Source organism: Mytilus trossulus, chromosome 14 (genome assembly GCF_036588685.1).
Source record: "Mytilus trossulus isolate FHL-02 chromosome 14, PNRI_Mtr1.1.1.hap1, whole genome shotgun sequence".
NCBI classification, from domain to species: domain Eukaryota; kingdom Metazoa; phylum Mollusca; class Bivalvia; order Mytilida; family Mytilidae; genus Mytilus; species Mytilus trossulus.
In genome coordinates, this window is record NC_086386.1 from 78,886,508 (window position 1) to 78,958,596 (window position 72,089).

General features: G+C 31.5%; 3 protein-coding genes across 3 annotated transcripts; 2 read left to right on the forward strand and 1 right to left on the reverse strand.

Annotated features, from left to right (window-relative positions):
• The first annotated feature begins 223 nt into the window (after window positions 1-223).
• Window positions 224-35,203, forward strand: LOC134698109 (uncharacterized). Its single transcript, XM_063560400.1, has 17 exons — window positions 224-318; window positions 2,268-2,318; window positions 3,675-3,797; window positions 4,937-6,738; window positions 8,817-8,950; window positions 9,576-9,729; window positions 10,176-10,292; window positions 10,807-10,883; window positions 13,339-13,574; window positions 15,587-15,666; window positions 16,816-16,937; window positions 17,917-18,053; window positions 21,080-21,253; window positions 21,965-22,154; window positions 22,866-22,985; window positions 23,934-27,314; window positions 31,285-35,203. Exons 2-17 carry the CDS (start codon window positions 2,287-2,289, stop codon window positions 31,372-31,374), a joined length of 6,969 nt encoding a protein of 2,322 aa, XP_063416470.1. The 5' UTR covers window positions 224-318; window positions 2,268-2,286; the 3' UTR covers window positions 31,375-35,203.
• Window positions 35,204-40,064, reverse strand: LOC134696881 (uncharacterized). Its single transcript, XM_063558839.1, has 2 exons — window positions 39,989-40,064; window positions 35,204-36,798 (listed from the first exon to the last, which is right to left on the reverse strand). Exons 1-2 carry the CDS (start codon window positions 40,009-40,011, stop codon window positions 35,769-35,771), a joined length of 1,053 nt encoding a protein of 350 aa, XP_063414909.1. The 5' UTR covers window positions 40,012-40,064; the 3' UTR covers window positions 35,204-35,768.
• A 19,725-nt stretch (window positions 40,065-59,789) lies between these two features.
• Window positions 59,790-69,066, forward strand: LOC134696128 (transmembrane protein 272-like). The gene is made up of 6 exons (XM_063557747.1): window positions 59,790-59,911; window positions 62,428-62,497; window positions 62,895-63,011; window positions 64,174-64,233; window positions 65,313-65,522; window positions 66,206-69,066. Exons 1-6 carry the CDS (start codon window positions 59,873-59,875, stop codon window positions 66,385-66,387), a joined length of 678 nt encoding a protein of 225 aa, XP_063413817.1. The 5' UTR covers window positions 59,790-59,872; the 3' UTR covers window positions 66,388-69,066.
• The last annotated feature ends 3,023 nt before the right edge of the window (window positions 69,067-72,089 follow it).

A 72,089-nucleotide genomic window follows, 5' to 3' on the forward strand; every position in this document is an offset into this window, starting at 1 on the left:
TTGATCTATTTGGTTTAAATTTTCAAACTTCACATCTTCATTGTACTTAACGAACACAGAAAAATGTTTCATACCGTTGAATGATTGTAAAAGTTGTGACAGAAAATTTACAAGAAAAAAAGAAAATGAAAAATCTAGTAGAAAACGCGGGAAATATAGAGTTGTTGGACTTGCTGTTGAATTTTTGTCGCGAGATGTCGCATCAACGATCTATTTTTGTGGTTTTCATTATTGAAGAGTTCGTCGTCTCGAATGTACACAACTTTTTCATTGTCTCTTTTTAACTGCTAACAAACCAACGATGCCTGCAAACAACAGGTTCTTTTGTTTATTGAAGTCTATATCACACTCCTACACCTCATAAAAATCTATTTAAGAGCTTTTTCAGATATCAAAATTACGAGCTATTTCTGAGGACAATTTCATGCATGATCCTGCAGTCTCAGCTGATTCAATTTCTTGATATACACATGCACCTGTTTAAATCTTATATTTATGAAACGTTAGGATATAAGAAGATCTGGGATATATAGTGTATCTCAGTAAATGCATATGTATATCAAAATCTCTATTTTTTATTACATGGCCAAAGACAAAAGTTGTACATTCTAGGCTGAACCCACGGGGGTCAACTTCCTATTATTGGGTATACGGGGATGTGCCAAAAATATGGGTCATAATTTTGCGAGATTTTATATGAGAATGACCCTTCTTTTTAATGACATCCTATATTAAAATGCATATACGTTTGATAACTACATATTGATTTGGGGTTAGCTGCGGTATCGTAGCTCTTTAGGTCCTTTTGAAATTTTTTGACTATTTCGCAAATTGTCAAAAAATTTCAAAAGGACCTAAAGAGCTACGATACCGCAGCTAATTTGGGGTATGATCTACATATCATATATATAAATATGCTAAATTGAGAATCTTACATTATAAAATATATGTGCAACAAACAATGTCAATTCATATATAAAAACTTAAGGGTAGCTGGTATATTTATGAATTATGAGTGATGATGAGTTAGTGCTTATATAACATGTATAAGCATGGGTCATATTTTAAATATTGTATATAAGTATAGGTCATTCTTTCTTAAATTTTTATATAACTATAGGTATTGAATTTCAGTGAATGTTATATTAAAATGGGTACGTTTTTTAAGGCAAAAATGGCACACCCCTACCGAAAAAATATCGAAGTTTTTACAATCTGTGATGAAGCATTTTGTGCTTATGTAGGGTAAATCAATCACCAATCAACATGATCAATACACCTATAAATCACTATTTATCCGCAATAACTGGATATCACACAGGTTCCTGTAAAATTTTGACATCACAATACAAAAGATCTGACACCACAATGGAAAAGTGATTGTTGTATGCGGGTCAGCCGGGATCAGCGATAAGGTGTATACATTTGTAGATCAATCTACACTGAATGACATTCTGAGAAGGGAAACAAACACATTGGAAACATCACTGAATTAGGCCCTGACAACATTTTCTCTCATCAACCTGAGACCATGAACACATAGAATGTTGACAATATTATCCATAATTTTAAACCCCACTTATATTTGTATATGGATTTTTCTTATTTTATTTGGTTACAGTCAATCACACAATGGTCATACTTTATTTTACCTCTTTTAGCGCATCATAAATATGTCTTTTCGTAGACGATTGTAGTCTGACATACAGAGATTAAATCCTGGTATCTTTGATGAGTTTATTTGTACATGATGGTATATTCTGTTGTTGATTGATTTACAAAAGAAAAAAAACCCATCTCGAAAAAAAATTAGATTTGTAGATTTGAATTATACATCTTTACCCCTAAATAAAGATGAAAGAAAGAAGCAATAGTATGATTGCCAATGAAACAAACATGACAAACAAAAAAACAATTATGCAAACTTGAAACTATGTCATGTATGTATAACAACTTGACCTACATGTACATATAAATTGGTGTCTTAGACATGTGCAGTAACTTTTTTGAACTGTGGTATATGTACATGATGTAGTTAAGTTGGAAGAAAATAAAGTTAACTTAACCTTAAAAAACAGTCTTTATTTGTATTTGGGATATATATTATATACCACAAATAATACCGCTACATTTATACACTAAAATTTATGTATTAAAAATCTTAGGGAAAGAAAATAGCTTCCTATCTTGAATATGCTTGAAAAATCCTCACCATATGTTAACATTCATCTATCCTTATAATTATTTGATATTTATTTTATTTACAGATTAGAAAATTGAAATAGGATGGCATCTGTAAAACTGAAAAATGACAAAAAGTAAGTATACATTTTGGAAATAAATATGGCACAACTGTACTAAGCCTCTTGCTGCCATTATGTTTTTTAAGTTTCATTCGTGTGCAACAAAATACAACAGCTCAACGTCTGACGTTACATGCCCAACATTGACATCATTCCATATATGACATAGTCATCACACCCTAATGACTGTTTTGATCTAAATTCACTCTGTTCAAACAAACATAAAGTATTTATGTGCTAAATCTCTCTAGATTTTTGTAAAGCATACATATCTGAGCACATTCAGATATGTACCTTTATACGATAAAGGCATAAAAGAAAACTAAATACATATTTAGGTACTGTTAGGCGCAATGACCATCTTAATTTTAATAACTATAGATCCAGAGATCACAATATTTCTAATATCAAACACCATTAACAGTTCATGATTTGAATACGGCAACTATGCATCTATGAAAAAAATCCCGGTTTATAAACATCACACAATCATCAATACTGGTAAAAGACAGCAATCAAACATCTACAAAATATATACAAAACACATTAATTCTTTACATACAACTTCAATACATTAAAAAACAGATTTCTTAATGAAAATTAAACTTCAATACAAATGAAACGTACAATAATGGTCACTGCCCAAACCTCGATAGTTAAATCTCGTGCAAACTTTCATTATATACTGACCGCCAAAACCGGTTTACAACTATTGTGAAAACACAATAGAGTAAATTACATACTTCAAAAATTATACGCGAACCGCACATAAATATATTTGCATTTGGGAGCCATTCAAGAAAAGTATTACACTGTGTTATCTTCAGTTCTATTTGTTAAGAGATACAGCTACGATGAAAAGTTGCATAAATTGAAATGGACATATCTGACATGTTTTAAATATATATACATTAACTAAAGGTTTAAAGGTAAATGGTTGAACAACAGTGGGAATATTTTAAGTTCATGATCATTAGTTTTATAAAAAAAGAGATGTGGCTGCCATTGAGACAACTTCAGTATCCATCAAATTTCAAATGAAGTGGATGTAAGCAATGAGAGGATTTTCTGTTCAAATTGTGACTTTTAAAGTTGAGTTTGTGAGTCCAAATAACCCCCCTTTGGAAATTCCTGGCTACGGGCCTGCAGCATCTCATCAGACACATACAGCTTATTTTCTGATACCTTGAATTGCATGTGAAGGATAAACTTAGCGCTACAATTAATGTTTTTAAGTCTTCAATGGACTCCACTTTTCAGAATTTTGTTTTTGTTTCCATATAGTGTAGTTGAGAAAAAGTTGTATTCAGATGGTTGAATTGAGTGTATCAATTGAAAGTATCATGTACATGTATTTGTTATTTTCTGCAGGTTGTTCCAGTTGAAAAAAGAAAGTAAGAAGCTGCATGCTGAAGTAGAGGCATTAGAGGATGCTCTAATACTACATCAACGATACAAACACGACAATGACACTAGCGTTAGAGGTCTATTAAGGTAAGAATAAGTTAAAACCTTTCAAAAATGATTCAAGTGCTTTGCAGTATTATTAAGTTATGACAGGTTTTGTCTTCTTGTGTTTACATGATTTTCTATTGGAAAGACATTATTTATCAATTTGTTTTTTATTATTGCATTTCAACATTAAGTAGATTATTTTTTTCCCCTCATTTTTGGTACTTTTATAAGTAAATCTGACACAATAGACAACTTTTGAGTTCCATGCTTTTTGTCAAAAACTTTGGTTTTAGTGAACATCACTAGTGCGTTTATGGGCTTTGTCACATCGGTTAATTTATTGCAAGAATAATTTCGCAAATTAAATTCCTATAACCTATATTCAGTACTGCTAGGATTATGGAATTGGGATTAAGTACTTATGGAACAAATATTATTTCTAGTTTATCCTGTATGATGATGATCAAAATGACATTTGATGAAATTTGATAGAGCAGGGATATAGGTGATCCCCTCTATCTGGTAAATGACATCACACAGGCACACAAAATTGAGGAATTTTTCTGTTGAAGAACATAACTCGAAAGTGTCCTATATAACAATACAGTCATTCATTGGTTCTTGAATACACATAAAAATCTAAATTCTGATCCTCTGCTTACAAGTTCTTATCTTATAAGATATGTATTAATGTCTATTGAAAAATACCTTTACTAAATACACATACATGAATATAATAGTGTAAAGTGCAAAGTTTTTTACATAAAATTAACCATGCACAACTAGTTGGTTGGTGTGAGCCATTGCTCAATGTTGAAGGTCATGCTTTGACCTATTATTGTTTACTTTTTTTACATTGTAACTTGGACGAATAGTTGTCTCATGAGGGGGACAGAACCTTAATCAGGACTCCGGGATCGGGTGTTTTTTTAGCTCAGGATTTCTGGATTGACCCTTTCGGGATCCAGGAATTCTTTTTTCGAATGTCAGGATTTAAATTTATTTAAATATGAGACCTCAGGATTTGGTGTTGTTATGCTCGTGATTTCGTGATCAGGACCTCTCCTACCCCTCTCTCATTGCCACTGATACCATGTCTTCTTATTTCTATTAAAATATTTGATGTTAAGATTCTCTATTTTAATGTTATGCTTTATATTTCTTTTTTTTTTTATTAGAAAAGAAATAGGAGGATCCATTTGGCAACGTGGGGGGTCCGGTAAATTACATTCATACAGAACTGCAAATGATTTAGAAGAATCAGAAAAAAATGTGCCAGAATCAAGAGTAAACAAAAGACGACAGAGGAGAAATAAACAATATGAAGCTAATCAAAAAGAAAATGAAAAAGATAAAGTCAATTCAAAGCTAAGTGAAAACCAGAATGAACTGGTTGCAAAATCTGCAGGACTTCCTATCCATAACAAAAATGAGGATAGTGCTTATGATGAAAGCATAGACAACAGAGGTAAACATGGAAACCAGAAAGACCATGTGACAAAAACAACCAATGGGTTGAAAGTAGATTCAAATTTTGAAATTGAGGCTGAAAAGGTTTCAATTTTGAAGAACAAAGTTTTAGAAAAAGCTAGTGTAGGTGTTATTCATCGAAAGCATAGTACACCTAAAACACACTCGGATTTAAAATCAAATTTTGATTCAAATAAAAATTCTTCAAAAATTTCAAATGAAACTCCTGTAAAACTCCAATCAGCTTTGAAAAATGTAGACAAGACAAAGCATAACAAATTTGATGATGTACAAAATATGAGAAATTTAACTAATCAAAATGCAGAGAAGTTACTAAATGATGGATTACTTAGAGGGAAGCCTCCAAGTACAAAACTAAAACAGACTAATATTAAACCTTCACAAGCATTAGAAAGGTGCAGAGATAATGAAGTTTTTAAAATATTATCAATGCCTAGCAACCAAAGGCCTGATCAGTTACCTAGCAACCAAAGATCAGACCTAGCACCAAAATCAGATTCATTAGATAATGTGGTGCCTAGTCAAAATGAATCAAACAATTCTAATAGAGAGCAAACAATTTCTAAATGTGATCCTCATGTGAAAGATTGGATTCAAAGCTTAGGACTTATGGAAGAGGAAAAGTATTTAAAAATGTTTGCCGAAAATGAAATGGATATGGACGAAGTTTCTCAGCTAACAGCATTACAACTGAATGAAATAGGAATCACGGCATTTGGTGCATTGAATAAAATTCTCAGAGGTATAAAAGAATTGAAAAAAACAAAAACCTCATTGGAAGTAAGACCAACCAAAAATCTTTCATCTAGTCTGGATTTCAAAAACGTTTTAAATATAGAAAATGAGAATAGACAGTCTAAAACTTTAGGGCATACAGATCAAGATTTCAAAAGAAGTATGACCTTTGAAGAGCGTTTAAGTAACATGGATCAGTCCAGGACTAATTTAAGAAGGTCAAGAAGTTTTGCGAGCTCTGCGTCGAAAAGTGTGTATTCTTCTGATGCATTGAGATCTTCGCTTGATGATGGAATTGCAGAGAGATTGAAAAAAGAAAAAGCAAATCTGAAAGACGCAAAAATTGAATCAAATCCATCAAATACAAAGTCTGTTGCAAGAAAAAGCGTGAATTCTCCTGTTCAAAATATTGAGAACCTTAAAATTACAGATAAAGACAACAAACCAGTCCAAAATGATGAAAAAGTCAAAACTCTCAGAAAAAGGTCCAATTCTCCAGCTAGAAGACCAGCCAGCAGCCCAGCAAGAAGGAAGACGAAACCTACAGACAAAGCTGCAGATTCTGATGTTCCAGAAAAAAAGAAATGTGACAATTCTCAAACAGGACAGAAGGGTCCAATCTCCAGGCAGGGGAGTGAGGTTGGTGGAAAGAAGAGCACACTAAACAGACAAGGGAGTGGCAAATCTAAGAACATCCCCGTTCTCTGGCCAAGAGCCAAATCTGCACAGGCAGCGGAGAAGAAGGCTAAGGAAGGTAATGAAAGAACTTTTTTGTAGGTATCAATAGATTTTAAGAAGTGGTTACCATGGTTACTGTAAATTCAGAAATGTTTTGGATGTTATTATTTAAAATGATGGGTTTCATACATGATGTACATGAACATTGACAAAAAAAGTTTTAAAAAAACACATGTAAAATTACAATTTATTTGATATTTGAATAAGTTTAGATTTTTACCAGTGAGTGCGTAATAGAATGTTCAACATTAAGAACAGTAGGATAGCACATGTAAAATACTATTATTGTAAGATCGTATAATAGAAAGAAGAAAGCATAAAATAAGTGCACTCTAAGGCTGTCTAAGCATGATTTTGTTGGCTAACTATCAACATGATCAACTAATTTAGGTTTAAAACATCCAGAAATTTATAAAATCACTGATTGAAATGACAAACGTTATTTAATTTTAAACAGCTGAAGTATGTATTTATTTGTTAGTACATGTATCAAGAAGTCAGGTATGCTGGATTAAAAATCCCTTCACAGTATTTTATATAATTCACTGACATGCATAATATTTTTATATTGTTGATTCATTTATATTCTTGAGGTACCAATTTTTATGGATTTTGTTAAGAAATAGTAGACCATAAATTTTAATGATGTTCAAAGAAGTAAGTTTATTTGTCAATTGATTTGTATGTAAACTATATATTAAATCCATGAAATCAAATGTCCATCAAAATCTTATATTGAAATTGGTACACAAGAAAATGAATGAATCAACAGTACTTAAATACATATTGACCTATTCCGCATTCACTGATGGTAGAATAACACATGAAGGAATTCCAAAATATATATTCTACCCTTTCATAGCATGCATACTATTTTCATGATTATATAAACTTCGCATACATGTAACTTTGTAACATTGACCTATTTAATGTATAAATCTCACCAGCATATGAAAAACATTTGTCAAAACACATATGTAAGAATGTAGCCAAGTTGTGGGTGTATGAAATGCATAAATATAATATGTAATGACTATTGATAATTTACACTTACAAAATGTACATGTAAGGTCTAGACATTTGAAGAAGTGCCTTAAATAACATACGATACCAGTAAAAATTAAAGTGAAAAATACATGTTATATTCATAGCATACTTATCCCCTAATCATATATCTTTTAAACATGTTTAAGGAGGATGGAGGAAGTGAGGTTTTGGGAAAGTACATGTAAACTGATGAATGCGACTCCTTTTACAATGTCAAATGTAATTATTCATTGAATTAAAAAAATTAAAAAAATCACAAAAATCAAGTGTTTATTAAGACATGTAAGATGCATCTTTCAATGGAATGGGCAGGAAATAAAATAACCTTGTAACTGAAGTTTGAACAATTATGAAAATCCGGTAAACAGGTTTTCTGCAATCAAAATTAGAGTACAAATGTGAATGAATTTATAGCCAATATTATTTAAAAACTATAATTTTATACAATTCATGTTTTTTTTAAAGGGGCATAATTCAATAAAATTGTTCAATTAAAAAAAAAATTGGGGGCAAAATTTTTATACTAAAAGATATATTTCCTTTTGAAAGTTCACCCTCTTTGCACACATCCATCTTTAATGTTCCATTACAATTATTATGAAGGGATACAGAATATTAATGCAGTCCAAATATTTAACAAGCCCTAGACAAAAACATTTTCCAAAAAGTGGAATTTTATTGCTGTTCTTGAGATAACCTTCAAGTTTGATAAGTCTGTAGCTTTCTAGTTTTCAATCACTCTACATATTTAAATGGAAGAACACAAAATATTAACACTCTTTCTCAGTGTAACAGGCCAGAAACTTAAAGTCAGAAATACATGTTATACTATTCATTAAAAGGACAAGTAATTTGAAATGGTCTAATATTACAACAAATCATTTTAAACATAATTTCAGACTTTGCATCAAGCTTTTTTTAAACCCAAAATGAGTTAAGAGATGTATAGATATTTGCATACAGTCAATTTCTTTTCTTCAAAGGTCATATGCTGTCACTGATGTTTTATTAAATACTCTTAATCATCTTTTACCACACTCTTTACAGGGGTTGCAGCAGCAGCTAAAAAGTTTAATGAAAAACAGAAACAGATTATAGAAAAAGAAGAAAAACACACAAAAGTAAAGAAAATAAAGAAAGTACAGAGAGATGAAATGGCAGCAAGGCATGAAAATAGACAGGTACATTTAACTACTGTTTTGGTTATTTGTGTGTAAAAAAAATGGTAATTTCTTACCTGTGATCTTGATAAACATTTATAGCCAGAGGCCATGCTTAATTTTGAAACTTTGTATAGGCTCTTATTAAGGCTGCCAGAAGAAGAAAATATTACAGAAATTTTAGAAATTTACAAGCCTATGGTCAAGCTTAAGACTGTAACCATGATATTTGCGTGCTTTTCAATTACAGGACAATCATAAATTCCAGCCATTGTCAAAAATATGCTTAAACTTCTAATTTGACCTTCTTCAATTGCAAAAATGATTACACATATATGCAAAAAATAACATGCATGGATTTTTGATTGAATTTCTATTGTTCAGCACTTACTAATCAGTGAAAATGACTTGTGTACACTTCTGTAACTACTACCCAGCATGCAATAGATTTTTAATTTGACAAGTGTCTGAAAAATTGAAATTGAAATGATTTGATATACTTTTCAGGCTGAAATTGATTAGAAAGATGACATTTTGTCCGTATTTTTAACAATCACAATAATTAATGCACACATGCAGTTTACAGAACTGAATAAATTTATATCTGGAATAATTTTTAATGAAATGAATTAAAATTAAATTTCAGGCCGAAATTGATCAGGAAGATGACATTGATGATGGTAGGGTAGATAAATTAGACAGAGAATATGAGCAGGAGGAACTTGTGATAACAGAACTAGATCAGGACATCAGTAAACTAATATCTGTCACAGTGTTAGATCCTGTCAACAAGATCAATGGTATTTATCATGGTGGGGCTCTCTTCCCATAAAACATTAGGACTAAATTTGGTCTTGAATTTGACGTGAGCAATTATAGGCAACCATATAGCCTTCAACAATGAAATATACGTACTAAAAATAGTCAGCTATAAAAGGCCCAAACATGATTAATGTAAGACAATTCAATTGACAAAAATATAGCCTAATTTGTAGCAAAACAATTAACATGATTAATGATAAAATCATATATATGACAGACATGAAACAACAATAAACACTCAATTACAGACTCCTGATTATGGGACAAGCCCATATAGAATGTTGCGGTTGTATGTAGACTTACTTGCACGAAATAAAAATATCCACAAGCAAATAAGTTTTCCTGAATCCACAAAATTTTAAAGTAATGAAAAATAAATGAATTCACACTATCTTGTAGAATCATCAATTACCTTGTTTTTTAGATTATGTAGAAACCCCAAAGAGGGAAGAGAGACCAGTGGAGAGACCTAGACCAAGGTCATCAAGACACGTCAGACAAAGTATAAATAAACCAATCTATATTGGTGCAGATTTCCCTGGTAATTTACATTCTGAAACATAAAGAAAATTAAGGGATGAAGTTATATTACATGTAATGAAAATGAGGTGAAATGGTGCATTAATTCATGATTAAAATCCTTATCGGTTGTTAATATCTGTGTGTCTGGTAATTGGAGATTTCTCAAGATAATTTGTTATTAGAATGAACACAAAATATACAGTAAGCTCCCCTTATATTGGGGTCTCATTGGGGGTTCCCATCCTGGATCCTGCTTACTGTTTTGTTAGATTCCTATACCCCTCTTACACTATGTACACAAGCAATTCTCTTTTTTTTTTAAAACTTCCTGTGTCACGCCAGACTTCATTTCCCGTTTTCACAGCACAATAATTTGACTTTCACATGTCACGCTTACAAAAAATCGGCAAATCCTACATCGCTTAGACCACAATCAGACCCACTTTTATGTTAATTTCTAATGAATTTCAACCAAATAAGCCTAATTAGCTTGTACATTTTAGATAAAAGTAGACTATATTTGTTATTTTTAGGTGACTTTTTACCCACTGGTCAAGGCAAGAGGTATCATTCTGCAAGAGAAAATGAAGTTAAGACAATAGAGTCACAGGTATATAGCTCATTAATACTTCTACAAACATTTGAGTAAAGCAGGGCTTATACTGTAAACCAACTTATTTTCGGGGTATAATTATACCCTCGCTCTGTCTGTCCGTCAGTCCGTCCGTCAGTCTGTCAGTCAGTCCGTCCGTCCCACAAAACTTTCGTCACATTTTTCTCAGGAACTACACATCCACCCTTTCTGTAATTTGGTATCAACATTTATATATGTCAGCCATACCGTGTGATGCGTTTTCAGATTCATCACTCGACAACTTCCTGTTTACCGAACACTTGTATGATTTTACACATGATAGCCAAGCTGAAAATTTTCGTCACATTTTTCTCAGGAACTACAATACAAGGATTTCTGAAATTTCGTTTCAGGATTTATATAACTCAGCTATACCGTGTGATGCGCTTTCAGATTCATCACTCGACAACTTCCTGTTTACCGAACACTTGCATATTTTTTCACTATTAATATTATCCACTTGCGGCGGGGGTATCATCAGTGAGCAGTAGCTCGCAGTTTCACTTGTTTATTTTGCGTTTCACCCTTACTTGACCACTTTGCAGCTATTAAATTTCGTGATTTTCTGATTTACTTGATGAAGTTTAATAAATAAAGAACCAACTTGTACATATATCTTGACGATTTACAATCATGTTATTTTTCTACTTTCGAAAGTCGCGAAAAATAAGTCACTCTCGAAAATAAATCACTTGAGAAAATAAATTTGTTAACAGTATATGGGACAACATCCCTAAAACCTCGAAATGAGGAACTCAAAAGTTTTGTGTAAAGAATAAATCTCTGTGTAGTGATATTGCACATGTTTCTATTTTTCACAAATGACTGAACTTAATTATTTGTGGTGATTAGGAAAGAAGAGGAACATAGAATAAATGTGTAAAAACTATGGAGCTATTGAATGTGTTTTTTAAGTATTAAATTTTCAAAGAACTTATTGTGTTAAAAAGGGGATATTTTACCACAAGGAGCCGCATCACGTTTTATAAACAATTGATTTTGTATATTAATTAATCATAATTGAAAACTCTGAAAATAAAATGAACAAATAACTAATTAAATTTGAATAATTACATTTATACTTCAAAACACTGATCGAGTTTGAATTTTGGTGGCATCACCCTAACTGCTCAAGAGTTATGCTCCTTTCGCACTGTTCTCTAATTTTAACTTGCCTTTGCTAATAACCACATAACACAGATCAAGCTTGAATTTTGATGGCATTACTTTTACCAATCTAGAGTTATGCTCCTTTATGAATGGAAAAATTGCCACAAAAATCAGATCGAGTACAAATTTTGGTAGCGTCACTTTAACTGTTTTTCAGTTGTCCCTTTATATCTTTTATATGATATGCAAGAGAGGGCATCATCTGTGTCCCATTGACACATTCTCCATGTATTTTCCACCAAAAGTGAAATCATGTAAATTCAAGGAACTTCTACCTGTTCCGATAGGGGATTATTACAGGAACCAAACGAGCAAAAAAAATATAGGTCAATGTGCTTGTTTTTCGAGATTTTAGCCATTGAAATTTTGGCTGGAAAATGTTCTCTCTTGATTTTTCATAGCTTTATCATTGAAAAGTTCAAGTGCTCCAAAACTATTAAAATATAACAAGGATTTTATAAAACTTTTACAGATGGCTTATGATTTGACATGTAAAAGATTTATTAAAAGAAAAATGGGAGTCAATGGGGATTTTTTTTAATGCATTCAAATGGATAAAACCAGAGGATTCTGAATATTGGAAAAAATTCCAAAACATGACAAATAAACATCCTTAACGGCTGTAGGTTAAAGGGTCTAATTCATTTTTTCCCCTAATATAAGATTTTGGTATATTTTTTTTATAAATGAACTTTATCTTATACTTACTAGACAAATAAAATGAAATAAAAAAATAGGGTCACCTTTCATTTACGCTCACAATCTGCATTCGAAAGAAGCATACATTTTTGTTAAAGTACTTTTTTCTATTGAACTAATAAGAGAAAAAGTGGTAATATCGAAATAAAAAAATAACTAAATTACAGAAATCGCTAAAATTTTACAATAGTTTAGTTAATAGTGCAGCTTATTTGAAAACAAAAATAAAAAATATAGGTCATCGATGAGTTAAAAAAGATATTTCAATTTTACTGCTGAAATATTTCATTTTTGCACAAAAGGGAGATAATTTGGAGCTTTTTCAAAGATACATATGGTTTAAAACATGTCATCTGGGACCAAAACTAATTGATTTATTTGAATGATTTTTATACCACATGATACAGTAACAACTAATAAAGTATTAAAAAAAAATTGTAATGAAACAAAAAATGTATAATTTTTTTCTGAAATTTTTATACCTTCGAGTCTCCCGAATTATAATTCAAATGAACAATATCTGGAAAACATATCGAGTTTGATTAAGCGATTTTTTTTTCAGATTGAAGAATTACAAAACAAGGCATTGTCTGGTGAAATGGTGACAATGGATTTAGTGAAAGGACTCCAACAACGACTGGAAGAGATTGAACAACAGATAAAGAATACAAAACCTCCAAAAATAAAACAGAAGCACAGAGGGACGGAGCCCAAGTATCCAGTGTCTGTGTCAGTGAGAGAGAAGGACATTATCAGTGAGATAGAGAAAGAGAAAGAGAAGGATAGTAGACCAACTAGGTACCAAACTTGTTTGCTTGTAAACTTTTTATTTCAAAATTTATTTTGCCCCATTTATGGGCATTATGTTTTTTGATCTGTGCATCCTCCCGTCTGTTCATTCGTCCATTCAATCATCTATTTGTCTGTTCGTCCATCTGTCCCTCTTCAGGTTAAAGGTTTTAGTCGAGATAGTTTTTGATGTAGTTGAAGTCCGATCAACTTGAAACTTATTGAACATATTTCACCATAATATGATCTTTCTAATTTTTATGCCAAATTAGAGATTTTATCCCATTTTCAAGGTCCACTGGAGATAGAAAATGTTAATGAGGATGGGATAATCTGTGTACTTGGGACACATTCTTGTTTTTATGCCCACCTACGATAGTAGAGGAGTAATATGTTTTCTGGTCTGTGGCTTAGTTTGTTCGTCCGTCGGTATGTCCGTCCGTCCCTTCGTTCGTTCCTCCTGCTTCAGGTTAAAGTTTTTTGTCAAGGTAGTTTTTGATGTAGCAGAAGTCCAATCAACTTATAACTTATACTTGTTACACTTGTTGCTTATGATATGATCTTTCTAATTTTAAAGCCAAATTAGACTTTTGACCCCAATTTCATGGTAGTTTTTGGTGAAGTTGAGGTCCCATCAACCTGAAACTTGGTACACATGTTCCTTATGATATAATCTTTCTAATTTGAAAGCCAAGCTAGACTTTTGACCCTAATTTCTAGGTCCACTGAACAAAGAAAATTAAAGTGCGAGTTTAAGGTTAAAGTTTTTGGTCAAGGTAGTTTTTGATGAAGCAGAAGTCCAATCAACTTATAACTTGGTACACTTGTTGCTTATGACATGATCTTTCTAATTTTAAAGCCAAATTGGACTTTTGACCCAAATTTCATGGTCCATTGAACATAGAAAATGAAAGTGGGAGTTTCAGGTTAAAGTTTTTGGTTAAGGTAGTTTTTGATGACGTTGAGGTCATATCAACCTGAAACTTGGTACACATGTTCCATATGATATAATCTTTCTAATTTTAAAGCCAAGCTAGACTTTTGACTATTATTTCATGGTCCACTGAACAAAGAAAATTAAAGTGCGAGTTTTAGGTTAAAGTTTTTGGTCAAGGTAGTTTTTGAGGAAGCTGAAGTCCAATCCACTTGAAACTAAGTACATATGTTCCTTATGATATGATCTTTCTAATTTTACAGTCAAATAAGATTTTTTACCCAATTTTATATATATATATATGCACCTCGTCTAAACATCAACCCAACAATGTTAGATCTGTAAATTTGCTTTCTCAAATTTTTTGTTCTTCCCTCGCCGGGATATGTATATAATAAGTCTAAATTGAAAAAAGTATTATTGCTTTGGAAAAAAACCACAATTTTTATACTTGTGCATGTAAAACTAACTTCTTTGTAGAAAGGTATAAATACAGCACAAACTACATTTTCCAAAAACTTGACCAAAAACGTGAAAAAGTATATTTTAACAAAACACATTTAACTAACAGGAGGAACAACTGATGTTCTTAAACCCTGCTGACTGCCATTGGCGATTGCCAAATAAATTGATCACAAGATGTAACAAAATGGATCTAAATATAAATTTAATACTAAACAGAAAACAATAAACTTGTGGCAAAGATGTTATACCACAATCATAAGGTGCAAAAATTGGTACACCAATTACCAGATTTGGATAATAAATGTCTCTTCAGTGATGTTAGGGATTGGATCGGTATTTAGAAGGCCATATAATTTACCTCAATTTAGGATAGACTCTTGAATTTTAAAGAGTCAAAATAGGATGAACGGATCGTTTAAACTGTAGAAAATTGTGATAACTTAACCCTCTGCTATTCTTATTTCACTGAGTTTGAACCCTGCTTAAAGGTTGTGGATCCAAACACCAACAAGCTATCTTATTTCACTGAGTTTGAACCCTGCTTAAAGGTTGTGGATCCAAACACCAACAATCTATCTTATTTCGCAGAATATCTACATTATCTATTTAATTCTTTTTATAGGTCACCAGAACTTTTAAAGGTCACTGATCCTTTGAAGTCTTTAGAGATTAACAGTGATGACATCATGTTTGATTCAACAGGTAAGAACATTATCATAGGCAGATCCAAAGTGGGGGTGTGTGTGGGGGGGGGGGGGGCTTTTGTTGGAAAAATCTGGTTAATTATATAGGAATCACTTAAGCATGACTGGAGCAGGCCCCCTCTTTGGTCAGTCAGCATGCCATCCTTATAAAAGTCCTAGATCCACTACTGAAAATCTCCTGTAATACAAAATATAGAGAAACACCTATCTAAAATATTAAAGATCTGTGTTAATCTTTGACTTCTTGCAACTATTGAACAAGTTATGATTTAATCTTATCTAAGCTGTGTCTCATAGTTTGTTTTGTTTCTGTATTTTACAATGTAGTTATTGGTAAAATTATGACAGTAGTTTCCCATTTATATTTAGTATGTAACTTGATATCCCCTTTCAGCTGTGCTTTTTATTTCATTTATTTTTTGATTTTTTCTTTACTTTTGTTGATTGGGGACAAGGTATTTTTTTGTGGGAATTGTAATTTGTGGTTTTGCTAAAGTTTGTTTAAAAGGCTATTTACCTTGATGCACATTTAAGTTTGTGGTTTCTGTATGACCATGAATTTAATGAAAATTGGTACCCCACAAATAATGAGTCGATAGTACACAGATATGGGGTCAAAATATAGCACAACATTCTGCTTAAAACTTTTATTAAGAAATGTCTTTAAGTTGTAGTAAGGTGATCCTTTCCTACGTGCTAAAAGACTCACTTATAAGCCTTTGAGATGAAGAACAGCCATACACATGAAGTTTTGTTAGTTAACTTGTATGTAGGGATTTTATGTCCAAAGTTTATAAACTAAAAACCTCCATTATAATGAAGAAAAGAAAAAAGAGTTGTTCATTTATTGTTAATAAAAACACCTTTAGACCCTGCATGCATTTTTGTTTACCTCAATGTTTTACACAATAGACCAAGGTGAGGCACACAGGCTCTTTTGCGCCTCTAGCTTTATTTAATTTATATTGATTTCTTTTTTATTTGAATTATTGCAAAGTTAACTTTATTTGACACTAGGAAAGGTCTGGTTTGAATGGTCTATAGTTGATTGTTTGTCAATCACACCCTAACTTATTTTTAACATGAAAGCATTGCAAATTAGATGCAGCAAAATTTTTCAAAATAGATTATTTCTTATTTCTTTCAGATTTGGTTGGAGAAGGAACTTTCTCAAGAGTATACCATGGCGTGTGTTTAGGAGCAGAGGTAGCCATAAAGCAACTTAAAATTCCTCTGACATCACATGATAAAAACTATTTTGCTGCTGAGGTATGTTAAAATGAGGGTGATGTTGGGTGTACCTTCATTATGAATAACGGTAAAAATTCTAGCCAATAACTTTTTATTAACGGTAAATTTTGGTGTATGAAAATAAAAGGTACACTTTCTTTTAGACGATAAAAATGACTGTTGGACGCCTGACGTTATAGAGCAGCACTACCCTCTCAAATTATTGTAAAGTGAGGGACATTTAAATTCATAAGTTGGAAATAAACTGATAAGAACATGGTAAAAAAAGAAAAAAATTAAAAGACAAACAGCAGTACAAAAAACACAACATAGAAATCTGAAGACTGAGCAATGCAAAAATTACCATAAACCAGGGGTGATCTCTGGTCTATGTTGCATTGTGCATGTAAGTACAAACATTGTGATATGTCTAAATTGGTAGGAAACAGGACAAACTGCTCATTTGTATACCTGTTCAGTGATTATGGACACTATACTAAACTCTAAATTATACACAAGAAACTAAAATTGAAAATCATACAAGACCAACAAATGCCAAAGGCTCCTGACTTGGGACTTGGGACAGGCGCAAAAATGCAGTCCCGATTGCCCTGCTGCCATTATTATTTACAACAAACAGGTAAAACTTAGTTGAGCAGCTTAAGTAGTCATGACAATGACTTTCATGCTGCAGGTTAGTCACCACTGATTGGGGTCTCATTGGGATGGGGGGTGAAGGGGGGGGGGTGTGTTTGATCCCGGATCCCTCTTACTGTTTCGTCAGATTCCCATATCCCACTTATACTATGTACATAAGCAATTCTCATTTTTTTGTAATTTCCCATGCTCGCTAGACTTTATTTCCCGTTTTCACGACACAATAATTTGACTTTCACATGTCACACTTACAAACATTTCGGCAATCCTGTGTCACGCTTAGACGCTAGTGAGACCCACCTCATGGAGGGTGCTGTTTATAAAGAATTGCATTAACATTAAACTTTTTAAATCATTGTAGGTTAGTCTTCTGAAGGAGTTACACCATCCTCGTGTTGTACAACTGATTGGTGTATGTACTACAGACAAGTTCCCACTCATGGTACTGGAGTTTATGGCAAGAGGCAGTCTTTACTACTATCTACATGATCCTAAATGGTGAGAACTTAGATATTTCAATATGCTTGTCTGTAGTAAGTTATAGATGCAATCTGTTGTGAAATTTCACTCAATTTCAATATCAAAAATAATATCTTATCAGGGCCTTTTATAGCTGACTACACAGTATGGGCTTTGCCCATTGTTGAAGGCTGTACAGTGACCTATTTGTGGATAGTTGTCTCATTGGCAATCATACCACATCTTATTTTTTATATAATATAAACTGTTGCCTTTAAAAAAGAAAAGAAGGTATGCTTAAAACATTGAGTTTGGGAGTATTCAGATTATATTTGAACAAAGATTTAATTAACAAATATCAGGTAAAAAAAAAAACCAATTGACACATTTTTTTATGTGACAGTACTGAGTAGGTGCCTATATACTCTTATGGACAAATGACATATGGACAAAAATTGCTACCAACTTGGTAATTGACACATTAGAACAGTCCTATTTGAACACAAGCTAGTGTCCATATTTTTTTATTTGACTAGAGACCTTGCTTTCAGGGTAATCTGAAATGTGTAGAAATCTTAGAAACTAGTTTAAGTTCAAATTGAAGTCCTGTTTAATTATTTGAGACAGGTAGACTTTAACAAAGTTGACCAGCTAAGGGTGTGTCAACAAAACCCGTCCACAACCAACATACCCGTCTTTACATACATTAATGATTTAAATGGACTTTCAAGATTTACAAAATGTACCTGACTTAATCCACTTTGTCCCATGGAGGACATAGCGAACACAGTGGCTTTCCATCTTTTCCTGTCTTTGGCATATTTATTTGCTTTTCCCAATGTTTTCCCAATTTTCTGTAGATCAGATGTTAGATCTTTGCATCAGGTGATTTTAAGTTGTTCTCTTTTACTTTGGCCCTGAGGATTCCCATCCTAATGGCTGTCTAGTTTCTTACTACTTAGTGTTATTTTTATGTTAGGTATGTCCAATTAACTTCCATCTGCATGTTGTAATAGCTCTTTTTATTGGTTTTTGTCTTGTCCTTTTCCATAATTCCTTGTTGCTAATGGTGTTTTTGATTCCACTTAATGAACATACAGCCATGAATGAGTGATGAACCCTATCCAGAAATAAAACCTTCTTTCCTACCTTCTCACATTCATGGAAGAGTCATAAGTCAACTTTTTATTTTTTACTTACCATTTTGTTATTTGAAGAATGAGCAATATTGAAATAGTTGTATTCATTACATACAGTGAAACCTATCTAAACCATATTTATCAAACTAAAGATTTTGTCTAATTTTGGTAGACACTCTTATATACAGTGAAACCTATCTAAACCATATACAATGTTTATCAAGCTAAATATTTTGTCTAGTTTAGGCAGACACTCACTTTTGTCAGGTTCACAACACATTCACTCTGATATGACTGAGCTAAAGAACTTGTTTGGTTTAGCTAGGTTTTCTGTTTATAAATGTAAGATTTGGTTTATACATGTTTCACTGTACATCTGCTATCCAGAAGGTCCAAGGACACAGTTATCGTCCTTTGGTTTTCGTTGTCTACGAATATAGTCCCTAGTGTAAACAGTGTATAAAACTTGCATGTTTTATTTGATACACTTTCCCAATTTATTTCTTGATATTAAATACTTGAAATATTAAGTAGGGGGATGTAATTACATGTAAAAAATTTGGGTGCTGAATCTTAATGTTAAGTAGTGATTTGGTCCAGTTCATAAAGGTCAAATTTTATCACGTCTAAAGCTGTCAAACTGAATTTTACACCCACTTAACACAGAATTGTCAATATTTTGAGTTAGAGCTGGTAGAAGTTTCTATAATTTTGATATTACTTGTCTCACTGGTATAACACTACACTGTAAAAATCTTTTTGAGAAAGAGCAGGTGCAATATTTTTAATTTGAATTTATTGTCTAAAGGAAATGCACTACGAAATAACTGTGTTCTTGGGCCAGAAAGAGAAATTTCAATCAAATATATTGTTGAAAGATACAAATATTGTTTCTAAGGCCATTAGTTTTCTCGTTTGAATTGTTTTACATTGTCTTATTGGGTCCTTTTATAGCTGACTATGCAGTGTGGGCTTTGCTCATTGTTGAAGGTCGTACGGTGACATATAGTTGTTAATGTTTATGTCATTTTGGTCTTTTGTGGATAGTTGTCTCACTGACAATGATACCATATCTTCTTTTTTATATCTATTAGACAGTTGTTATGCTACAATTTTTATTAAGTACTGTACTGTGGATTCATTATTATTAGTTGGATACCAATTTTTTATGGATTTCATTAGTAAAGGTGAAAGATGAAATTAAATGTTCAATGAAAGGCAAAGTAGTATGTTCGATAAGGTCCTAAAATGGCCCCCTTTGTTAGCTTAAATTTCAAATTTGGATTTATTGACCAATATCACAATAAATTATAGCTAATACATTGACTAGCTAGGATATAAACCATTTTGTTGAAAATTTTACATTTCTGGGTTTCATTATGACGTCACAAGTTGTACTCATATTGATTTTTCACGATAAAATCAATGAAAATGGGTGAATTTCCATAGATTATTGGAGAGGAAACAGAGAGCGCATATGTCAACAACAAAGATCTTTTGAAATAATGTTTGTGAAGACATTTCTTATGTCTTATACAAATCTTAAGCTTGTCGAAGCCTGCGCTCTATGTTGCTTGGTCCTTTATTTGGTTGAAATCTAGCTGATTTTGTCAAATTTCACCAAAATCCCTTATCTTGATCTTTTTTGGATGTAAAAATCAACGTGTTAAAATTAAACTTTGACAAAAATAGTTCTGTTTAACTTTCTTACATGTCTTTAAGGCAACTTAAAACATTTATTGTCTTGTAACTATGAACTTTATAATTGGGGCCCAATATGGCCCTTACCGAACTGACTCCTTTCCTTTTGGGCTTGTATGCAAACTTCGGCAAAACCACAAATTAAATATCCATATAACTTTTTCTTAATCCACGAAAAATAAGAGAATCCAGAGTAATCAAATTACATGTTATATCTATTTACAGTGAGTCCATGGATCATGCTGAATATTATGGAGTTGCTCATGATATTGCTCTCGGAATGAATTACCTGCATCAACACAAACCACAAGTCCTTCATCTTGACCTCAAGTCTATGAATGTTCTTCTAGATAGTAGTGGCAGAGCTAAAATAGCAGACTTTGGATTTTCTAAATTCAGGTAAAACTATTACCTTGAAAGTATTATCATTTGCTGGGGTACCCCTTTTCTTCAGTTTTATGTTTCCCATCAAGCAAAAAATGTGTATTTCCTATTGCCTACTAAAGTAATAATTTGAAAATAATGAAATGATAACGCCATGAATCAAGATGTTTTCACTAGCTGCCACCATGCCTAAATAAAAAACGAAGATTAACAACAATTTAAACTCTACATAGACAACCCCACTAAAACAGCGGATATAGCCCTGTGCTTTGGAACAATCAGCTTTTCCTGTTCCATCAAGTGACACCCATTAAGCCTTTTGATTTTGAAAAGACTTGCCCAAAAAATATACACTGTTCCAAATTACACAAAATAAAAATAAATTCTGTCTCAATATACTTTAGATATTGAACTGACTTTTGGTTCACAACAGTTAAATTATGAGATACTTATGATTTCTTTCTGCATGAATTAATTTTATAGCAATATAAGGGTGTTTGAATATATGTATATTGTATTTATATTGTCTTTTATTCTTCAACAAATTACAAACTTGTTAAGTGTTTAGATCATTGACCATTAGGTCTATGGATTGTTTTCTTCTAGTTATCATGCCACATCTCCCAATTTTGTAATACATGAAGTCCCCTTACAATGATTTTTAACCAATAGGGGACTCTGTATTGCCATGCAATACTGACAATGCTTGTTATTTTATTTTTTCAGACATGATGCAGATCTAAAAGCATCGAAGTTATCAAAAAAGAAAAGCATGTGCAGCTCGCCAACATGGATGGCACCAGAATTATTAGAAACAGGGGAGATAACAACGAAAGCAGATGTTTATAGCTTTGGAATCATCCTATGGGAAATGTTAACGAGGAGCCATCCTTACGATGGCTGTTCTGTGTTTCAGGTTAGTGTCAATCTTGTAGAAAAAAGGTCTTGATGGGAGTCCTTCTTTTCTGTATTTTTTTATATATTTCGGAAATTGTTTTTTTTCTTTACAAAAAAAAAAGAATGAATGAATATTAAAAGATATTAGTCAAATATCAATTATGAAATAAACCCATGCTTATACCGTTTCTTATTCAATAGGTGATCATTACAAATTCTAACATTTAAATTAAAAATAAATCAAATGTTTTAATCTAAACACAGAAAAGTGATTATCTCCCTTGGACTATAAGAATTCAAAGTTGTCCCCTACCGACAACGTGTCATCCAAAGGGGACTTAAGGTTTACACTCCATCTGTTTATCTATCCAACTGTCAGTCCTGCAAATCAGTTTTCCATACTTTATTTTCTTTGTGCATGAAGATATTGAATTGATATTTGGTGTATTGTTTTATCATGACAAGTTACAGTTCAAGTTTGAAATTTTGTATGATTTGGTGCAGAGTTATGGTCCTTTGACTTAGAACATTCACTCTAATAATCAGTTTTTCTCACTTTTTTTCATCATTATTGAAGATATTGATTTGATATTGTTATAAAGGTTTACAACATGAGATCAAGTTATAGATCAAGTTAGCATTTGTTCTGGTACAACTATTTTTTAACTGACATGGGACTATATAATGCCCTGCAATACTCTCAGAGTGATTGTTTATTCTTATTTTTTAGATTTTGGAAAGAGTGAGGTTGAACAAGAGACCAGAAATTTCTTCGAATAGTCCACCAGATCTGTCATCATTGATAAAGAAATGTTGGGATCAAAATCCTGCAAAAAGACCTGCATTTAAAGTAAACTATACATTTTAGAAAATACTGATTTCTAAAAACAATTTATAAAAAGCAACATTAAAACTTTAATATCAAATTATTCAGTAACAAATATTTCATAGATATAAACAGATGTAGTATGAGTGCCAATGAGACAACTCTCAATACAAGTCAACATTTATAAAAGGAAATCATTACAGTTCAAAGTATGAATATCAACATGGAGACTTGTCTCACACCGAACAGCAAGCTATAAAGCATGCATATTCAGAATGTACCAGCAATGATTATATTTATGTGTCGGCAATGATAGTTCTTAAAAGTATTATTAATTCCTATCAATGATCAGACTAGATATTGCTGCATATTTATGAAGTGAACCTGAAGTATAGTTACTGATGTACCTCTGTTCATCTACATGTCCCATGTAATTTCAGTCACAATTTTTTTTAAAGAAATTACAAAATAAATCTTAACATTTCAGAGTTCTGCCTCGTTCATGCGCTCAACTTTGTATTTTCCTGTTCTATTTTTATCACTTGTATACAGGAGCTCTCACTGAAATTGATGATTTAAAGAAGAATCTTCATACCTTTTACAGATCATGGCAGTCCATACACATACTCTTAGAATATTGTTCAAAACTGTGAATTCATTATTTTTTTCCTGGATTATTGAAAATTATCATTTTTGTTGATTTAGCAAAGTCTGTGTACAAACCTTGAGAAATCTGATAATTTTTGCACATTTATTTAAGTTCCTGGTTTACCTGTACCCAAAACAATTACAATAAATAATAATAAAAAATCCACAATTTTTGATTTGTGATTCTTTTAATTCTTCATGGTAGAAGATTTTATAGGAATAAATTGAGCGCCCATTTTGTGTTCATTTTGAAATATGTTCTCCCAAATGAACTAAGAAAAATCCTGTCAATCTGAACTTATTTTGATAATTTCACTTTTGTAGGACATCATTTTACAACTTGACAAATTAGCATTTCCTCCAGACTGGAGAGCTCTTTTCAAAGAAGCAGGTGTACCAAATGAAGCATTAGAAGATGTGCAGTCAGCCAGAACCATTATCAGCCTAGTCAACAACACTGTAGATCTTGAAAATGTGAAGACCATGATGGAAGATATAAGACATTCAAATGATGCTATAATGGCATCACATGACTTGACAAGAGAATCACATGTTTACATTAACCAATCAAATGATCAGAATAGGTATCCTAGCAACTCAACCAGGCAGTCATATAACTTTTCAGTCCAGTCTAGGGAACCTCAAAAAAGTCTGACAGCCGCTTCTAGAAGGTCACATGACATGATGTCATCGTCAAATAGACATTCTTATGATAAAGCAAGGAATTCTGGGGATTCTATTCTCACAAAAAAATCATTTGATTCACCATTTTCATCAACTAGGAATAAAAAGTTTGATGATGAGAAAAATGTTGGCGACTCTATTGAGGAAGAAATTGGAGAAACAGACGATGTGAGAGATAGTTTTGATTTTAAATTTAATACCAATTTTATGGAAGATTTTCAAAATGAACAAAATCAAGATGAGAAATTTTTCCAGAAAAGTCAGACATCTTTAAGAGATTTCAAAACTTCTGCACATGGGGAAGACACGACCGCTGAATACTTAAATTATCTAAAAACCTCATGTGAAATTTTATCACCAACGATTAGAAGTCCATTGAGGAGTAAATATTCAGATAATATGAAAGATTTTCTTTACACTGATTCTGAAAAGTCTGACCAAACAGGCGCTGTCATTGAAACAATTGCTAGTATTCCAAGATCTAAGTCCCCTGTGGCTGATTTGAGGAAGTCAGATCAACGTTTGGATCATGAAGTTTTGAACTCAACAAGGTCATCGTCTGCTAAAAATCAATCAACTGGAAAGTCACATGATCCCATAGAAAGAAAGTCACATGATTCTACAGTAGGAAAGTCACATGATTCTACAGTAAGAAAGTCACATGACATACTCCTGCAGGAGATAAGAAAATCACAATCCAATCTAGAAAAAGAAACACCACAGAAGTTTATGGCAAAACCAGAAAATGAGGAAAAAGATCTGAACAGTTCTACAGGAAAGACACATGACATGGAAAATCAACCATCAGATTTAACTGATTCGTCAATGAGAAAATCGCATGATGCTGCTCTGAAGGAAATGCTTAATTCAAAAGCTTATTCTAAAACTGATATGTCTTCTAAGAGGTCACATGATCACTTGAAGAAAGAATCTACACCAAGAAAGTCACATGACGAAAGTTCCCTCCTTAGGAAATCACATGATAGTTTGATCGAAGATTTTTCACCAAGACAGTCACATGATAAATGGAAGAAAGATTCAACTCCAAGATCATTGCATGAAAGTATGATGGAAGAAATGTCTCTCAGAAAGTCAAATAGTTACACGAAAAAAGACTTGACCCCAAGGAAGTCACATGACAGAATCATTGATGAATCTCTTCTCAGAAAGTCACATGATATCTTGAAGAAAGATTCCACCCCAAGGAAGTCACATGATAGTATCATTGATGAATCTCCTCTCAGAAAGTCACATGATGTCTTAAAGAAAGATTTTACACCAAGGAAGTCACATGACAGTATCATTGATGAATCCCTTCTCAGAAAGTCACATGATGTCCTGAAGAAAGATATTACTCCAAGGAAGTCACATGACAGTATCATTTATGAATCTTTTATCAAAAAGTCAAATGATGACATGAAGAAAGATTCCACCCCAAGAAAGACAATTCATGCCAATGTGATGGATGAAATAAGAAAAACAGGGAAATTGTTTAAAAAAGATGGGAAGAAAAATCCACTTTCAGCATATGTTGATTCAAAGGATGCTAATTCTCAAAAATCTGCTAATGTTAGAGCTAATGAACATTCAGAAGATGAAAACTTCATTTCTAAGAATAGCGATACTGAACAGAAGTTTTTAGATTTGTTGCAAACTGACTTTGATTCTGGAAAAATTAACACAGTTGACACTGAAGAAAAAGTTCAAACTGAGATTGAGGTCAAATCCAAACTAAGTTCAAAAGATAAGTCAATTGTAACGAAAAAAGGTCCTCAACAAAATTTACTAACAGAAATGAAAAGTTTACACACAAAATTACGAATTGAAAAGACTGGACATGTTGAAGAAATAAAGCAACTTCATACGAAGCTCAGAAGTGGGAAAAATGGAAATGAAAACATGGATAAAAATTCTGCCAATGGAAATGAGATTAAGGATAATATTTTAGAGAAGGATGATGCTAGTGATAAAGATTCCATTGAAAACATAGACATTAAGGATGACCTTGACAATCTGTCTGTTGATAGCCTTGACCTTAATGACAGTATAACAGAAGATATTGGTCACATGACTAATCCTAAGAAGATTGAGAGTGAGGCTAATTTTAGTGGAACCAAAGTTCAAAGTGATCAAGATAGTGAGAAATCTTGTTCAATGTCAAAGGGTAAAAATGGCAAAGTTGAACAGAAGGAAGACATTAATAATAGTGCTAAATCATTGCCAGAAAATTCAAATACGGGTAAAAATGAAAGTGTCAAAAACTTGCCAGATTTAAGAATGTCGTTGAATAATGAAATAGCACAATTTTCTACCAAAAAATTAAAAAGAAAAGTAAAGGGGAAAACAGAACAAATGAAAGAAGATGATAAAGAAAAGGGAAAGAAAAATGCAAAAGAAAGTGTAAAATCCAAGCCAAAAAAGAAATCAAAATCAGTACCCGACAAGAAAACAGCAGCAACTGAAAATCTTACTGTCAGTAATGAGAACTGTTCAGAAATTCAGACAAATCCTAAAAACCGTAAAAGTATAGAGGCTTGGGTTGAAGCGAAACCAGTCATGACTGATGCAAAGCAAAAGCAACATAAAATATCAACATCAAGTTTGCCCTCACATCCCCCTCCAATTTTGCTTCCTGAAGATCCACCACCTAGTTTCATTTCTGATGATCCACCCATTCCACCAGCACCACCTATACCAACAATGGAATTGACTCCTCCTCCAGCTCCTCCCTTGCCAGAAGAGGATGCTGCAGTAGGGGAGACAACAAATTCAAAGATAAAAAAGAGGCTGGAGATTCCTGAGGCAAAGCATTCCAGCCATGAGGCAACACCTTCAAATTCAACGAAATCCAATCTAGCATCAAAGGGAGATGACTCTGATCCAGTGATGGTGAAATCAGCAGAATTAAGGGATCAAAAGGAAGTTTTACAATCAATATCTAAGCCACATCCAAACCAGCTCACAGATCTTTCACAAGTCAATAAACAGACATACACATCTATAGCAGATATCCTAAAAAGGGTAAGTAATATATAAATGGTCATAGATATACACTTTTTTTTTTTTTTTAAATATGGTAAATACATCAACAAAGGACTGGAGGATCTAAATGGGGGTAAAACAGAATAGAAAATAAGCTAAAAAAAGTAAGAAATTGGGTCTAATCCTGAAATAGAGTGAGTGGAATTTTTGATCAGCAAAGTAAAAAAAGATCATTGTTTACTTTATGAATACGGGTATTAAATTTGACAACGACAAATCTATATTAAAGTTTCTACGTCCACAATAATTTTCACTACCAGTTTTATGAGAAAAAAAAACTTTTATCATTATCATTTTAGTTCTACAAGTACTAAGTATTAATTTCAATTGAAACGTTTTGGCAGAAGAATTTGAAAGTACTTTCCTATAACAGATCTACATTGGAAAAGGGAGCATAATTCATATTTTGTGCTTAATTAGTTAATTTGTAAAAGAATTGGCACTAACTTCGTATGAAATGTATAAAATGTAGGAGACATACTTCATATTATTTAATATTTCAATTTGTGATTTTATATCTGTGTGTTTTTTCCCTCATGAACAGAGAATGAAGGATATCTTTAAGCACATATGAATAGATATTGTTCAATTAACTAAATGCCAAAAATAGCATGATTTTCTTATGATTTATATTACAAAGGAATATTGCACACTTACCGGGTACTGTTTTTTTTTTTGTTTTTTTTTTTATCTATATGCAAAACTTTGTTGAAAATTTATTTACAATTGAGAAACATGTCAATATTCTTAATTGCCATTTTATCAATGCAAAAGAACTAATTTAAATTGCCCAACACAATTTACAAAGAATATAAAATTAAATGTAAATGTTTGATAGATTTATTTGCTAGTTGCTCTACATATTTTTCAAATACAGGCTAACTGGACTGACATAAGAATGGTAAGCTAAGTCTCATGAGTGCTTACCTTCTATGTAGATAACAAGAACTTGTAAAACATCAGCATGAGCTTGATTGATGTGTGAATAACCTTGACCTTTGTAATTTTAAGTGCATGTTAATATCACATGATTTGCTGTTTATCAAATTTGGTTGTTACTCTTTCAATGAAATAGCAGAAAAAGTTTGGATAGGACCATGACCATTTTATTTTTTACAATAGTTACTGGATCCTCCTGAGAAAATAATTCAGATATTGTGAGCAACGTCTACTCTGCTGTCATGTGACATGTCTGTGAAATGAATTTGACAGTGTGTATTTATTCCACTTTGTCCACTTTCAAGAAATGCTACATTCCCTCCAAATAGAATTAATAATTCAGATATTGTGATCAATGTCTGCTATTTTGTGCTGATGTTTGTGCAATAAATTCAACTATGTATATTTTATTCGCTAAAATGAAAGTTTTTCTACTTAAATCATTTTATCTAAAGCTTGGGTTGCAGGTATTGTTTCATAGGATTTGTTGTAAAAGGAAAGGAAAAATAAGTATTTAATCATTCTGACGTCATAGATTAAGATATACTGTAGTCTGCTTTTCTATATTTGCCACATTGTTTCTTTTATGTTTATTGAGACAATTTAAAAACAGGTGTCAATTTACCAGGACACTGTTAATGTATAAGTTTACAACTTGTGATAAATAATATATCATAAATTTTCTGAAATAAAATACACTGATACAAAAATTTAAACAGAATGCTGTAACACCTTTAGAATTGTGTTTGTTTGACTGAACTAATCAACTCAATAAAGTTTGTGTGTTTAATTTGCAAAACTAAACTAAATCTAATGAAAGCAATGGATAATAAGAGTCAGAGGAAATATAGGTAGGAAGAAAGATAAACATACTGTTGATTAAATCATTATAAATTGTGGGAAACCTCTAATGTAGGAGTTCATGGATGTAAGTGAACCACAAATCCCAATGTGAAATAAAGTGCACATTTTTAATAGACTTGCATGTACATTTAATGAATTTGCATATAGTTTTAGACAGATTTTTGTAAATCCAAAATCAAATTTCCATGAAATAACAATTTCTCCTCACTCAATCAAAATTGGTTCCTTTGAATATAAAAGAATCAACAGTAAGCTGAAGAAAGATGGTCCAAATTTTTTTTGGCTATTGTTGATCTTTGATCATGATGATAGTGTGATTTAATGTAATTTTTTGGCTATTGTTGATCTTTGATCATGATGATAGTGTAATTTAATGTAATTTTTTGGCTATTGTTGATCTTTGATCATGATGATAGTGTAATTTAATGTAATTTTTTGGCTATTGTTGATCTTTGATCATGATGATAGTGTAATTTAATGTAATTTTTTGGCTATTGTTGATCTTTGATCATGATGATAGTGTAATTTTATGTAATATTTATTGCTAAATTTTATGATATCAAAGTTGAATGCACAATTTTTTGTTTTTGTGGAGATTTTTCCAGAGTGTGTCATATTCATATAACTGTTTTCAGTTACAATTTTTTAAACATGTTTCAGCTATTTGATTTTATGAATACCTTAGCTATCTTAGATCACAATTTTTTAAACATGTTTCAGCTATTTGATTTTATGAATACCTTAGCTATCTTAGATCCCCACCTACTCATGTATGTTAAAGCTTTTGCAAGAAGAAACCTCAATATATGTATTGGAGGAACATGCATGAACTGGACTTCACCTGATATATCTTAAAAATCCAAATGATGCACACAATATGCAGTTAAAAGTGAAATGAAAATTCATGATATTTTATCAAGGTTACCAGGAGAATAGTAATTTTTTTTAAATTTTTCTATTATTTTCAACAACAAAATTTCCACAATTTCGGAGGGATGAAAAGAGTATGTATTAAACACAACTGCGCACTAAACATGTCTAAATTGTTAATTCAGTAACTTTTTTTGGAATACTTTTAAATTACTTGAATCCAAAAATGACAGGGTTTCTGCCAAAGGTAGTGTTGGGAATGCGCTTGAAAATTGTAATTGATGAATCAGAAGCTCTTACTTAATTTTTGATTATTTATTCAAATGATTTAGGACTTTAGTAAAGACTTTTCCCAATGTTATACTTGTGCATGGATATATATATATATATATGGTACTGAAGTAAAAATACATTCAAGTTGATACTTAAAGTCATAAGAAACCTCAAATCAAAAATAATTATGCATATATTTTTTACAACTCAATGTATAGTTTTCATTATAAAACTTATGTACATATACTTTTTTCTAAAGAAAATTCTTTAATTTATTCATATTTAGAAGAAGTTTACTTTATTTTAATTGCTTGCTTCCAGCAACCAATTCCCCCGACATATTTTCCATATGCAAAGTGACCTCAGTGTGACCCATCTCGTAAAAATCCGGTGATCACAATACTCATGGATGTCCTTAAAATAAACTATTATCTGAATTCACATGTTAAACACATGCTCTCTTTCCATGCTTTTTTGTTTATTTTTTGTCGATTGTTGACAAACAGGTAACCATCGTTAAACTTCGGCTTCAAAACACGAACTTTAATTACCTGCCATATTTTCACAACAACACTGACCGATTGAAAAAAAATATGACGATTATACGAAATTTACACGAAAAAAACGATAAATTCGTGCACAGAAGACTAAGTTTATGATATTTGTATGCATTGGTTCAAGAATTGGAAGAACATAATTTTTCACCGGTCACTCGTTTCTTATGACTTTAATGATGCAGAAATACAATTAGGAAACACGAGACAATTTTAAAACCTACAATCCTAAAAATGCCTCATTTAAAGGTGATAAGTTTTATCTAATGCATGTAAGAATAATTTTGTTGCAGTAAAACTTTTGTTAGCTATAAGTTTCTAGAACACTCATACATACATGTAATGCATTACTTGAAATTAATATTTGTATCCATCAAATAAAGATTTTGCCAGAGTTGAATATATTCCATTTTTTTCATGATTGTATAATTATATTTGTGTCTTTACAGGCAGTTTTCAGCAGAAGAGAAGCTATGGGAGAAGACAATTACAGTCCGTCCCCATCAGTTGCCAGTAGCTGGTCTTTTGTGGATGATTAAAAGAACAATTTTCTTAACAAAAACATCTTATGAATACATTTTAATACTATTCGTTAGTTATAAACATTTCAACTTTAATGCAAGAACATGATGAATTTAAATCATAAGATTTAAAAAAAAGATAGTTGAGTAGCTGTAAGACAACAATATAATTTTACCATGGGATGAAAGACATGAGTAGATCAACCGTAAAGAAAAATGAAAAAAAGAGTGGGAATTTTCTTAAAAATATGTACTATTTGAACTGCACTTTATAAGAGATCTGTTTGAAGTAGGGAACAATTGCGTATTAAAATTTTGAGAAAATAAAAAGGGTAAAAGATTTGTTAGTCTTTGATTAAAAATCTGCAGGTCCTGTAGCCTGATTTAAAAAAAAAAAAAAAACTTATTTTGACTGTACGCCTTGTACTCTTTACATTTATTTATTGGTCTCAACTTTTATTGTTATCTTTTATCTGTATATAACAATATATTTCTAGTTTACTGTTAATTTTTAGAAATAGAAGTGAAACAATGTAAATAATCTAGTTTAATGGAAATTTTTGTACTTTTTATGGCATATTTTTAAAGCCTTATTATTAATGAACATTTCTATTTATTACAGTCTTAAGACTGGAGTGAAAAGAGATGTTTATAATGCCATATTTGAGTTATTTGATTTCTCAGGAATTTGAGATTTATAGTTTCGTATTCAAATGTACCAGCTAGCATTATGGTAGCAATACCTTATTTCAACATGAGACAGTTTGAATGTTTATTCTTAACTCCTGACACTAAGTTTCACTATTTTTTTGCCTTTTTATTTTATAAAATTCTGAAAATCAGAGATAACTGAAGTTGAATTATTTGCATGCCAAAATAATTTTATAGATATTGTATGTTTAAGTTTATTCGGAACAGATGTGTATAATTTTAAGGAAAACTGATCTGCTGCTATGGAGTTATCTTTGATTGGTATTTTTAATTGCAGAGTAAGAGGAAACAGAAAAATTTAGCTAATACAAAACAGCTTTACTTTATGTGTGTTAGAATCTCAAATTAATTTAACTCTGCCTTTATGATTAATAATTTTATTTGATATGCACAGTTGTGAACCATAAAAAAAGACCAAGTGTCATGCTATATTTAAAAAGCATCAATGAAGTTTAATTTGTATAATACTCTTTAATTTAGTGTATTTTTATTATATAATGACCAAGTGCTTATGTTATGAATTTTGAATATTGAATTGATGAAATGATAATGAAAGTGTTATTTTAGAAACATTGCATTTGTTATACAAATACACTAGTTTTAAAAATACCATTGAAAAAATCGTTGTGATTTGATTACAGTCAAGTGAATGAAGTGTTATTTTTCCACCTATTCTTAAGGGAAGATTGAACTTGTTTTTTTTCTTCATTTTTTATGTAGATCATACCTTTGGTTTTCCCGTTTGAATGGTTATACACTAGTAATATTTGAGGCTCTTTATAGCTTAATGTTCGGTGTGAGCCTAGGCTCCATGTTAAAGGCTGTACCTTGACCTATAATGGTTTACCTTTATAAATTGTGACTTGGATGGAGAGTTGTCTCATTGGCACAGTGGCACTTATACCACATTGTTAGCTATTTATGAGTTTCACTGTCCCTCTGGTATCTTTTGTCCCTCTTTCCTATATCTATATTTGATTAACATATATTCAATAGTCATTTGCAGATTTACAATTTAATACTGTTATTACACACTTTTTAAAACAAATTGTTTTCCTTTGTCAATTGTAGACTGATTCAGTACTGGACAAATGGTGTCCCTAAATTACAGGCAATTGAACATCCTTTACAATAAGATAGTATGACTGTAACATTACAACACATACCCACTAATACAATTTATGTACATTGAGCTTGAATAAAATAATGAACTTGCAATGGTATTTTTAAATTTAGTGTAATTGTTTAAAATTTTTTATGGCATTTTTATTTGTTTTTTTGTTTGTGTAATAATTTTTTAAATAACAAACATGTTTTTAATGAATTAGTGTGACACATGGTGTATGGCTAGATTGCACATTGTTTTGGTGATGAAAAATAAACTTGGGTAAAATCGGGGAATACTTAATAATTATATTATTGTTATTTGTATGTTGACAAAACATTTTACACTTGTTGAACATATCACTTAGTCTTATTGGTCCTGGGCTTATCTTTTCATTATTTGATAAATTTAACACATTGCACCCTTCTTTCTATGTGGTTAAGACTAAGATGGTTGTTTATAGTAGCTGTTTCTATTTTTGTTATGATAAGTTGAACCATTCACTTCTTTGTTTAATGAGTATAAATGATATATATGCCTTTGAATTTAGGTCCATTTTTGGTAGTTTAAATGTTAAAAGGGAAAGACTTGTCAAATAATGATTGGGTCAGACTTGTCAGATTAACGATCTTGGGTATCCATTTAAGACAAAAATATAGAAAATGCACAGCAAATAACACAAAAAAGCAAAGGAACAGTGCTTTCATTGCTTTTCTTCATTTTAAGTAATATTTAGATTTTACTTTGAATAATATTGCTTATGTCTTCTCACCCTGATATAAACAGAATGCATGATTTAAACAATCAAGCTTGTTTTTCCACATCTGTCATAATCATTTAAATGTTTGAAGCATGTTGAAAACATTGTAGAAAAAAAAAATCTACAGAATTATTGTAAATCTTAGTCAAAGTTAAATGATAAAGAATAACTGCATATATTTCGATTAAAAACTAAAGAAATCTTTTATTGCACACAAACTTGAAATGAACTATTTCAATTTTTTTTATTGTAAGCCTCAGGAATAAAAAATCAAATAGACAGATTAAGTAAGAAGGATGGAAATGTCCTTCTCATCGTAGGAATAGCATTATATTTAGAAATATCATGAATATTGTATCCAAAATGAATATATATTTATACATGTATTTAATGTATTGGTTGTGATTTTAATAAGGAAAATATTATATTATTTATTGATGAACATATGAGTAATTTATCTCCTTTAAAAATGTAATGGACAGGAAACAATTCAAACAATTTTGAGTGTATGAACAATGATATTAAAATGAAAATTTTTAATAGCTAGACCTATGGCAAAATATCTGAACTTTAATACCACTGTATAGTTGAATAGCTTAATTGGTAGTTCTTCTTTTCTATTTTTTATAACACTTTTTTCTTAGCACCCATATACACTAAGCTAATTTTCAGTAATAATATACTTCACATTTAGCTCTTACCAGAAACCTTTGCAGCAATTTGTTTTCATGAATTTTTTAATTTTCCATGTGTATTTTTATATGGCAAACTAAATTTTTACAAATTGAAGACATTTTTTTGGCAGTTTTTGGACTCAGAAAATGGTAAAAAAAAATAATCAGGAAATTAGTTAGTTTACAGTGATTGACTTTGCAAAATAGAAAATAAAGAATAATATTATTGCACACATCTTTCTTCTCATGCCTATAAACAAATCACTGAGTTACATACAAATATTGTATACTAATTCAAATATTTAGAAAATCTAGGCTTGCCAGTGTAAAACTTTTACCTTTTTTCAATCATTTGTTCAGTAAAAGGGAGATAACTTGCTGATGATTATCATCAACACATTATTTGTGTAGATCTGTTTATTGTATACATTTGCCTATGCAAATTACTAATCTGTGATACACTATTTTACCATTCCAGCAAAGATTTATATCATTGTAGGTTTTTTTCTTTAGTTATGCATATTTATGTTGTTTTAGTTCAGTGCCAAGTTATGATGAATTTTAATAAAAATAAAATTTCTAATAAATTGTCTTAAAGTTGATTGTTTTATGATCCATTACTCGTACATTTATTATAATCATGAATAAAATTAATCATAATATGATATAGTAATAGAAACAGCTGATTTATGGCACAAAACAAATGAATGGTTTAGTGGAGCTTATTATTACAACATTGTATTTCTGTCTGTGTGTCCTTGAAAAAACAAGTGGTCTCAATATAACTTTTTTTTTATTGTTACCAACATCATTCTACATAATTACAATAGATTGTCAAATAAGGGTAAAATCATAAGAATGCATGTAAGATTCAAGATTCAAAAGTCTAGTAAAATATAAGGTTCACCGCATTCACCTTTCCGTTCCTGAAGCGCCTGAGATACTCCTTTTCAACTTAATCTAATAACCGGGAAATCAGTTATAATCATATCCAGGAAGAAAAAAATTACAATAACCAGGAATTAAGTTATAACAAGTCAGGATGCAAGTAATAACCATAGCAAGATATAAAAACATAATCAAGAATAAATAATAACCATAACAAGTAGGTAATATCGCTAATCTCATAAACCAAATAAATCAAAAATTATAATGGTCCCATTCAAACTGTTTTTTTGCCTGCAAATACACACAATGAATGTGCATTGTTTGTAATCAAACACAGTTCATTTGTTTCCGTATGATAATCCAGTGAAGAGAACCAGTTTATTTTGGGGTTCTGAGTACGTAAATGTACTTCGTTAGGTGTTGTACATCCTCGGTTTATCGAAAACAAGCGGTTATTCCTAGCACAGGATACCAACACATTATAACAATCATCACATGTTAAACCACCTGCTTCACAAAGTCCTCGGCATGTAATAATTGTTGTCTTATCTAATGTTAAATCAAGAAAGTGCACTTTGTTGTCCGAGCACTTTCGGACGTATACTACCGTTTCCCACATGAAATTGCACAAGACTAATTTGCCTCTGACGCTGGGAAAAATTTCCAGAATATCCCCCTTCAAATTTGTTATAACAAGGCCACGGTTTAAACAGTTAACGACTAGTCTCATTGTATCAGTACAAGCTATTCCGTGACAGTTGTCATTCAGAGAAAAGTGTGTTTTTCTTTTAGACACCAAGTTGATTATCAACACTACCTGTGGGGTAGCCACGGCAACGGTATCGTCATCAACTAAGCAAAGAGATTGTGGTCGGTATCCTAACCGTATTTCATCTATTTTCTGCCCATTTTTATAGTAAATGACAAGTTTTTGTTGTGACAGTTCGCCCATAATTACATATCCATATTTATGATGAACACGGACACAACTGATAGATATATTCCTCATTCGCTTTTCAATACAAAAGCTAGATATATAGTCAAAGTTTTCTGATCTAAATGTATCAAGAAAAAAGTCAGATACGGGTTCCTCATTAAACAGTACTGGACATTCTATATTGATGTCTTTATTCGTCGATGTCTTGTCTATGTACGTCAAACAACTTTTTAGCAATGATTTTCCTTGATCATTACCAAGCGAATTAGGTTTCTCAGATGGCGGGATTACATCACATAATGATGATTCTATGACACATACAACACCATTAATCTCAGGATTAGCATCCACACTGGCTTTCGAATCTCTGTTAATAACCAAACCAAAAATATGAGATACTTTGAATATGAATATACACCAGATAAGCAAATGTTTATAATCAAAAACAAAAACATAAGATACTTTGAATATGAATATACACCAAATAAGCATAGTAGTATAATAACATGAACATGATAATAAAGTATCTTTTAATTTATATTACATCATATCTATAATTTAGATGGCATTGAATCCTCCGGAGAACACGAGTTCTTCATCGTTATTTGTTTTGCGTGGTTCCGTTTTTAAGTTTTGAACATCTTCAATTATCTGGGTATAGTGTTTCTTTAATTGGTATTTAATATACATTGTATAAACATCTGTCGATTTTGACTAATTGTTTTTATATGACCGCAAAAAATGAAATTTTTTGGTCGTATATTGGTATCACGTTGGTGTCGTCGTCGTCGTCGTCGTCGTCGTCGTCGTCCGAGACGTTTGGTTTTCACACTCTCACTTAAGTAAAAGTTAATAGAAATCTATGAAATTTAAACACATGGTATATGACCATAAAAGGAAGGTTGGGATTGATTTTGGGTGTTTTGGTCTCAACAGGTTAGGAATAAGGGGCCAAAAAGGGCCCAAATAAGCATTTTTCTTGATTTTCGCACAATAACTTTAATATAAGTAAACAGAAATCTATAAAATTATAACATAATGTCTATGACGACAAAAGGAAGGTTGGGATTGATTTTGGAAGTTTAAGTCCCAACAGTTTAGGAATTAGGGGCCAAAAACAGGTCCCAAAATAACATTTTTTCTTGGTTTTTGCACAATAACTTTAATATAAGTAAACAGAAATCTATAAAATTATAAAATAATGTCTATGACGACAAAAGGAAGGTTGGGATTGATTTTGGAAGTTTAAGTCCCAACAGTTTAGGAATTAGGGGCCAAAACAGGTCCCAAAATAACCATTTTTCTTGGTTTTTGCACAATAACTTTAGTATAAGTTAATAGAAATCTATGAAATTTTAACACAAGGTTTATGACCACAAAAGGAAGGTTTGGATTGATTTTGGGAGTTTTGGTCCCAACGAATTAGGGGCAAAAGGGGTCCAAAGTTAAACTTTGTTTGATTTCATCAAAAATTGAACTATTGGGGTTCTTTGATATACCGAATCTAACCGTGTATTTAGATTCTTAATTTTCGGTCCCGTTTTAAAAGGGTCCAAAATTAAACTTAGTTTGATTTTAACAAATTGAATTCTTGTGGTTCTTTGATATGCTGAATCTAAACATGAACTGAGTTTTTTTTATTATGGTCCCAGTTTTCAAATTGATCCAAATCGGGGTCCAAAATTAAACTTTGTTTGATTTCAACAAAAAATTAATATATGGGGTTCTTTAATATGCTGAATCTAACCATGTATTTAGATTTTTAATATTTAGGACCGGTTATCAAGTTGGTCCACATTGAGGTCTAAAGGGTCCAAAATTGAACTTTATTTGATTTCATCAAAAATTGAATTCTTGGGGTTCTTTGATATGATGAATGTACCCATGTATTTAGATTTTGGATATTGGAATATCACAAAGGGATGGTAAAAATTGTCTTTGGGAGTTATGGCTCAAACCGTTAAGGAATAAGGTGCAAAAAAGGGAGGAAAGGGTTTCCAGGTTAATGGACAATTCCTAAAGTACAAAACATAATTTAAAAGCAGTGTAATGTTGGTATTTGAAACTCATTTTAATATTTCACCTAAACTGCTCTTAAATTATATATATTGGAAATTTGCCAAAAACTTGATTATTAATAAATTCCATTGGAAATTTGCCAAAAACTTTAGTTCAATGAACTTCATTGGAAATTTGCCAATATAAAATGTTACATTGGAGTTATCTTTCTTTGTCCAGAACAGTAGTTAAATCAATTTAAATCATAAAATTGAGAATGGATATGGGGAATGTGTCAAAGAGACAACAACCCGACCATAGAAAAAAACCAACAGCAGAAGGTCACCAACAGGTCTTCAATGTAGCGAGAAATGACTGTATGACATTTTATATTTTATGATGTATTTAAATGAGAAGTTATGTTGAAAACTCCATTACAAATTTGAATTGAGATCATAATTGGAATCAGGGAAAGGGGGAGGTGAAAAAAAAATGGTGGGGTTCAATTTTTCTTATTTCAGATATCAGAAATGAAAAAGAAAATTTCTTCAAATACCAAAGGATTAATATTCAACAGCATAGTGAAGTGCTCAAAAGCAAAAAAAAATTATTTCAAGTTCATTAGACCACATTCATTCTGTGTCAGAAACCTATGATGTGTCAACTGTTTAATCACAATCCAAATTCAGAGCTGTATCCAGTTTGAATGTTGTGTCCATACTGGCCCCAACCGTTCAGGGTTCGACCTCTGCGTTCAGGGTTCGACCTCTGCGGTCGTATCTGCGGTCGTATAAAGCTGCGCCCTGCGGAGCATCTGGTTCCTATTTTTCTATTGGCATCTGTCACCTTTGACCCCTTAATATCAAGTGAACGACTTTCAAACAAATCGATTTGTTAAGACAAATATAAAAAGAAAAAAGCTTTTTGATTGGATTGTCACTCTTGAGTCCTTTGTAGACGAACTATGTCTGATGTATCTATGGAATCTATGGTATCTATGATGATTTATTTAACGAATGATCTTGACTAATAATACTATACAAATCCTTGTCTTGAGGGATACATTTTCGTTCTAAAGGCGGAATAGCATTGCAAACGTTTTGTATCTTCACATTTATGCGTTGATTTCAGTGGAAAACATTGAAAATTATTAACGTCAAGAGGCAATATAAGATAAAAATACCAGAATATGAGAATATACCCTATTTTGTACCACAGTTTTGATTTGTTTTATAAGGTGCTGGTTCATAGGAAGCAGAGCCATCCTTCGTAAGCACATCATTTTTACTCCCAACCAACCATTCGTTGGTCTTGCTTCTAAATGCCGTGTACTTAGAAGAGAAACAACAAATACAATTAAGTTTTCAATTTTTTGTTTGACTGGTCATATATGTTGAGGAAGTTGATTAATATAAGACTAGTAACAATAATTGCAGATAAACAAAGAGGCACACACTCATCGAAACAGTTTAATACAGAATTGAACAAAAAATCGGGAAAAAAAATCATTTGTAATTATTTGTTGGATAGAAATGTCAATCATATTAAGAATAACTTACATACAGGCCTGCATATCATCCATTGTTTCCGCTGGATTGATATTTTATCCAAAATGAACCATATTCATATACTCTGTCAAAGGAAAAAGGAAATGTAAATTCAAATTTTGTTTTTATGTAAAGTGTAAATTGTCAATTGATAATTGATATTTATACATTATTCAAGTATAATAATAATTATACAAAAAAAAGTCATCTGATTAAAAAATGTTTGTTAAATAAAATAAGGCTCTTCTGACAATTTATACTTGATTTACTTAACCATCTATACTCTTCATATAAACTAGTCAATAACAAAGCTAGAAAAACCGTTACTATTACTATTTTCTTAATTTTTTTTTTAAAGATATGTGTTAGATCTTTTGTTAACCTTTGAAAAATGCATTTAAAACTGTGTGTACACCATGGTGGATTTTTAGAACTTTAGAACGAATTGAATTTTATTATGAATTGAAAGGTATTGCCCACATGATTTGTTTCTTGTTTTATTTGCTTGTTTGTCTTTGTAACCAGTCGGAAACCCGGTTGAAATAGAACAAAAGAATCGAAGCTCTTTGTTAGAGAAGGCGATAAATGTGTACTGTAATGTTTACTATAGTGACAAAAATTTTAAAAGTTAATAGAAACAAACAAAATTACAATTTTCTTCTCAATTACGAAGTGTTTTATTTTAAAAACACCATTTGCATAAGTTTTCAATTTATCTAGTACATAGTTAAGCAGAACAATTAGATATCAAGTCGACGAAATGGGTATCTTTCAAGTTGGATGAAGAAAATGCATAACCTCCAATTTTTTTTTTACCACGGACAGAAAACATATCAATCTATCAGTTCAGTAATTTTCGTGTCTGCCTTTCTATTTTGTGACTGACTCAAGAAAAAAATCCAAAACAATGAGTAATAAAAGTATCGAAAGGAGAACATCGAGTGCACCTTTTTATGTTAGGGCGTGTTTGAGTTGAATATTTTGTCTTGATATCGTATAAATCAAGAATATTTCATACATCGTCTCGCTTCAGATTCTATTATTTTTATATATCAAAGCTACAGGTTGACTTTATAACATAAAAAAATCACAGTACTAAAAGATGCAATATATGGGTCAAGTGAAATACCTATCTAATGAATCACAAAAACAGAATAGGTGGGTTCGAATAGCTATTTTTTTTTACTGAAATTACTTGACGACAGTCTTTCAAGTTGGATGATGAAAATGCATATCTTCGAAAAATTATATTTTTTTTTGTGTTTGATAACCTGGGTTATAGTCTTCAACCACTAAAAAACCCAAGTCTGCCCTTCCACGAAATATTAAATTAGAATTTTTTTTAAATGTTTATGAATTTTCGAAAATTCCACCTGACAACCGATCAGACAATAGTTTAAAGTTGAATCAATGCAGACAAGATCATTAACTGATGCTCATTAGCTAGTTGATACATTTGCCTTTAAAAATACAACTGACATATAAGGATCGTAATGGTGAAATGTGGATAAATTTATCGGTTTCAAAGAGCAAAATTGGTAGCGCGTCATCCCTACAATGGCTTCCATTTCTACGATTGTGAAAATGAACTGGTGTAATGGGGAGATAATTTTGACGAATAGTCCAGTCCATCTAGCATAAATTTGACCCTAACCCGAAAGTAATTGCAACAGAAGATTTTAAAGTTGTAATCTTTAGCATTATACCCCAAATGTACACAGAAAAAAGTCCCATAAAATCTAACTTGAGGAAAACTAAAAAAATCACCATTTAAAATTCCTATGGAGATTTGCATTGAAAAGGGAGATAACTCTTGCAAAAAAGGCAGAAATATCAATTAAAATTGATACAAAATTATATTTTTACCACTTCTGTTCATCAGAATGTATGTATTCTTGATTTTTTAGCGGTCTTTAGAGTATAACAAAAAACTCTAAAGGTGTTTTAATATCTTTTATCAAGCTATAATCTCGATTTCGTAATTCATTAGTTCACCATTTATTGAATTTTTCAACATGTCAAGGTAAAGAATCGCAAATTTTATCAAAATAATTAAGCATGTATTCTTCTCTTTGTGGGTTAAAGTTTCTTAAGATAGGTAAGTTGCTGAAAAAATATAATATGCAGGTATAAACAATACCATTTTTTCACATTTTTTTTCTCGAAATGGTCACAAAGCTTCAAATTTGCAATTTCTTGAATGAAAAATGCACGAAAAAAATAAAACTACCCATAACATTTCGGTTTTGTACATTTCATGAGTAGAAGATTATATAATTTAGTCAAATACAAACTTACAACCCCATCAAAGTATCATACTATACCTAAATTTCAAGAAAAACAACCAAAAACTTACCGAAAATGACTCATTTTTGTAAGAGTTATCTCCCCTTCCAATGTTAATTTCCATAGGAAATTAAAAATGTAGATTTTGATTTTTCCTCAAGTTAGATTTTATGGGACTTTTTTCTGTGTATATAAAGGGCATAATGCTATAGATTAGAACTAAAACATTTTCTGTTGCAATTAGTTTGAGGTAAAATCTTAGTTTGACTGGACTAGAAGTAGAATCCTGACTGTTACCGTCTCAGTTAGATGCAATTTACGCACAGTATTTTTGTACATTTATTTGTAATGCTTTAAGCGAGTTTATTTCTCCTTTTTAACTTTGGTTGATTCGAGCAACACTGATGAGTCTGGCACAAATACAAAATTAGAATGCTAGTATCTATGATTAGTTTATATACATGTAGCACATAACGCACACTTTCTAATCAGGCGTATTTTGATAATTGGTGTTCTAAATTAACCCTTAGTTTTAGGCTTACCTTTTTTTGTGCGGTGTATTTAATAGAAAAGAGAGATTTTTAGTCCATTGTCTTTATAACCCAGCAATTCAATAACCATATTCATTCACTTCCATGTTGCTATCAACAATATATAAACATTATTTGTAAATCGATAAGTTAAACCTAAAAACTGTTATAAATTATCTTTTATCACTCAAAGTATTAGTAGTTTAAGAACTTTATTTTTATCTTTAAAGTCATAAAATATGTCGCCCACTTTATGCTTATAATCAAATATAACGAGTGTACCCATTCAATCCAGCATTGCAATTAAGAAAAGCTAAGATACAGTCTGGTAAAATCAATGAAACAAATAACAATGTCATCAAGTATACAAACGTTCAGACCTAAATGTCTCAGTAGATAAGCAAATCAGAAGCAAACTGTTCAAAAGGTAAAAACAAACCAGAACAAAAAAAAAAAACCCAAACAAAACAAAACAGAACAAAGTTAGTGGGGTTCGTGTTGTTTATTCTTTAGTTTTCTATGTTGTGTCGTGTGTGCTGTTGTTTGTTTGTCTTATCATTTTTAGCCATGTCGTTGTCAGTTTGTTTTACTTTTATGAGTTTGACTGTCCCTTTGGTATCTTTCGTCCCTCTTTTACGGAATGCGGTAAGGCCAATTTAAGATAATGACAAACTATTCTAAGGACAAAAATCCTCCCAACAAGCAGATAATTGATCATAAGCAAAAATAGGTCAAAGTTAAAATTGGTTTAATTAGTATACTTAACATGGACGCCTAGATAAGTTAGTCTCAAACTATAATAATAAAAGAGGGACGAAAGATACCAGCGGAACAGTCAAACTCATAAATCGAAAATAAACTGACAACGCCATGTCGAAAAATGAAAAAGACAAACATATAAGCAATAGGACACATGACACAACATAGAAAACTAAAGAATAAACAACACGAATCCAACAAAAAGCTAGGGGTGATTTCAGGTGCTGTGGAAGGGTCACAAGATCCTGTTCTACATTTGGCACCCGTCGTGTTGCTTATGAGATAACAAATCCGGTAAAAAGTCTAATAGTCAGGAGCCTCTGGCCTTTGTTAGTCTTGTATTATTTAAAATTTTAGTTTCTTGTGTACAATTTGGAAATTAGTATGGCGTTCATTATCACTGAACTAGTATATATTTGTTTAGGGGCCAGCTGAAGGACGCCTCCGGGTGCGGGAATTTCTCGCTACATTGAAGACCTGTTGGTGACCTTCTGCTGTTGTATTTTTTTATTTTGGTCGGGTTGTTGTCTCTTTGACACATTCCCCATTTCCATTCTCAATTTTAATTCGGTAGGTTACATTTATGAATGGGAAGGGGATTGTAGTGACGACGTAAGGAACATATCCGATATCATTTGTGAAACGGTTATTCCATAACGGTCAACCAACTCCTGGTGGCGTCCGTAAAATTTACGAAGAGATGATTTAAACTTCACCATTTGGAACTCTTGATTAATAGCTTCTTTGTAAGCAACTACCCTCTAGCAAGAAAGTCATGATAGGAAATGCGAGCATGAAAATATCGTATCAATTCGGAGATATATACACCATATGCAGGTGCTGATGGAATGTTGCAACTTAGAAATGGAAAGTTTGCAATTGGAAAGGTTAAATCATCTCTTTAGTCGTAAAGTTTTTTTTCAATAGACCCTCATTGTCTCTAGTTCAGTGGGATAGATGCGTTCGACATAGTCACCAAATTTTGAATTATTAATTGAAAGAACATCATCTCTATAGCGGAAAGTAGATATCAAGGACATTGCTAACTTCTTATCTTTCTTCCTAAGAAGTTCTTGTATAAAGTTAGCCTCATAATAATAAAGAAAGAAGTCGGCAAGAAGAGGGGCACACTTTGTTTCCATTGGAATGTCGATAGTCTGTTGAAAAACTCGTTCTTACTGTTACTGGAATGTTCCTCCTATCTAATGAGAACTCCCGAAGGATAAGTATATGAATATTTATGTTCTTCTTCGCTGTACTCATACGAACATAAACATTGTCTTAATAATATATAAATAAAACAAAAAGCAATTTGGGATGAGAAATTTCAATAATACTCTTCAAAATCATAGGGGTGATGGGTTCTTTCCTTTTCAAAGGTTTAGATAACAATCTTATACCACCTTCTAATACCATGTCTAGTAATTTGTCATTTAATATACTGTCATATAAATTCAGATCATGTTCCCATTTAATTGAATAGTATGCTGCGTTTAAAACGGCAGTGGAAACTCCAGATTGTATCAAATAGTTAAGATAAAGAGCAACTGTACACACAGTGGTAGGCAAAAACGGTAGATTGTACTTTAAGCACCAGTATTTGAATCTTTTGAAATATCCTTTATATTTCTTCAAAGTATTTTCGCTTTTTGAAGCAGTTACTACTGAACATAAAGAAACTGTTAGAGCTTTCAAGTCAGGATTAGAAAAATGCCTTAAGGATTCCCAATGTGAATGTTTGAATCTAAACTGAAAAATAAATTTAAATGAAATTAATTTGATTTAAAAAATCGTATAGCGAAGCACTATATGTAAAAGAATTTATTCGAAATACTCTCAATTTTGATTTACAAGTATACTAACGGATTAAATGTGTTAAGATAAATTAGAAAAACCTTTTAATTAAATGGAATTTTGAGATTACCAAAATGGAATTATCTCCATTGTAAAATTCAACAATGCATGATAAAATACCTTGACGTCCGAAGGGGACATAACTCATGCGTGCTAAAGGCCCAAGCGGGACTTATCTCGAACACAATAATGCTCAAACGAGACTTTGGTGTATGCGTGCTAGATGCCCAATCGGGACTTATCTCTCCAAAATAAAACAATACAATGCCCAAAACGGGACTTATGTTAATGTGATAGAGGGCCCAAACGGGACTTATCTCTTCATTAATGAATAAATAAAGAATAAATCAATATAATGCCCAAGACGGGACTCATATATGCACACGAGAGAGCCCAATCGGGACTTATCTCTGACATAGGATAAAATATAATAAATAAACCTTAGTTATGCCCAAACGGGACTTTGGTAAGTGCAACCGACGGTATAAACGATTCCATATCTTATAAAATGCGTATTTAATGCATAACTCCAATTTAAATATGCTGAACAAGTGCGTGTCGCAAAATAATTTTTTATATAACTACTATGCCAAAACAGGATTTATCTGAAACTACTATTATAACACCGACAAAAAATACAAATAAAACTAATAAAAAATAAATAAATAGTTAAATGGATATTGAGTGATATACTTACGGATTTAACTACAATCAATCTTTAATACGAGAACGTTGAAAGTTAATGGAGAATGAATGAAAATGCTGTTTTTATCCGAACCTTGACCAAAAAATCCAGATGGTTTAACGTACTCTACAAAATCCTTTACAAAAGATTTGTATTGGTTGTTCGATGATGACCACAATATAGGCCAAAAACATGACGAGGTCCATTTCGGAACAACGATAGTACCCTTTCCTTTACAAATTAACATATGATTTAATGCTCTACCTACAAGGTGAACAGGGGGGACTAACCAACAGTTATAAGTATTCCACGAAAACCCGAAAGCATCAACACCACTAGTATCTGGACACCAATACGCCGAAAAGAAAATCGGTAATTTTTGATTGTTATAGTCGGCAAAAACATCACAATCGAATGGACCCCATAAAGAATTAAAATACTTGAAATACACATCATTCACATACCAGTCATTAAAATCAAACAGTTTACTGTAAAATTCTGCAGTAGTGTTAAGCTCACGGGGAACCCATTCTACTTCAAGGGATATGCAATTGCGAATACATAGATTAAAAATTTTTAAAGCGATTTCTTGTAATTCTGATCTCATGCTCCCAGCCTGCACAATTTAAACTACATTTTGATTGTCCGTATAAATTTTTACCAAACGATTTTGAAAGTCAGGCAATAAGGAAAATAGGGTTATAAATACTGCAGATAATTCTCTGAATGTAGAGCTTTTCTTTGCCTCGTCGCGGGTCCACATTTTATGTACAATTTTATTTGAGGTTTCAACAGCAAAGCCCGCACAGGCGAAACCACTTGCATCAGTAAAGACAATTCTATCTGGCAAAAATGAAACGGGTAAGAGAGATTTCCTGGGAAGTGATGTGCAGTTATTCTTCCAAAAATTTAATTCAAAAATTGCTTCGTCGGTTAACTGAATGTGAAAATCCCAATAATCGCTAGCGGCGATAAGAATGAGCATATTCCTAGACATTATTCTGCAAATGTTTCCAAAACTGGGAATAAAAGAAATAATCTTGCCAGTAACTCGTGCTAATTGTCTAGCAGTTATATTATTAATATTGCTAAAAATATCGTCTATAGTAGATTTAAAACGCTCAATCTTTTCTTCAGGTAACTCTAAATTAAAAGTATCCATATGCCAACGGAACCCAAGCCAAGTTAAAACTTTTGTGGGGTCCCAAATACTTTTTTCATGATTCAGGAAAAAACCTGCTGACAATAAATCATGCTTTACGACCTTAGAAAGCTTCACACAATCCTCAAAAGAGGACTCAATCCCCCAGCCGTCATCTAAATATATGATCATACGATAACCTTGTGATCTCCAGTGCTTAACTAGTGGCCTCAACACTTTAGAAAACACGTGACCAGCTGTAGACAAACCAAACGGTAAACATCTAAAAACGAAATAACGGGGTCCGGTTGGGAAAACCCAACAAAAACCTAAAAACTTTTGATGATCTTCGTGTATATTAATGTGATGATAACCACTCTTTAAATCAAATTTTATTAGAAATCCTGGATTTGATACAAATTGCAAAGCCTCAGTAACACCTTCGTATTTAAATTTTCTTTTTTCGTTAAACTTATTAACGTGCCTCAAGTCCAAAATCAGTCTCTTTTTACCTGAGTCGTTAACTGACACCGATAACGGATTAATGATAAAAGGAATGTGATCTTTCACCTCACGAATCACACCTGTTGACAATAATTCTATAATTGACGACTCAACAAAAGATGTGTGTTTTATAGCTGAACTGTTGTTCTTTAAAAAAGCTGACGGTGGCAATTTGTAAAAGGGTATTAGGTATCCAAATTCGACAACATTAAGAACAAAACTATTAGCATTTAAAGTATATTTCCAAAAATCTAAATTTCTCCGTAAATTATCTACTCTAAATGAGCTAGCTGAGGAGCACTCAAATTCAAAATCTTGATCGTGACTTATAAAAGGAGATAAATTGTACTTAACTGTTTCATCACTTTGCTCCTGAAGAACCACTGGTCTCGGCTGGTTGGAACCTACGTCTCTTTGGGCAGTGATAGGCCCAGTGACCCTCGCCATTGCAGTAGTAACACCTGTCTGTTGGTTGTGAACTGGTGAAGTACTCATTCTGGCTGTAGATACCGGTACTAGGTCCTGTGCGGGTTTGTGATCCTTGGGCAGCCGGGTATTTGTAGTTTCTAGATACTTCTCTTGTAGATGCTGATGAAGTTTTACGAAAAGGCTCATCTTGAGGAACTTGAAGACTCTCTGGTTCTGGAATATAAGGAGCAGGACGGGTGCTTACTTTGTTACGTCTCTTAGCTTTGGCCCGGTAGTCGGCTTGTCTTAACTTTGTTGCGTCGTCGGTCCCCTCTGTAATAGGGTCGTCTATATATTCGTCCACTACGTCCCACCCGTACTTGTCGGCTATTCGAAGAAGCTTGTTTCTTTCCTTTAGGGCCTTTATGCTCTTTTCTAGGTACTGAATGGCTAAAGCCGGGGAATCTTTCTCTATGAATTTTAGGGTCTTTTCAAGTTCTGTTAAACGTTCTCCGTTAAAACTGAATTGCTTTTCATTACCGTCGTACCTGAATTTAGGAGTCTGTTTTACCGGAGGCACACTTTCAACTTCTTTAGCACCAATTCTCGTGTCAATCTCCTTGAATAGCTCTTCTTTGTGCTTTTTCAATGTCAAATCAAGGCTCTGGGTAAACAGCGATAAGGCATCCTCGGGTGAAAATCGAGTAGACCCTTCACGTTCTTCACTGCGTTGAATTCGTATAGTCGATTCCGGTTCAGGTTCACTCATATTACCAAGGTCAGTATACGTGTCGATCTGATCAGTAAGTTTTTCTCGACAAGAAAAAAGGCGCGAAATCCAGATATATATGTGTGAAAACCGAATTACTGCGGGTATAAGCGTATGCGAATATTTATACGCCAAATTAAGAAATGAATTTACAGGGACCTGTATTTAATATTTAGTAGCACCATTACCCATATTAACGTCCTCCGAACGAAACAAATATGTTGTCAATCAAGAAATCAAGCATCTTGATAATGTCAGTCTCAGAGATTTTTTTGTTTGAATCAGAGTCATCCTTTACAAAGTATGATTTATCCCTTCCTAAGACAAGATACTTGCACCTCTGTTAGTCATTCTTTTTTATAAAAACAAAGCAATACCAACTCTTTCAATTTGTCTTTTAGTTTGGAATGTGGAATACTTGTATAAAGTGTAGAAAAGTCAAATGTTTAAATACGATTACAAGATGAAAGAGAGTTAGAATGTAAATACTCTAAACGATCTTTAGAATTTTTAAAAATCCACATCTGATTCACGCCACCTCTAGAATAGGCAGTTTCACAATAACTTTGAAGCCTGTCTTTAATTGCTGATAAAATAGATGTTTATAATTTAGAAAGAGGTTTCGTGGAGCAATTGGAAGACCCAGCAATATACCGTTGTTTGTAAGGACACTTATGTAGGTAAGGTATCCAATACAGTGAAAGAAGATCAAGTTGTTCATCTTTGGTTGATATTTCAAAAGGAATAGACCTATGATTATCCAGGATTTCCTCTTTGGAAAGTGTCGTGAGGGATATATATATGTTGGGTTTCCAAATGAATTGTCAATACCTTATTCGTTTATCAGGCAGTTAATGTAATGAGTTTTACACACACAAACGATGTTGTTTGGGGCTTTATTTGCGGGGACAACAACATATTTGTCATGAAGGTAGGGTTAGTGTTTTGCAACATTAGGGTCTTTAAAGATTAACGTAGCATGGGCATTGATAGACCCATTCAGTTTCTGAATTCTGATTTGTATCAACGACTTCACTGCCTTAATCCATTCGGAAAGAGTGTCTTCGTCTTCCTTCTCATGCTTAGCCCATTGCCTTGCATAATCCTGGACTGAATCCATCAAAATTTTAAAGTTGTATTTCCAATTGATGGATTTCGGCTCACGATATTTTTTACCTTTCGATAACACATTTCATAGGGAAGTGTTATAAACAATGTTGAGGTCATCGGTAATAACGTTGCCAGCAGGATTATATGTAAATTGGGAACTAGCACAAGTGCAATCAGGAGGTTTAGATTTGAAAACGTCAATACTGAGATCCTGCAAAACGTGTATGTAATTGAAAATTTTTGTTTTTTAGTTTTAGATTTGGTATAGGAATAAGAAATGATTGGTACAGACTGGTCTTTGAAATAAGGAGGTATTTTCAATTGAACTAATTTATGATGAAGGATATTGTATAAGTTATCGAGACCTTTGTTGGCAAAGGAAAGATTAAGGAAAGATCTTTTCTCTATTTCATCTCTTCCAATAATAATAAATGTTGGTGTATCTCAATGCATTGTTTCCTGTTCATTCGGAGATAAGAATTAAAATGTTGTACGCCAGAAAGGCGTATCACCTTCATAAGACTCACCAGTGACGCACAGACCATAAAATGCCATTTGCTGCTCACTGAACAGTATGCATCTAACTCATTGATTAAGATTGTAAGGTTTCTCATAATTGTTTATTCTTTTCTGTGTTGGTATGCTACTGTCTCGATTTAACTTATTTATTCATAACATTTTATCTGCACATGATCATGAATAAACAATATGACGGCAAATCTCAGCATAAAGTATCCGCCAATTTTTTTGTGTACAGTATGAAGGGATTACTAAAGTAGAATTCTATTATATCGTGTCAGCTATTGGTATAGAAGAAAAAGATTACATAAAATCCATAAAGACAATCCTTTACATTTACAGGCAAGTAATTTTTCTGTAATTTGTAATTGTATAAATCCATTTTGAATTATTGTAAAGAGTATAAACATTTACGAAGATAATATGTGTATAATGTGGTAGTCAAACGTGCGTTTTGACTACATCTAGCTAATCAATAATAGTCGAATAGTGTGAAGACAAAATCAATGATCAAGATCAAATAAATTGAGAAATACTTGAGAAACTATGAGCTTACCGTCCTGAAAATACCTATATTGTGTTTTTTTTCTGTGTGACAACCTATTCGATTAAGACATATTTATCCGTGATAAAAGAATTACGTTTATATTTTAAAAGTGACTTATAGACCCAATGGGTCGGATGTACTTTATTGTGTATATAATATATTGTACTTTACTGAAATGTGATTACACATGTCACTATAATAAAAAAAATACTTACTTACTTACTTACTTACTATTAATTGATATTAATGCAATACGTTATCTATTTTAACTTTTAAAGGCGTTACAAACTTGTTTTGGGTATTTTTGTTATCTTACTCTTTTTCAGATATGTTTTATCATTTTAGTCTGTCTGGGTCGATGCCACTGCTGGTGGACGTTTCGTCCCCGAGGGTATCACCAGACCAGTAGTCAACACTTCGGTGTTGACATGAATATCAATTATATGGTCATTTTTCTATAAATTTACTATTTACAAAACTTTTGACTTTTTCGAAAAAAACTAAGGATTGCCTTATCTCAGGCATAGATTACCTCAGCCGTATTTGACACAACTTCTTTGAATTTTCGGTTCTCAATGCTCTTCAACATTGTACTTGTTTGGCTTTAAAACTATTTTGATGTTAACGTCACTAATGGATCTTATGTAGACGAAACGCGCGTCTGGTTTATTAAATTATAATCCTGGTTCCTTTGATAATTATATAGTACAGTCATATATATATATATCAATGTATAAATCATGTTTAAGACTAAATAAAGTTCTGTAATTTCTTTGCCACTAAAATGTACACAATGCTGTTTGTGAAACAAACGTGGTAGGCATTTTTATAAAATGAACTAAGGTCTAGTTCGGATCAGTTTGAAATTTTGAATAATTGAAGACAAACCTGACAAACTATAGTGTAAAGGTGACGGTATACATATGTGAGGCTACTCTTATGGCCTTTTGAATTTGAAAATAAAACAAGTATCATACATCTAATTAACAGCATTTGAGATTTACTTTATCATTGATTTTTGTTTTTATCAGCTCTTTAAACTCTTGTATAAGACTTTTGATTTAAAAATATTTCGGCCTCAAACATCACTAAAGAGATATATTACTTGTCGACATGCACAACTATTGCAAAATAATTTGAACCGTTAATATTGCTATAGCTTATGTTCTCAAAACATTAGTTTGGTGAACTTATATATCTATTTCGAGTTACTTTCTCTTCAACACAACATGCATTACCTTTGACGAAACAACATAGACGATTACAGGATGATTCGCAATAAGTAGGATCGCATCCTGGTCGCAGCTTTAAAATGTTATCGAGACTGTTTCACACTGTGCGTAAATGTTAAATAATTGTTCATCTGATAGAACTGCTTATTGTTATATGATCCTGTCGGTAGATAGATGCTGACTCCATCGATTCACTTAATGCACTCTAAGAAGTTCATACGATGCCAGCCTAGGCGAATAAAGCAGTGATATATTAAAGGGACACTAGCTACCAAATTCATGTTCACCGATTTGACTCAAATTATCAATCGTGCTCAATAGAATACGGATTTTATGAGGTCGAATTATTCACTTGCAAGTGTATAATTCATTTTCAATATTTATTAGTTTAATTTGACAAAATTGAACCCTTTTAGCTAATAAAAGCTAATCATTATTTCACTATTTCACTTATATTAATGATTGAATAAAGAAATCATACTTTTGATTTTCTATATATCTCGTAGCAAGTGCCCTTTTAAATGTATTACACTTCCAAAGAATTGTTTGAACCACAATTAATAATTTCTACAAATTATCGATCTTCAAATCATTTAGATAACACTGATAAAATATTCTGCTGACCAATTTAACAATATTTGCATATGTGCATTTTTATTAAATCCTTTTTATTTTGTTTGGAGATAGGCATGGCGTTATATATTTAAAACAGGTCAACGTGGTCAAGGCTACCATGCAATGAGTGTTCAAGACATTGAGAAAATACAGCACTCGGAAGTGGGCTTCATCTGACCCATAAACAACAATGAGTACTAGTTTAGCAAAAATGTTCGTCACACTAAACTCAGAAACATACTAATGAACTCAAATTTAAATAAAAAAAACGCAAGATTAACAATCTCAACCGTCTGCTTATAAATCCAGCCATTGTAGAATAAACACACGCCAAACACACAGACGGGTTTACATTTTTTTTCTACAAGGCATTTTCGGAGGTACAATTAAAAAAAATTATGAAGAGAGGGAAATGGAAGATACATAACACGGCGTTGGCGCAATAAAATATCCGTTACATACCTCGTACTGATCTCTCAACCTGAATTATAAAAGGGGGTTGATCATCCAATAATTGTATAACCACATATTTTGTAAAAGGGAGGAATTGGCTGTTAATAGTCTCTACGGTAATAAGACAATAGAACCATTAAAAAAAGTTGGACTGTTCAAACATGTGAACGTAGAGCAGCACTGCTCTGTTTCTATCCTTGCTGATTGCTTGTTTTCTTCCTTTCAAATTATAACATAAGTTGAATCGTCATATGTTCCCGCTAACATGAGGATAAAAAGCAAGTACAAAAATATAAGGCAGTACAACAGACAACACCATTTCACAGCTACAAACTCGTTTTATTATAAATATAAAACAAAAATCAATCAACACATCGATGAATTAGCCTTAATTGGTAGTTATGAACGTGAATTCTGTTTGAATATGCAGTTATACATGCGAGTACTTATGGCTTAGGACATGAAACAGTTCAATTAATATAATGAACAGTGAAAATATCCTTAATCCGTGAGATTTAAAATAAGAAATTGTGATCGCATGAGCTAAAACTATAGTCAAATATCTAGGCTTATATGCCATTGTTAAAGAATATGGTGAGTTTAATAGCTTTAATTTAATTCTTCTGTTATGATCTTAAACAAAAACTACAGTAATGACTGTTCTTTTAGCAATTAAAACAATTAGCACTGCAGGGTTGATACCACGGTTGGTGCACTGTTTGCACAAGACTCAGTACATCAGTGCTTTGATACTGACAATATTTAATATATTCTAGAAATAATGATCAATTTAAAAAAATACTCTGGAAAGTGTCGAGAATGAATTGTGGGAGAAAAATAGTTGGTTACAGTAGTTGACTTAATTTTTCTTTGCAAAATAAGACAGAAAATTAAGAATCTTTCTTTCTCTCATGCCTAAGACCAAATCCCTGTGTTACATACACACATTGTAAACTATTTCAAATATGAAAAAAATCTAGACTTGCCATTATAAACCACTTACCATTTTTCAATCATTTGTTCATAAGAAAGGAGATAACTTGAGTATGATCATGAGTAACACCTTTTGTTTAGATTCTCTTTGTTGTACGAGGGCCTCATTGTGTGGCATACCATTTTTGTATTCTTATACATTTAAGATATTATGTCTCCATTATTCTTTCTATATTCTTTTTCATATTCTAGTACTTCATATTCTCCATTTGTTTTTTTAATACTGCCTCTGTTCTACATATTGTTTGGTGCCATTTTGAAATTTTTTATTCAATCTTATATTCTGTAAGCCCCATCCAGTAGACCCTATTGAATACATTTGCATATGCAAATTACTAATCTGTGATACACTATTTTACCATTCCGGCAAATATTTATATCATTGTAGTTTTATTGTTTAGTTATGCATATCTATGTTTCTTTAGTTAACTGCCAAGTTAATTAATGAACTGTCATATAAATTGTTTTATATTTGTTTGGTTTTGTGATCCATTACTCTCTCCTTTTATATTATTAAGTTGAGAGCTTGGTGGAAATATCTGTTGCCACCAAACTAGTCAAGGCAGGCATTGTCTTTGATTTTCTGGAAATTTTCTCTGATGTTAGCTATTGATTAACACACAAATCAAATGGTAACCAACATGGTATGTTCATTAAGCTCGAAATTGCATATTTTTAAAATTGAAAAACGACAAACCTCAAGCAATGCTCATGGAAACACATCAATTGGATATAAAAAAATATCATTTAAACATTGCAAATAATTGGCAAGATAAATGATAGAAAAAAAATAAAAGGAAAGAAAACAAGGTGAGGAGACTGTCATATAAGAGATTTTTTTTCATTTTCAAAGAAGCAAGCATTTTGCAAGAACTATAATTACACACTTTTATAATCCACAAAGATTTACAATGACATTACTAATTTGAATTATCATTATTGCCTAGAAATAATTTACATTTTTTTTCTGGATTCAGGTTGCTAGGTGGGTTACCATGGATTCATAAAATTGGCATTATTAGTGTTTGGCACCTTACACTTGACATAGTTATTGAAATATCTCTATACGTATGTCAGATAGGGACCAAATGTATTGTTGCAAATGTTTTCAGCATTTAATTACCTTGACAGAAAAATTACTTAATTGAGTTTGTACTTGTGATATCAAGCAGGAATGAATTATCTTCTTTTATGTAAAGTCTCCCTATTGTATGTCATCTGGCAATCCTTCTCTTTATCCACAAATTGTGTAAATGAAAAAACTCGAAAAACTTAGGAAGAAGGCCAATGCAAATTTGAAATTTTGTTGTGCATTTTATATAACTGGGCATATAAAATTTGAAGCAGGACCCTTGCTTATATGTCAGTTTCTCTCGTCAGTCAATTATGAGATTGAAAACAAAAGTGATTAACATCGTCCCCAGTCTTTCAAACGCTCAGGTATTGACAATCTACCCTGATTTAAAAAAGATAAAACGTACAATTATCCGCATTATCCTTTAAATTCACTTTCCGCTTTACAGATGGTGTCCTCACACTGAATTAGTCAAAGTTTTGTGACTATGTTGATAGTCAATTGACCTCTTAATTTCCCTATTGGAAGATTTTTTTTAATATTTATTAAAAGTCACATGGCTTTGTCTCATTACTTGGCATCCTTCATTAAAATTTGCACTTCTCCTATTATATTATTACAGACTGAAACCAATTCGTATCGTCCTTAAGATATCTATTTTTGAAATTGCTCGATAAATTTGACTGTCAAGTGACATAGTTGTCATGGCTAAAGATTGAACTAATAGAAAAACGCAAATTTTGTCTTTTACTTTGTTTAGCATTATAAAAAGAGATCATTTCAAGGGTATAGAACGTGCAGATTAGACCAATTGCGCGACGTTAATGGCAGACTTGTTTCTGTACTGTTATTAATCACAAACTTGGAAGTGAATAATTCATCAGCGATGTGTGTTAGCTTATTTTGACAAATTGAAACCTAATTGGAATCTTAAGCGAATTATTATTTAGCTTTTTCACTTTCATTAATCAGTGTGCTAATGATTAAATATTAAAATATCATATTTCTATGTTTTGTATCCCATAGCTAATGACATTTTTGACGACGATATTTATCACCTTTATGCATTTCTTTGTCTGTCATATATTTTGAAAACGACAAAAATATGGACACTTTAAATAGCAAATCTGATCAATAGAAACAGGTCTACACATAACTCAATTAGTAGAGACTTTTTCAGAGTGATTGCCCTCAAATGTCGATTTAATTTACCAATTTTCCTGTTCTGGGCACAAGAAATGATAACAAAATCATTATCAATAATAAAAGATTATTAAACACGACGGTTTTCATTAATTTATACAAGTACACAATGTGTAAGGCTGTCCATTGTTGAAGATGCACATTGACCTAGGTGAATGGCATATCGTCTTTAGGGCAATAGTAATAATATATTTTCAAATGGAATGTCCTGTGATATTTTACTTGTGAACTTAATACTCGTGTGTCAATTTATAAAAGTGATTATTATATCAATCTTGTCATCATTATTTGTTTTTGAATTTAGTTTACCAATCTAATTTGACAGTTTATGGACAGGTCTCACTATCAGTTGTAAATATATTTTCATCTGTTAGTTTAGTTTAAACATATTTATTTATAGTGGATTGGGAAACAAGTTTTGCAACTTATATTAATCCCTTTCCACTTTGCGGGTGCGAGTGCTGCCTTGTAGCGGCATTAGCCTACTCTTTTTCGAAATCTACAAGGGTGTCTTTAACGTGCAAGAGATATGGCTCTCTCTTAACACGGGTCAGCCATTTATCGTCCCCTTCCGACGGTTGTGTATCGATTTATTGGGATAAGAAGCTCTAACATGAATTTAACTGAGATCTTTTGGTATTTAAAAAAGTTTTATGTTGCGAAATTTACGATAGGCAAATTTATCATCTTAAATTGTTATGTTGAGAAGATAAGCAAAACACACTAAAAAGACTAACAAAATGAGACGATGTATAGATATTCAAGCAGAAAGGCATGCAAAATCTGTCCTATCAATATTATACGTATTAATAAAATAATATTGGTATTCGATATTTAATATCTTAATTAGGAATTCAGTGGTCCTGTTGTTTCTTTTTTTCTCTTATAGTTGATGTGTTACCCTAGGTTTTAGCTATGTATAGTTTGTAACCCGAATTTGTTTTCCCTCAATTGATTTACTAGTATAGAACTTTTAAACACCGGTATACTACTGTTACCTTTACGTATTAGATCAAACATATTTAGCGTTCCTATAAACATGATAAGCCTTTACTTTATTATGTGTTAAAACAATGAAGTGTTTTTATTTTATTATTTATTATTAAGCCTTACCAAGGGAAGGGATACATATGGGCTAAGCATAAAAAATAAAATCACAAAAATACTGAACTAAGAGGAAAATCAATTCGGAAAGTCCATAATCACATGGCAAAATCAAATAACAAAACGCATTAAAAACGAATGGACAAGAACTGTCATATTCCTGACTTGGTACAGGCATTTTCAAATGTAGAAAATGGCGGATTAAGCCTGTTAAATAATATTTGATAACCTGAAATCGTATACGTTTGTGTGTGTGGATGTTTGTATGTACAAGGTGCCAATTGGGGACACACACATATATGTAACCTTTCAATATGGGAGATCTTATTTTTCTTGAAGTTATAGTTATTCAGAAAACTTTGTAATTTTAGTATCGTTTTATAAAATTTAAAAATTACAGTTTACCTTTCAAGGCTATTTTTTTCCTATGTTTAAACTTACCTTGTACAAAATAATTATATAACTTCCAAGAGGTGTGCACCATTCGATATCAGAGTATAATTTCGATAGAAAAGTCGTACCTTTTCAAATGAATAATATATATATATTGATTATTTTATTGACCTTATCACGCTCTGGTAATGTGATATGTATTTGAATCGAGTATTGTCCTTTCAACGAAAAAACGAATATTGTTCTCCTTCTCTTTCAAATTTTTATTTGAAACAGCGCATTTTCTTTTTTATGAAACAACTTTCGATGATTGTATCGAAATACAGTAGTATATAAAAAAAATCTGATTGGTCACAACTGTTGCCTGGTATAAGATATTTTTTACATGAAAACAAATTTTGATGTCCATGCAGACAGGATTAAATTTTAAGATAAGGAGATGTGGTAAGATTGTTAATGATGCGTCGGATTATCCACCAGGTTTCAAATGACGTGTATATAACCAATTGTAGGCCACCATATGGCTTGAAAAATATGTTTTGTTGCCATCTTTGCATGTTCTAAAAGTAAATTTTCAGCTTTCATAGGGAAATGATAGATCGTGATATTAAAACCTACTTTAAGTTTTTGAAGAATAAGTTTGCATGCTGACTTTTGGTTACTTTCTGTTGGAAATATTATATTCTTTTTTTTTTAATATTATAGGGTTATTGCATGAATATTGGGGAATATTGTCCCGAGTAGAATTTTATATTGCACGAGCTTGCGAGTGCAATATATGTTCTACGAGGGACAATATTCCCCAATATTCATGCAATTACCCTTTTATTGTATGGCAATATAATATTTCAAAGTAAAAATTGGTTTAAACTAAGATTTAAACATTGATGACGTCATGAATTTTGAAGATTGATTGCACTAGTGCAATTTTAGAATTTATTGCACACTAACTTTTGGTTACGTTCAGTGGGAAATATAAAATTGCTATACAATAGTACAAAATATTTTTTTATTATTACGAATTAATTTTGTTAATATTCAAAATTCGATTTTTCTTTTATTTGAAATTTATTTTCTAATATTGAAAAAAACTTTTTGATATTAGAAATTCATCATGAATTAGTAAGATCGAAAAATCATTTCTTTATGTGAAAAAAATCTCTTTCTTATATTGAAAACGCATTTATTTATATCAGAAACTATTTTTTTTAAATGAGAAAATCATTTTTTTATATTCAAAATTATTTTCCTTTATTTAAAATTATTTTTCTAATTTTGATAAATGATTCTTCAATATTAGAAATTCAATTTTTAATATGAAAAAAATCATTTTCTAATATAAAAAAAATCATTTTCTAATACTAAACTGAAAATCAGCTTTCACAGTAACAAATTAAAATGTCTTGTTCATTATCTTTTCAATCAGAAACCTTGTGATGTATTATGTAATGGTGAAACATGCCAGTAGCTTAACACTGCCACTCATTAAAAGATTCATTCGTTCATTCATTCATTCATTCCATGTTTAGTGTTCCCAACATGCCCTCTTTGTTGTATATGGTACTTCGTGGTTTTACATTTTTCATATTCTCTTCTCAAATCTTTGACACACCTTAGACAAGGAGAGATAACTCAAAAAGGAAATTGAACTAAAATTGTTAACGTTCTGTCAGATTGACTCAGATTCACCTGATCTAGTAAAATATAATAGAAAACATGACATCAAACGGGACTTTTAAAGCAGAAGAAGCAGAGGTAGCAACTATGTGTATCTAAACAAGGAATGACAACTAAATGCTTAAAGATTTAAAAAACCATAGACACAAAACATGTCAATATTTTCTCAAAACTTTTGATTTGTCTTTTAGGTTCAAACGATATAGGCTGCTGATACACAGGCCTTTGTCTAATAATATTATCATGTATCGTGTTTCTTGTGGTTAGTACTTAGCTTAAGGGTTAGTAATGTAAGGTGTGTGTTCATATCAAATTGTATTCAAGTTATGAGGCATTGTGCAGAAGGCAACATTATGTAAACAATAAGGAACATAAACAATAGGTAACGTTAGTGACGGTAGTTACTTGGTAAATGTACAGCGGCTAATACTTGACAAATATAATCATAATTAAAGTACAAGTGAGTTGTTTACCAGGATGAATAACTGTACATGTCAGACTTTAATATATATAATATATACAAAAGAGATCGGCAACCCAACTGTCAACAGGAATCCGGGTCCGTTCGCGCCCATTCACGTTCGCACCCACTCATGTTCGCCCCCTTTCATTTTCGCACCCCACATGTTCGCACCCCAAGTCCGTTCGCACCCTACATGTTCGCGCCCAATTTTAATTGGTTTTGTGTTTAATAACTTTGTAATCAAGTTTTGGCAAGTAGGGTGTATTCTTAAAAGTATAATTGATTTCATTGTCTCAAAACAAATCGAGACAGCATTTTTTATGTGTTGAATAAATCTTAATCATGTTTTTGAGTGTATTGTTAAAGAAAATAAATTATTCCTTTCTAATTAAAGTGGGATTCTGTCAACGTTTTATTTTGTGTTGAATAACACTTAATCATGTTTTGTTTAGTGTATTACCTATAACTTTGTTTCAAAATGAAGTGAGATTCTGACTACGTTTTTTTGTGTGCGTTGAATGAATTTTATCATGTTTTGGTTTATATTATAGTGTATTGCCAGAGACATATATATGTGTATATATGTCTCTGGTATTGCTATATTTTATTATTTAATTGTTTCAGATCAAAGGGACCAATTAAGCTGTTAAAAACAATTATCTTTTGTGTTTTTCATTTGAAATATTTAATATTTTACTCATACCAAGCTATAAATACATTTAGTATTTACATCAAAGCAATTAAAACAAAAATCATGATTTTTCAATTATTCAACTGGAATTTGAATTAAAATTGGGCGCGAACGTGTAGAGTGCGAACGGACCTTGGGTGCAAACGTGCGAGGTGTGAACGTGTAGGGTGCGAAAGTATATTGGGCGCGAACGGACCTGATACCCTGTCAACAGTGACACCTTCAGAAATTATACAGAATCTGAAAAGGTCAAAATACAGAATTCTTGTCTGTAGAAAAAATTATTCATAAATACCTCTACATGCTCTTATATAACACAATTAAGGTATTTAACTTGTATTTTTGAAAAATGTCTCAAGAATGCGAACTTCCATTATATTTCAATTGGTCATGAGGGGTATCTCGTCCGGATTGGCCATTTTTCTTTAAGCGTGACATGAGAAAGTCAAATGATTCAGTGTGATAACAGCAAACGGATAAATTACATGAGCTATTATTGCATTGAGAAGCGGGATTCAGGATTCTCACTAAACAATAAGCGTGATCTGGGATTGATCAGCCCCTAAACCAGGCCCTTCCCCATATGATTTGTCTTCCCATCTAAAACTCATTATGTTATAATTTGTAAAACTAATTACAGTTACATCTTATGTTATTTATTCCATTTCGGATAAGTTTCTGAAATTACACAACTTTTTCATTCAGTTGAAGCCATTTAGGCCCTGTTTAAACCATGTTTCTCGCATATATTAATTATAATTCTTTAGAGTAAAATTGAGAATGGAAATGGGGAATGTGTCAAAGGGACAAAAACCTCACAATCATGACCATAGAACAGATAGCAGCAGACATGGCAGAAGGTCACCAATAGGTCTTCAATGCAAGAAAAACTCCAGCACTTGGAGGCGTCCTCAGTCATCTGTACTTGTTCAGTGATAATGGACGTCATACATGTACTATTAAAACTCTAAAGTATACACAAGAAACTAAAATTAAAAATCATACAAGACTGACAAAGGCTGGAGGCTCCAGACTTGGGACAGTCTAAAAAATTAAAGAGACCAGTTCAAACCATCAAAATTACTTCATTCACATTTAATTTCTTTTTACCTTTTATTTGATTTCCCAATTTATTTTATTAAACAAGCACTTGCACCTGAAAATTTTAAAGAATGGCAGAAACTAGAGTCAAAATATTATGCATTTTACACCAAGTTTTCGTGGATTAAATGTTTTATTTTTATGTATTTGTTTTTTTGTTAAACATGTTAAACAGGTCTGAATCGTTCATCAGAATGTCAGAGATAGATATTTTGAACAGATTTATATAAATTATGGACATGTTAAAGTAGTGCTGATAAAGGGTGAAAGTGTCCTCAATTCTTCTAGCCAATGACAAGGAGGGTATGTTTATTTTATATTTATTAATCTTTTTTTCAGGGTCCACCTCCAGAATATAATGAGAGCCAATATATATCAAACACACAGTCGCCACCATCTTATACACAAGGTTTGTTGTCATATTATCAACTGTTTGTTTATCTTGACCTTCAGTAGAATGGTTTACTTTTATAAATTGTTATTTGGATGGAGAGTTGTCTCATTGGCACTCATACCACATCTTCCTATATCTATGATACATGTATAAGGAATGGATTGGTAAAAATATGTTGGTGTTTTAATAATGTATTACTTTTAAAATTATATACTGTGAATTCATTATTTGTTGGATTTCTTGGGTACATTAAAACCACAAATTTAAGTGTTCAACAAATTACAAATGTTCCATATAAATGTATGCTGACTGAAGGAAAACCACCAAATATAATATCCACGAAAATAGAAGATTTCCTAAATCCATGAAAATATACAAATCCACAATATATATATATATTCTACCATTACAGATCAAACTCCTCCTCCATCATATGAATCTTTGTATGGAAGAGTAAAGGCAGCGAAACAAAAATCAACATCAAAAGCTGGATTCTTTGTTTCCTTCCTAGGAATATTGTTTGGGACATGTAAGTATAAATCTACAGTCAGACTGATAAAAGAAAAAGAAAAAAAAATCATTTAAAATTCTCATATAATTCGTTATTTCATATTTTAAAAAATTTGAATAATTTAGCCACTCAAAAAAGAGGCACAAGGTACCAATGGTACATATTCACAATACAAAATCATAAGTTGAAGAAAAACAGACAGTATTGCATTTGTCTATGGTTAGGTTGTTGTCTCTTTGACACATTTCCTTTCTCAATTTTAGTATTGAATGCAGCCAAAAAAAACAAAAAGGGAAAAGAAAAATAACACCCAGCAAACCATAAACATGATAAAGACAATTTCGTTGACCATGTTGACAAACAATTTATCGACAAAAGGACAGACAAAAGTCTACCAAGCAATACACAAAAAGCTATAGACCAAGCAAAATGAACCCAACCAAAAACTCTTTGTGATTTTAGTTGCACTTCATGTACTACAGCTATGCATGCTATGGTCATGATGGTGTTGATCTTGGAAAGTAAAAAATTTGGAAATTAGTCACATTTTTTGTTATAACAATGAAAGAAAAGAGAATAGCAATTGGCAATGGCAATCGCAATCAAAGTGTTGAAAAACAATTTTGTATAATTTCATGACAAATATGTAATTATTTATAGTTATTTGTGTACAATGTGATATAAGATCAGAACCAAGCATTCCTCAGTTATACAGTGGTTCATCATTTTGAGCCATGGCTAATCAGGTAAAATAACCAGTGGCTACCTAAGAGGGATCCCACTTCCATCACGCTTCAGTGATTTCCTATATAATCAACCAATTTTTTTCTCAAAATGGGGGCTTAGCCCCCCTCCCCCCCCTAATCCCTGTCTGATAACTGAAGTTATTCTTGACTTTTTTGTAAGTGGTTCATCCTTTTGAGTCATATCTAATCAGGTAACATTACTGAAGTAATTTTTACTTTCCTTTATGTGGTTCAACAGTTTCAGCCATGTTCCATTAGGTTAATTTATTAAAGTAATTATTGACTTTTTGATTCAGTTGTTCAGCATATCAAATCATACAAAGTCAGGAAAATTACTGAAGTAATTCTTGACTTTACTTTTCATTTGTATATCATTTTGAGCCATATCTAGTCCGAGAAAATTAATGATTTATATTATTTTCCCTTCTTTTTAGTGGGCTGTACAGTATGTCTTGGTTTACTGCTGGCTTTACCCATTGCGATGATAGCTATTGGTGAGTAAAGAGCATAAAAAATACATGTATAGTAAATAAGTTCAGTACATATGTACAGCTTTCTGATGGCTTGCTGTTTGGTGTGAGCCAAGGCTCCGTGTTGAAGACTGTACCATGACCTATAATGGTTTTCTTTTATAAATTGTTATTTGGATGGAGAGTTTTCTCATTGGCACTCATACGAAATCTTCCTATATGTATAGAACACTCATGAACAGGATATATACACAATACTGATGAACAGTAAATATGTGCAGTACAGATATATATAAATTAAATATTTAAAGTAAATAAGTTTTAATATTACAGATGTACAAGAAATATGAACAGTACAACTGTATAGAAATATATAAAGTACAAATGAACAATTCACATGTATGGTGTAGAAGTAATATAAAAATGTAAGAAAGCAAATATCAAAATACAAATTTAAATGTTTTTCTGAATGCAAATGTAAAACAATCAAATGAAATTCAAGTTTTATTACAGTAAAAGCATGTATAACCATAATGACACGATTAAAAATTATTTTAAGCCATACTAACTTTAATCACTGACTCAGTATAAATTGATTGCTAGAATCAGATTTAATAGTTAGTGGGCTGTCCAGCTGATTACATTGGCCCTGCAAGCAGTCGTTGTGGAATCCATACTGCAAAGAGAACATCAAAATAGTAAGAAACAAAAACAGATAAAGAAAGATGGCAGCTTAGCTAGCATATGGGTCTTTGAGCTAGCGTAAGGGTCTTTGACAGTAACCAACACTCATCTCACCAGGAGTACCTAGTATGTCTTTTTAGGTACAAGTATAAATATTTTTTTCATCATTGTGTGAAGTGCTCCTTTGATGGAGGGATTTTTCTTAACCAGAACAGAATGGCACCTCACACTTGTTCCTGATCAACTGCAACAGAAAATATTTAATGCTCAACCATTGCCTTCAGGCATGACTCAACCGTATGAGGGCTGTATAGCTCTAATCAGCATCAGTTTTCAAAAGATCTACTAGATGTAATATTTCAAAATTATAGTTTATTAAATCCTTCATTCATAATCAATGAAATAATTTATAATTGCAGGATCAATGTACATCCATGACTGTCCAGCAGAAAGGTATATTCCGATTTACCTGATTGTTGCCGGAAGTGTTGGTATTATTGCCAACTTAATGGGATTGGGCAAGAAGGCAAAGAATAGGAATGAACAACAGGAAGAACAGCAGGAAAATGTTAAAGGCAACCCATTGGACTACATCATTAACTGTTTCCTGCTAGCTTGGTTCATAGCTGGTTTGTTTTTTATCCTAGTTTTTATTCATATCAACATTATCACTTGGGTGGGCAAAATTTATTGGGAACTAAAAGTGCCTCACATGGGAACTCCTGGTTAAGAACTAATTGCTTCTGTTTGGCTCTGCAGGGCTATTTCAAAACCACCAATATGTTCAGAATTATTTTGGAGAAAAAAATCCATAGGTTAGGAAGTTCAAGCCTTTTCAGTCTTATAAGATAACCTTTTAAAAAAAATCAACTCTGTCAAGCGGTCACTTTTGATAATTTCCAGGAGTGACTGCTTGATACAGATGTCACTGTCATGACTGTAACTGAATATGTATAAAGTTTTGCCATTGGATGTTTTATCTCTAGTCTTGATTATACTTTTTTTAACTGATTCAAATCATATTAAAATGTGGACTGGAATAACTTTGGGTTGAACTTCTTGGGGCCAGAACATCATGAATCCTAATGGGTAAACTTATTGTATTAGAAGTCTTTATTATAATCTAGCTATTAACTTCAATTAGCTATTTTCTGGGCATTATTTTTTCAATGTTTTATTGGTTTTAGTAAAAACAAAGAGGAAAGATAAATCTAGATATTTTAGGAAGATCTCTGCATGTCTGCTGTAATTTTCAGATTGCTACTCCTATGATAATATTTATGTCTAATTGTATAAATAACTTTTTTTCCAGGTAATGTTTGGGTCTACAGAACTCATGGTCACTTTTCTACTGATCCAACACAAACAGACTTTTGTCATCCGACAGTTTATTGGTTTGCCTTCTGGGTAATCACATCAACCTATATTCTTATTGGTGTGATCTGCTTATTTGTTTGTGTCATTGGGTGCTTTGCAGCTTTTACATCTGACTGATTATGATCAATCTGAGTCTGTTAAGAGGTTTATCTTAACTCTGATTATTCTGGTTCTTTTGAGTGTTTTGTAACATATTTTTATATGCCTTTTTGTATATAATGGTTGATATACTTCATATTTATATTTATATTTATTTATTTATTAACTTGTTACACATTTTCAAAAAATTATTTTCTGATATGTTGTTACTTTAAAATGGTTGATACTGGTTTTTTTGTTGAACTATTTTAGATCATAGACAAATTTACACAAGAACAAGTTATTAAATTATTTTATTTGAATTAAGCAATTCTAATTTACTATTAAAGACTTTTGGCCTGAAAACACGTTCAAAGTGGATTATTTTAAAGTTATAAGTTCAAATTTCAATTCGCACATGCTCTTTCTTATATATTTTTTTCTCTGTATATTGTACTACTTTTGGAACAGATTAGAAAAAAAAACATAAAAAAGTCTACCAGCTCTTACTCAAATTATAGATATTTCTATGTTAAGGATGTCTATTATTCAGTTGGACAGACTTTCTTGATTACTTCTTTATTTTCCTATTGTGAAGGCATGAAAAAAGGAGACCATGTCTGATGGTGTCACATATAAAGAATTCAACTTTCTGCAAATTTTTGAAAAGGAAGAATAAAAATCATTAAAGAAACAGATGCCACCACTATAGAATGATAGAATATTACAATATTTCTCCACTCATTTAGTTTTTTGAAAAGCTTTGCAAACCTCATGCTTTAAATATTAGTGAAGAAATATGCTAACACATGTGTATCTGTTGTAGAGTCTATATGTAATTATCTTGTTATGCTATTGCATTAGAAAGATATTTAAAATAAATGATAATTATATGGATTCCTGTAATTGCTTTACTTTGTAAATTTATTTTATGCAATTAGATAAATTTTATTATGTTCTATATAATGTATTTGCATAATAGTGTCAGTATAGAAATAATGATCAGAGATATGTTACTGTATACTCTTATGTGTGTACTCTATGAATTCCTTATGTAGAAAAGGGTCTGGATGGGGTATACTTCATTTCTTAATTCTTTAATATTGATATCATTTTTTCATTTTCTTTATATTTTAGCACTCCATTATTCTTTTTTATCGTTTTTTTGTGTCTATTTTCATCTTTTCTTGTATATTTTGACCATTATTCTCTTTTCTCTTATTAATTTTTCTATTTTTGTCTATACTTATTTGTTTGACAAATTATTCTCTATTCTGTAAACCCAAACCAGACCCTTTTTTTTTTCTTGAACATAAAACTTGAGTAGAGAAAAAGATTAAGAAATATAAATGTAACATTCACAAAGATAAATGTTCTTCTTGTTTAAATAAGAGTTCGAATACCTACATTAGGTCAGAATTTACTTCAAATGAAATATTGATATTTCATTTTATAAAATAGTGTGTTACTAGTATAAGTAGTCTGATACATCATTCATCATGGGATATATTTTTTACATTATGAAACAGTACCTGTATATACAATTTGAATTAGTAAACATAATGTTCTTCAGTATACACATTAGGACTTTTCCAGAATTAATTGTAATGGGGGAGGGGTTGGGAAGGAAGGCCTTTTTTTAAAATTTGATGAGTGGTGGTTATTTAAGAAAGATTGCTTGACCATTTAAATGAAATATCCATTTTAAAATGTATGCATGGTGGGGTAAAATAAAAAGTGCCTTACGTCCCCCCTCCCCCGCCATACATTTATTTTTGGAACAGCCCTTATGGAACTTTGAAATAGAATGATTGTGTTGTTAATAGTCAAAAGCAATCAAAATAATAATTATGAATTTTAAAATTGAATTAACAAAATAATTACAAATAAAATCACCATGAATTAATATAAATCAATACCCAAAAAGGTAAATTGTACATGTCTGACCTATGTAGTTATGTTACCAATTAGAGATTTTTAAGTTATTTTTACGAAGCATAATATATTTAATCATATTAATATTTATATCTATAAATTGTTGTTATGGTATATGTAGTTGGAATGTATGAATCTAGAGAGATACTTCTGTTAAATGTATTTTTTGTTGGGAGTCGAGGAGAAATTTTGGTATTAGACTATTGGTTATATTTTGTTTTTAACAGCTCAAGACTAAATTGAAACATATGTGTCTGTTTTTGCTAGACTGATTTTGAAATTGCAAGATGAATGTACTAATTTGTTTTGAAAATTGAAACATTTAAAACCAAGGACAATAGAAATGTATAGCATCATGCTCTTATATTTAAAAAATAAGAATTATCTTAAGAGTTAGTTGAACACATTTCATCCTCTTGATTCAAAGCTTTATTGTATAGACAGATATCTAACCTGTGCCTAAAGTATATATAAAAACCTTTTTTTTCTTTGACGATTAGTAATTAAAGTTTTTTTTGAAGAAATGTTAGAAGTATCAAATTTTTAATTGCACACTACATTTCTATTCTTATTATTATCTATAATGTAACCAGTCAAACAATTTTTGATGGCTTTGTATAATATTATGATATTCTATTGTTATGTTCTATTCTAATGTGAAATACCTATTGATTTGAATTTCAACATACACACATTGTTATCATTGTTGTTATCTTGTAATGGTAATGACATAATTTTCTCAATTTGCCATTTCAACTCAATAAACTATCAAAATAAGACTATTTATTTTGAGTCAAGGTACTGACTTGATATCTGAATCTTTCAAGGTTTATCAATATTTTTGAGATACCTAAAATATAGTGCATTGATCATAATATATATTCATTTTATCCATAGATGTAAGAAGATCCATATTAATTTCCAGACATTCACCAATGAAAAATGTGCTCAGATATTCAAGTTACAAAATGATGTTATACTTGGCAAATAAATTACATATCTTTTGCAAGGTGCAGGAATCTAATATCTGTTCTACAAATATCGATGATGTCATTTTTAAAGTCATCTTTAAAAATGGAGTTATTTTCCATTGTCCAGAATTGCAACTTCACCTGAATGTTTCATATAATGCAGTATTTTATTTTAATTTCAATCCTCACCATTCAGTGCTTACAAGCACTCTGATTAGGAAGATGCATACATAAAGATTTGGATTTTTACATCAATATTACAAGAACATAATGGCACAAATCCCAAAAATGATCTAAAGATTAACTGTCAATTGTTAATAAGTTTTCATATATCTGTTATTTGAATAAGCAGGAAACACAAATAAGTTTTAATTTACCCCGAGCCATTCACGAAAAAACATTCAATTGTGTTTTTTCTTTTTTTAACTGAATGACAGTACTGCGCTTTAAATTCATGGAATAGACGTTTCAAGTTACTGTATTAAAAAAAATCCCAATTTAAATGGAAATAAAACTTACCAATATTTTGTAATTGATGGCATTTCTGGGTTTACCTTCGTCAGAAATGGTCAGGCCTAAATATTTAAGAACAAAGAATAGGTAAGATTTTTTATGACCGAACAGGAATTGAAAAGGATAGCCAACATAGTTGAAAATATCTACAGACAAATAATTGTCCACAAGACATTTTACAAAAGACTTTATTTAAGGACAACAGGAACCCTGCAAAATCATGTAAAAAGGGGAGAGTTATCGACCTTGATGGAGTGAATGACACCAATTTCATAGATTGACAATCATATTGACATGTTTTCGAAGATACCTGTAACCAAGAAAAGTGAAAATAGCACTACTTTACTTTTAGATATTTAGGTATGTAAGTGATGTCTTGTACCTTATTTGGCTTTCCATATATATAGTAGTAAAATAACTGCTTGTTAATCTTTATCATCGGACCTTTTTCCGATATAATAGAAAAACAGAGGATATGGGATATCCAACCAAGACATAAAATATGTATATGCACAGAAAAAACCAACAAAAAGCAAAGGGACAGCGCTTTTATTGATGTATTGTATTTCATCTAAAAGTCACAATGATGCCTTAACACGGATGAAAAACTCTCACCTCATTGCAGGTTTAAGATGGACAGCACATGCTAGATTAATTTGGATAGACTTTGAAAGACGTAACAATATCATCGCGGGTCTGGTCCAAAAAAGGAATATACTTTGAAAGTAGTACATACTTAGAATAGAAAGTAGTTCCTACGAATAGTTGTAAATATAAAACTAGGTTGAAAATACTTTGTAATAAAGATATCAGATGAAGGATTAACGACTGGTAATCCTTGTAGAACACACCTGACTGATACTTAAAAAAGCACCACAAAAACGTATGAACGAGTAATAAACTTCAGGGCATATATTGCTTGTTTCTCAGATATGAAATACTTTGATTAAATGCGAATCGAATACACCGAAAAGATCACAAATGTCCCTGGAATGGACAAAACAAGGCAATGCTATTAAAAAATGTACAACAAAAGTCAGTAAATAACCATTAATATTTCAAATTTCTTTGCAGTTGTGTTGATCTTGCTCTGCAATTTCGAGTTGTCATTCTTGCACTCTTTCTATCTTCAAATACGTTATTTTAGATATCACCCAGTGTTTTTTTTATGGATTTAGTAGCTTTAAGGTAGCACAATTCAAAGATTTTATACCTCTAACTCTCCAATTTTAAAATGCTGTAACCTTTGTAATAATGCTTGCAAACAAAGTGGTAATTATGGATAGCCACAAGATTACTCTTTCAAAGTTATGCTATGTTATTATTATACAACAATTAGGTAATCAATTCATGCAAATATAGTGTTAGTTGTGTCTACAGATTTTAACAAGAAATTTCCACTTTCAATTGAAATTCACTTCTTCATGGATACTCGGAGAGGGTTAATTTTGTTATATGTTGTACCTAAAGCGATTATCTACGAAAGGATGTCTCAGATTTAAGAGAGAATGTAAAGATCAAATTTTACGCCTAATCAAACCTTATCTACTTTTATGTGGTAAGGATGTGTACACTAATAACTGATTTATGAGAGAATAGAATACGACATCTTTAATTTGAGACACCATTTTGTAACTCCTTCTGTTTTGTTTAAGATAACGTTAACACTTCTTGTGTAGCTATAGACATAATACAACTAAATTTATTCTAGTGAACTGATCAAAATGTTGCCATTTATTGCATAATAATTGATTACATAATGATTACATAACAAAAATATTGCATTCATTAAAAGGATTAATCTTTTATCTATCTATAGATACCTCTTTTATTAAGTTGTGGCAGTCTTAATAAAGTAACAGCATTTTAAAGGTTGGAGATGGGAAGTAAAAAAATCTTTGTATTGTGCGACTGTAACAGGGCCTCAAATTTTGTATTATTAGCAGCTATTGAATAAAGACCATGTTTTACATAACTAAGTTAACAAACCGTTGTTAACAGTCTTTTAAAGCATGACATTGTGTTATTCCAAAATATATATGTACATAGTAGATATATTATGTAGGACCATATCTTTTAATCAATCCCAAGCAATACTTATTTAGCTAATATATTCTGTTTAACAAAAAAGCAATATCTAGTTTATATGCATTATATTAAATTGTACGTTCATAATTGCATGTATCCTGTTATAGGGTGCAATATAAACATGATAAACGTCAAACAAATATATATAAAAAAATTTGTACAACATTTTTTTCATTTCACTTTAATGATTGTAAACTTTGAGTAAGATCCTCCATGTATCACAATACCATCAGT

What these genes read in the sequence shown, in the direction of transcription:
- LOC134696128 (XM_063557747.1), top strand. Translation starts at nt 59,873, where the DNA reads ATGACATCAAACGGGACTTTTAAAGCAGAAGAAGCAGAG. An exon ending in TTAAAGCAGAAGAAGCAGAG is followed by an intron (nt 59,912 to 62,427) that starts GTAGCAACTATG and finishes TCTTTTTTTCAG; the next exon opens with GGTCCACCTCCAGAATATAA. An exon ending in AGGAATATTGTTTGGGACAT is followed by an intron (nt 63,012 to 64,173) that starts GTAAGTATAAAT and finishes CCTTCTTTTTAG; the next exon opens with TGGGCTGTACAGTATGTCTT.
- LOC134696881 (XM_063558839.1), bottom strand. Translation starts at nt 40,011, where the DNA reads ATGGATGATATGCAGGCCTGTAT. An exon ending in GATGATATGCAGGCCTGTAT is followed by an intron (nt 36,799 to 39,988) that starts GTAAGTTATTCT and finishes GGTTATTAACAG; the next exon opens with AGATTCGAAAGCCAGTGTGG.
- LOC134698109 (XM_063560400.1), top strand. Translation starts at nt 2,287, where the DNA reads ATGGCATCTGTAAAACTGAAAAATGACAAAAA. An exon ending in GGAGAAGAAGGCTAAGGAAG is followed by an intron (nt 6,739 to 8,816) that starts GTAATGAAAGAA and finishes CACTCTTTACAG; the next exon opens with GGGTTGCAGCAGCAGCTAAA. An exon ending in AAGGATAGTAGACCAACTAG is followed by an intron (nt 13,575 to 15,586) that starts GTACCAAACTTG and finishes TTCTTTTTATAG; the next exon opens with GTCACCAGAACTTTTAAAGG.